Source organism: Muntiacus reevesi, chromosome 2 (genome assembly GCF_963930625.1).
Source record: "Muntiacus reevesi chromosome 2, mMunRee1.1, whole genome shotgun sequence".
NCBI classification, from domain to species: domain Eukaryota; kingdom Metazoa; phylum Chordata; class Mammalia; order Artiodactyla; family Cervidae; genus Muntiacus; species Muntiacus reevesi.
Genome location: NC_089250.1, coordinates 263,151,067 through 263,212,521, shown reverse-complemented (window position 1 = coordinate 263,212,521; position 61,455 = coordinate 263,151,067). Strand labels below are relative to the sequence as shown.

General features: G+C 55.3%; 1 protein-coding gene and 1 long non-coding RNA gene across 11 annotated transcripts; one reads left to right on the top strand and one right to left on the bottom strand.

Moving 5' to 3' along the window:
• Positions 1 to 730: 730 nt before the first annotated feature.
• POU2F2 (POU class 2 homeobox 2) lies at positions 731 to 33,220 on the bottom strand. 7 transcript variants are annotated; one of them, XM_065926208.1, is made up of 16 exons: positions 33,176 to 33,220; positions 23,478 to 23,543; positions 23,328 to 23,362; positions 23,137 to 23,193; positions 20,196 to 20,312; positions 19,679 to 19,948; positions 8,131 to 8,236; positions 7,946 to 8,037; positions 5,813 to 5,926; positions 5,433 to 5,574; positions 5,202 to 5,350; positions 4,932 to 5,108; positions 3,692 to 3,758; positions 2,182 to 2,383; positions 1,973 to 2,046; positions 731 to 1,721 (listed from the first exon to the last, which is right to left on the bottom strand). In XM_065926208.1, exons 1-16 carry the CDS (start codon positions 33,201 to 33,203, stop codon positions 1,387 to 1,389), a joined length of 2,031 nt encoding a protein of 676 aa, XP_065782280.1. In that variant the 5' UTR covers positions 33,204 to 33,220; the 3' UTR covers positions 731 to 1,386. The 7 variants fall into 7 exon arrangements, with proteins under 7 accessions (XP_065782280.1, XP_065782281.1, XP_065782282.1 ...); XM_065926209.1 differs by lacking the exon at positions 19,679 to 19,948; XM_065926210.1 differs by lacking the exon at positions 1,973 to 2,046 and having other exon boundaries at positions 1,548 to 1,721; positions 5,813 to 5,974.
• On the top strand, positions 1,542 to 19,062 carry LOC136161404 (uncharacterized). Of its 4 annotated transcripts, XR_010661722.1 has the most exons (6): positions 1,544 to 1,690; positions 1,807 to 1,839; positions 5,029 to 5,094; positions 5,675 to 5,849; positions 7,460 to 7,590; positions 8,162 to 10,345. It is a non-coding gene; the product is annotated as an uncharacterized lncRNA (long non-coding RNA). The 4 variants fall into 4 exon arrangements; XR_010661723.1 differs by lacking the exons at positions 1,807 to 1,839; positions 8,162 to 10,345 and adding an exon at positions 18,889 to 19,062 and having other exon boundaries at positions 1,542 to 1,690; XR_010661721.1 differs by lacking the exon at positions 1,807 to 1,839 and having other exon boundaries at positions 1,546 to 1,690; positions 8,159 to 10,345.
• Positions 33,221 to 61,455: the final 28,235 nt, after the last annotated feature.

Here is a 61,455-nt window from a genome sequence, read left to right as displayed (position 1 = left end):
GGGAGGTCTTGTGGGAGTGGGGGTCACCACAGCGCCCTCTCGGATGGGGACCACGGGCCATGGCACTGTCCCTGCCACACGGACCCTGATGGGGACGCATCTGGAGGAACCCCACCACTGGGGTGCGTGCGTGTGTGCATGTGGGGTGGAGGGGGGAGGAAGAGGCATCTGCCAGTATCGGAGGGGCACAGGGTGGGAAGAGCGAGGTGAGTTCTCTTTTTGGTTTCTGGTCAAAAATGTCAAAGAACGTGAAGGATCCCACGGATAGGCACTGGAATATGAAAATTTTTTTTTCTTTAAGGGAAACTGACAGACGAGGATGGAAAAAAAGACAACTTGAATGCCCTCACCTTCTCCTCTCTTGTCTGAAACTTCCTCCTTCCCTTGGACCAGGGATAGTGGGAGGTTCCTGAGCAGAGGAGGGTGAGGTGACGGGTGGGCAGGGGGCAGGGCGGGGGGTAGGGGGAACATGTGAGAGCTAGAGCTTGGCAAAATGGCCTAGCCCACCCTTCAAAGGGAAAGGGCGGGGGAGGTAAAAGGGCTGAAAAGTCATCCCAGGCCTTGCCTTGAACTCTCCCCTGGGTGGGGGAGGGAGGAGGTTAAAGCGAGACCCCTGCCTGGGCAGGGAGAGCTAGGGGCCAGGAGAGAGGGGGGGACACACAACAGGGACACATTCTGTTGAGCACAATGCTAAAAATTCTGTACATCCTTTGGATGAAGCTACTGAATATTTGGTGTAAGGTTGTTCAGGCCCTTTCTCTTTCACCTTCTAGAAAAGAATATTTGGTGGGTAGTTCTGAGCCCACCCCCTCCACCGCAGGCTGTGCCCTGTCTTGGCTGGCCCAGGGCAGGGGGTACAGGCTGGAAGGCTGGCACATTCTCTTTTTCCTTCTCTGGCCACCCCCCCCCCCCACCCAGGGGGGAGCCCTGGCCCTGCAGCCAGGGGTTGAGTAAGGTCCGCCCTGCTGAGGGTGTGACGCCCCTGGCTGGGCTCCTATTTGGTGTCGTAGCAGTGAGGGTGAGCACATTGAGGTCTGGCTCCAGACTGGTATTTGGTTTGTTCAGTTTGGTGAGGAACTTTTTGTTTGTTTTTTGGTTTTTGTTTTTAATGTTTGTTTGTTTTTCATCTCTGGTTCCTTTGGGGCAGCTGGTTTCTTTGTGATTATTTTTGGTTTTCTTTTTTCTGTTGGTTGATTTCTTTTCTTTCTTTTTTTTCTTTTTGGTTTGTTGGTTGGTCTTTTGCTTTTTATTTTTTGGTCTTTCCTCCCTTGTCACTCCTGCTCCGAGGACCCTTGGTGCCCCCACCGCTGGCCTCCTCGCCCACTTCCCAGGCGGGGGACAGAGGCAGGGGGGTCAGAGGAGTCGGAGGGGAGGCATGGTGGGCCCTCACTCGGGCTTGGACCCTACCTCGGGTCCCCCTGGGCCTCCAGGGGTCTGTGCTGCCGTCTCACTGCAGGTGGAGGAGGACGAGGAGGAGGACGAGGAGGAGGACGAGGAAAGGCCAGGAGACTTGCTGGAGATGGAGGCCGCCACGGCCGCAGCGGCTGCCGAGACCAGGCCCACGCCAGGCGGGGCGCTGAGCAGGGGCAGCCCAGCGTGATTCAAGAAGAGTGGTGAGGTCACCAGGCCTGGGCTCCCTGGGGCTGCGCCAGCCGCCCCCAGCACCAGGTTCCCGCTGCTGTCAAGGCTGGTAAGCGGCAGGGTTCCACCAGAGGCCAGGGCTGGGAGGGAGAGAGAGAGGCTGGGCTTGGCGTGCCTTCCAGCATCCCGCCCACAGTGCCCTCTGTCCTCCCATCCAACCCACAGACCCTGTCAGCACCCCTCACGCCTTCCCCAGAGGTGAGATGGGTATGAAGAGATGAGCGATGCAGTGAGCGAGGGCAGGATGGCATGGCTGGAGCAGCAATGGGGGGGCTCCAGGCCCCGGAGGACGGGGTTGGTGACAATGGGAGTGACCTAAGGCAGCACGCACCTTGGATAGTGGCCAAAGGGTTGTTGCTCATGAGGGCTGGACTCAGCCCGGAGCTCAACCCCACCATTGTGCTTCTGCAAGAGGCAAAGCAGAGGCATTAGCAGGGCAGAGACCCTCCCACAGGATCGGGGGCACAGCTCCCAACCCTGGAAGCAACAGCAGCGACCCTGCTTCTCCCCGCAGCCTCCTACCTGCCGCTGCCCACTTACCCCGTGCTGGGGCTCAGGCCCGACAAGCCAATAGCCGAGTGGCTGCCTTGAGGGCTGGGATTTGTGCTGTTGGTGGTGGCCGGGGGTGGGGGGGTGACAGAGGGGATGGAATTGAGGGGGGGCGCGGCCCCGCCCCCGGCCCCACCCCCTGCACCTGTCCGGCTGGGGTGGAGTGTCCCCACAGCTGAGGATAAGGTAGTAACTGCCAGAGAGAAACAAAGAGACGGAGACTTCAGCTTCCACTCGTCCTCCACTGAGGTTGACACCCGCCCAGTCCTGCAACCTCTCCTTGGTCAGAGCACAGTTAGGCCTCCCGCCCTTCTGTCCCACAGCCTCTGCATGGTGACAGCAATCCCAGCACAAGCAGCAGCCACCCACCGGGCCTCTACCCTGAGCCCAGAGTGCGCTCACGCCCTGCTTATCCAGCCCTGAATCTCACCTCCGGGCCCCTTTGTACAAAGAACCAGGGGTGCCCAGAGGACAGACCCCTATGGCTCCCTCTTGGAGCCAGGAAGGGGGTGCAGCTGTGCACCCCGAGACTGAGAGAGCCCAGAGCACAGACTCTGGTCAGACGCCCAGGACAATTCCCAGCTTTGCAACATCGTGGCTGTGCCCTTGGGTGAGTACCTTCACCTCTCTGGCCTTCAGTTCCCTCATCTGGAAAATGGGGAAGATAACAGAATCTATCTTATAAAATGGGTGTGAAGTCAACACTCATTATATAAGAGTTTAGACCTAGAACCAGGCACACCCTTACTACTTTATAAACTTCCACTTACTATTTCTTAACCTGAGGAAGGACAATTGGTGTTTGTTTTTATATTATTTTTATATATGGTGTTACACATGCCCTACCCCCAGGAAGGGGGCTTCCCAGGTGGCGCTAGTGGTGAAGAACCCACCTGCCAATGCAGGAGACCTAAGAGACGCCGGTTCGTTCTCTGGGTCGGGAAGATCCCTTGGAGGAGGGCAGGGCAACCCACTCCAGTATTCTTGCCTGGGAAATCCCATGGACAGAGGAACCTGGCGGGCTACAGTCCATGAGGTCACAAAGAGTCGGACACGACTGAAGCAACTTAGTACGCACGCACCCCAGGAAGGAACAAAGGAGGGCTTTGGGTACAAAGGTGTGTATCTGCATACACACTTTTGTTATGTCTATATTTATGGATATAGCTTCTGTATATATGATACATTCATAATAATTTTATAACTGAGACTCAGAGAGGTAAGGTTGCTTCTGAAGTTCACAGTTTCTAAATGCCAGAAACAGAACCCAGACACATCACCTTTATCAGCCTCCTGCTTTCCTCATATGAAATTATGGAGCAGATGAAGCCTGAGCTGCTCTGGCAGGTAGGGGTGAGTCTGCCCTCTTCCCCACCCCCCACCTCCAGGCTCAGTCTCGAGGCCCATAGATGCCCTGAGACAACGTGCCCTTGAAGACCTCAGGCTCGAGCCTGCCCTGCGTTCTCCCAGCACCCTGTCACTGCCCACTGCCCCCTCTGACCTGTTGTGCTCAGACTGCTGGAAGCTTGGGACAATGGCAGGGTCCCGGCGCCCCCTTGCGGTGTGACCTGGGGAGAGACGAGAGATGGCACTGTCTTCCAGCAGCTTCCTTGTGCTTCCTGTGGGTACCACCCCTGCACCTGTGCCTCCAGGGTGGGGAAAGAGGCTGTGGTTGCAAGGCTGTGTTTCTATCATGCCAGGGGCTTTCCATCAGCTTTCATCACGTTTGCCCTAGGTGATCCTAGGCCACCGACAGGAGGTAGTCATTCCCTGCCTCTCCTCCGACGCTGCCCCACTGCAGGTCTGAAATATGCGTGTCTCTGTACATTCACATGGTGGGGTGTGGGTGGTTAGGAGCATAAGGTGTATCTCTGCATCACAGTGTTGAGATATTATATTGCTTGATTTTGGGGGGACCATCCACCAGTCTCCTTCTTAGCCTCCCTGCCTCCAGTCTCATCCTAATCCCAGAAGCCTCACTCTAACTGTGAGCCAGTCCCTCTAAGACTCCAAACTCATCTTGAGTGCCTCACCGCCTGTGGTTCAGGTTAAAGCTTCTTCAGCACTGGACTTGGTATCTGGCCCCTGCCTATCCTTCACCCCTCCCCGACACTCATTCATAAACATTCCAGCTCCAACCACACTAAACTGCACTGGAGTTCCTCGAACTGGGCTCAGCACACTCTGGCTTCCAGGCCTTTGTGCACACAGATCCCTTTGCCTGTCCACCACGTGGCTGGCTCACTCTCTCTTGTCCTCACGACTCAGCTCAGATGGTCCCTCCTTCCTTCACACCCCTGGGTGGGGGCTCCTCTGGGCCCCTTGCCCTTCTCGGTAGTGTCATAACCCCTCCCACACTAGGTGGGAAAGGGATGTCCCGTGCACAACCAGGGCTGTACTGACGCCCCTGCCAGGGTCTGAGGGTCTGAGTGGTTGTCAGTCTGTGTGAGGGGAGATCTCCACCTTGCACCGTCCCTGGGTGGCTGCACCTCGGGACAGTTCTGTGTGGCCATGCCAGTGTGTGCGGGCGGTGCCTGTATCTCCGTCAGAACAGTGTGCCCTGTGTGACTGTGCTCCACCCATGTGACAGCCTGTCCCCAAGGGTGGCTCTCCCTGCCTCCACCTATTCTGGGAACACTGTGGGCAACCAGGTAGGTTGTGCTTCACAGGAGGTGCCCGCCAAGGGGTGAGAATGTGCCAGAGCTCGGAGACCCCTCCTCCCCGCGGGGGGCTCTTGGTACCAGGTGGGGGCTGTAGCTGGCCGGCTTGCCCGGACTGGGCAGCATGGGGGCCGCGCTGCAGGGGTTGATGCGTTTCTCCTTCTGGCGCCGGTTGCAGAACCAGACGCGGATTACTTCCTTCTCCATGTGCAGCTGCTCTGCGATCAGCAGGATCTCCTCTGAGGTAGGCTTCTGGTTCTGCGGAAAGAGAACTCGTCAGTCAGCCCCGGGAGCATCCTGTCGCCAGCCCTCGAGGCCGCCCGGGGTGGGGGGTGGGGGGTGGGACCTCACCGCTAGAAAACTCTTCTCTAAGGCGAAGCGGACGTTTGTCTCGATGCTGGTCCTCTTCTTGCGTCTCCGGCCGGGGAGCCCGTCGAAACCTAGGCTGGGGCTGCTCAGCTGGTTGGGGCTGGGCAGGCTTGAGTCCACAGACATAGTCTCTGTGTCCGGGAGGATATGGGGGCATGAGAGGGTGCCTCCCCTGGCCCGCCGCCCGCGCGGGAACCCCAGCCCAAGTCCCACCTGCATCGTTGAGCCACTTCTCCAGAAGGGGCTTGAGTTTGCACATGTTCTTGAAGCTCAGGTTGAGGGCCTCGAAGCGGGAAATGGTCGTCTGGCTGAAGTCGTTGCCATAGAGCTTGCCCATGGCCAGGCCCACGTCACCCTGGGCCGGTGGGGCGGGGATGGGATGCCGGTCAGGGCCGGGCATAAGGCTCAGCCCCGCCCATTAGATGATTCTACACCCCCACCACCCCACCCACTAGGCAGCTACTCCGCCCGCCATCTGGCCACGCCCTCTACTCCGCCCACCAGATAACAAGACCCCACCCCTCCCGCCACCAGAGGGTCCCGCCGCCTCGTCATCCCACGTCCACCACCTATCCTCGCGGGCGGCCTCAGACCTGTGTGAAACCCAGCTTGATGCGGCGTTGCTTGAAGGTGCGAGCGAACTGCTCCAGCTCCTCCAGATCACTGGGCTCCTCGGGATGGGATGGTGGCTCCAAGCATTTGGGGGGCTGCGGGTGTGAGAGGTGCGGGTCGGGCAGCGTGGGGCGGGTCACGGCCTGGTGGGGTGGGCAGGTGAGTGGGATGCAGGGCCGAGGACCAGGATGGGGCTCAGCCTTGGCTGCTCAGTCCCCCTCCCTCCCTGCCGTCCAGACTCTCCCTGCAGACTCCCCTCCACCGCCGCCAGGTGGCTCCACCCCACTCAGAAGCTGACCTCTGCTGCCCCACAAGGGCGCTCTCACTGCCCGAAATTCTCTGCACATTCCCTCCCGGCCTGCAGACTCCCAGAAGGAGCAGCCATCTCCTTCCTCCAAAGGCTCTTTCCATGGGGGTTCACTGTTGTAGCCTCCTCTCAGGAAGGAAATCAAGGACTAGCTCTGCTATCCAGTTGCTGGGGACTCAGGCAAATTTCTTAATCTCCCTGGGTCTCAGTTTCTCCCTCCGCGGAATGGGAACAATCATGGCTACTCTACCTACCCCATGGGGTTGTTGGGAGAATCAGGTTAAAAATGACTAGGCTGCAAATAAACTAAAAAAAAAAAAAAAAAAAAATAGGGAGGGACACTAGGGGAATTTACAAGGAAGCAACAGTTCTCTCTGGAATGCTTCGTTTCCCTAAAAATGAAACATCTATAACAGGTGGCGGGTGCAGGGATGTTGGACACACAAGTCCTTGATCCATTATCCAAAAACTTCAGGGCCAAATGTGTTTTAGAATTCAGAAATTTTTCAGGTTTTAGAAAGCCTGCATGGGGCATATATCACAGATAAGGTAAACTCTCCCTCAATTAGAGTCAAGGCATTACCCTATATTCAGACATATCAACAGCTGTCAGCTAAGGGTGAACATCACACAAGAGGGATAAAGAAGTTATACGCTGCCTCAATTCAGGTTAAGACAGGTTTTGCAGCCAAATGACTTCTGGTGGCCACATTACAAGAGCAACTTGATTTTCTGAGCATTTTGGATTCTAGTATTGTAACTAAGTCCTGTATTAGTATCTAAACTTTTCAGGTTTTCTGAAATAATTTATGTATTTTTTGAAAGGGCTGTTTTGAAAAATAGGTAGGAGGGAACTCTGAAATTGTAATTATGAAAGAGTATGAAAGAGTATTATCAAAGTTGGGGGCTTCCCCGTTGGCTCAGCGTTAAAGAACCCGCCTAAGATGTAGAAGACACAGGAGACGCAGCGAGTTCGATCTCTGGGCTGGGAATATTCCCTGGAGGAGGGCATGGCAATCCACTCCAGTATTCTTGCCTGGAGAACCCATGGACAGAGAAGCCTGGCGGGCTACAATCCATAGGGTTGCACAGTCAGACATGACGGAAGCAACTGAGCATGCACGCATGACTGAAGTTTAGACGCAGGCCGCAAACTAAAAGAAAGGCCGTGGGGACGAGACAGGCTGGAGAGCTCACGCCGTGCGGGAAGGCACCTGTGCTCATACCCGCTGAACGCAGATCCAGCCTTCCCATAGCTTCTGCTTTGTCACAAGCAGCTGGGAATCTGGGAATTTTGCTGACAACTAACTCAATTTTTCAGTGTGTGAGGGCCACCATTTGCAGACTCTGGTCTGGGAAGGGGACAAGAACCAACAGACGCCTTCCTCAGGGAACCCCACCCCCCACCCCACTGGAGTGCTGGAGGAGATCTGAAGCATTTGTGATCTAAAGGTTTGTGAACCCCCTGAAATTTTGTGTTTGCGCACGTGTGCCTTTTTGGGGTAGTGGGTGGTCAGACTCAAATCTTCCATTAGATTCTCCAAGGAACCCATGTGCCTGCAAGGGTTAAGAGCCACTGGTCTGGTTGACTTCCCTTATTCTGTGGAGGAGCAAGCCAACTCAGACAGAGACAGCAGCTTGCCTAGGGTCCCACAGCAAATCAGTAGCAGAACAGCGCTGGGCCCTGAGGCTCCTGACCCCCATCCTGGCCCCCATGGCTGTGGGTGGGCCAAATGGGAAGCAGACCCTCACTCCTCCAACTTCACGCCTTTCACCCCCACCCCGAAGCACTCAGTAGACCACTCACCTGTGTGGGCAGCCCTGCCCGGGGCTGGGAGGTCAGAAGAGCTCCCTGGGTTTGCTGAGGTAGCTGGAATAGATTTGGCGTCGGTAGCAGGCCTGGGGGGACAAGAGGGACCACACGGGGTGAGGGGGGGCATCGGGAGTCATGTGGAGGTGTCGGGGGAAGCCATCCAGGGTAGGGGGTCTTACCTGGCTGACTCTGCTGGGCCTGTGGCAGCAGGAACTGAGCAGGTGGCTGGAGGTGGTGACCTGGCACAAGCACCAGCTGCTGGAGCTGGAGGAGCTGCTGGATGTCCTGGCAGGGAGGTGGGCGGACAGAAAGACAGCCTGAGTCCTGGTCCAGTTCCTCCCTCGGCATCCCCCAAACCCCAAGTGGAGCTCCACAGGGCCGGATGGCACCAGTCATCAAGGGATGGAGCGCAAGTCGCTGGACACACCCCTGAGCTGAGGGCACCTGGAAGGCCTGAGCATCCTACATGTGTCATCACAGGAGAACTCACTCTTTATTTACCTTTTCTTTCTTGATGGGATATTTGCCTTGTCTTATATTCCCACAGAACAGATAGAATCGCTTAAAAATGTAAATCAGACCAAGTCTTCCTTCCTTTTAAAACACTCCTAAGGGATATGATATCATGTCTGGAATTAGCTTTAAAATACTCCAGCCCCTAGTGACCAGACTCTTGAGAATCCCTTGGACTCCAAGGAGATCAAACCAGTTAGTTAATTCTAAAGGAAATCAACCTGAATGTTCATTGGAAGGACTGATGATGAAGGTGAAGCTTTGGCCACCTGATGCGAACAGTCGACTCATTAGAAAAGACCCTGATGCTGGGAAAGCTTGAAGGCACGAGGAGAAGGGGGTTCAACAGAGGATGAGATGGTTGGATTGGTTGGATGGATCACGAACTCAGTAGACATGAGTTTGAGCAAGCTCCAGGAGATAGAGAAGGACAGGGAAGCCTGGCGTGCTGCAGTCCATGGAGTTGCAAAGAGGTGGACACAACTTAGCGAATGAACAACAAGTGGCTGATTAAATTGGCACAATCACTTAGGAAAACTCTTTGGCATTGTTATGAGTTGAATTGTGTCGTTCCCCCCTTACCCTCTGAAAAAAGGTATGTTGGAATCCTAACCTCCCCAGGACTCCAGAGGGTGATGTTATTTGAAAATAGTCTTTGCAGATGATCATGTTAAAATGAGGTCATTAGGGTGGGCACTGATCCATTATGACTAGTATCCATATAATCTGGGGAAATTTGCAAAGACAAACATGGACAGAGGGAAGATGACATGAAGAGATGCAGGGAGAAGGTGGTCATCTGCAAGCCAAGGAGAGAGGCCTGGAACAAATCCTTTTCTCCAGTCCTCAGGAGGAACCAACCTTGGCTACACCTGGATTTTTAAATTCCATTTGCATGTGTGGCTCAGAGCATATAGAATCTGCCTGCAGTGCAGGAGACCCAGCTTTGATCCCTAGGTCAGGAAGATACCCTGGAGAAGGGAATGGCAACCAACTCCAGTATTCTTGCCTGGAGAATTTGATGGACAAAGGAGCCTGACAGGCTACAGTTCATGGGATCACAAAGAGTTGAACACAACTGAGCCACTAACACTTTCACAGACCAAAAGAGGTCCTCAGGGGCTTCTAGAGGCCTGGCCATACTCAACTTCTTGATCTGGGTACCTGTTAAATGGGTGTGCTCAGTTTGTGAGTCTCATTGAGCTGTATACTTACGATCTCTGTACTTTTCAGTAGTTTTCATTTTATATTTATTTATTATTGTTTTGGCCACGTCGTGTGGCTCATGGGATCTCAGTTCCCCAACAAAGGAATGAACCCAGGCTCATGGCAGTGAAAGCCTGGAATCCTAGCCACTGGGACACCAGAGAACTCCCTGTCCTCTTTACCTTAAAAGGCCCTGAAAGTTATATAAACTTTGGCCCCACAAAACTGTTCCCACCTTGCTCTATGCTGCATTTCTCAGAATGCAGTGCATGTGCCTGTGACCTCATTTCCTCCACTACACTGAAACTCTAGAAGGTAGAGGCCATGTCTTATTCTACTTGTATCCCTCACCCTTAACATCCCCAGTGGCTCGGTAGTAAAGAATCCGCCTGGAATGCAGGAGACCTGGGTTCAATCCCTGGTTCAAGAAGATCTCCTGGGGAAAGAAATGGCAACCTACTCCAGTATTCTTGCCTGAGAAATCCCTGGGACAGAGGAACCTGGCGGGCTACAGTCCATGGGCTCGCAAAGAATTGGACACGACTGAGTGACTAAACAACATCACCTCACCCTTAGTAGAGCCTGGAAAGCCCCCATTAAGTGTCCACTGAATTGAATCCAAAAAGTAAAGCCAGAAATAATCTTGTTAGTAGCATTGTTCTGACTTTGCATAAGTCTCAGCTTATTGATTAAAATAAATAAATAAGAATAAGAATAAAAAGATTTGCTAACTCTTGTCTCTCTGGGAGTGTGACTCTCAGGAGAAATCCCCCTTTATCTCCAGAAGGCTGAAAGAGAGGTCTGCAAATTTCTTTCTGAATCAGCAGGGAGAGGGCAAAGATGGGGAAATGCATCGCCATTTGTGTGGGTCTCACAGTAAGGAGTTGCATGAGAACCTTAACCAGTCCCCCACTCACCATTACTCAGACCATGAACTGGGGGATCAGCCCTGATTCCTCCCTCCATTCCTCTCCCTTATCCATCCAGTCTATCCCAAGTCCTACGAAAAATTTTTTCGTATCTTTGTTTTGGCCGAGTGTCACAGCTTGCAGGTTCTTAATTTCCCAACCAGAGATTGAACCCGTGACCCCTGGAGTAGAAGCACAGAGTTCTAACCACTAGACTGCCAGCAAAGTCCCCTACCAAATTTTTTTTTCCAAATTTTTTTCTATACACTTTTGTGATCTGAATTCTTCAACATCTGCCAAAACCCACCCCCTCTTCTCAGAATTAAAACAAACAAACGTGCAACATAAAATATAAAGAGCTTCAAAGCAAATTACTTATATTAAAATACAATCATCAAATATATTTTTGACTGTGATAAACAGTAATCAGTGGGCTTCTTTGTTAACCCATTAAATAGGAGCAAGCAATGAGCTGGATGACTACTATAATTTCAAAGCAATGATTGAAAATTATATTTTAAAAGATCTGCAACAACTGTAATACAATATGGAAATATCTGTGCATTCTATGGGTGACAAAGTTCAAGCCCTCCCAATGCTACTGTGCTCTGCTGCCTTTATGCATACCGGAAGGAACTACTACATTTTCAGTGAGAGGATAGTGAAAACCGAGACATAATTTTTTCCCATCCAAGTTCATGGACTCTCACCCCTGAATTCTATCCACAGACCCGTTGGGATGGTCTGTGGAACCCAGGTTCTTGTTTTAAAATATTAATAGAGGGAATTCCCTGGCAATCTGGTCAGAATTCTGCGCTTTCACTGCTGGGGCCTGGGTTCGACCCCTGGTCAGGACTGAAGAACTTGCAAGCTGCGTGGCAGCCAAAACAAACAAAAAAATAAAGCCTCTACAACTTGCATTGAATTTATTATTTTTTTTAGCTGCCACACAGCTTTTGGGATCTTTCTTCCCTGACCAGGGAGTTCACATGCGGCAACTAAAGATCCTGCCTGCTGCAATTAAGACCTGGCACAGCCAAATGAATACATACGTACATACATTAGTATGTGGGAAAAGAGAAAGAGAGAGGAGATTCTGGGAAGAGCAGTGAGCTGCCGCAAGACCAAGGGTTAGCCAGTAGGGAGCGCCATATCTCCACAACCTAGCACCATCTGAACCGGCTCGCCATCTGAAGCCACTTGGGGGCGTGTTAGGACCGAAACAGGCCGTGGAACAGTTAGAGTAATCGGAGGCATGCCTGCTGGGCCCCCGCTGGGATATTAGTGGATCATCTGCTCTGTCCCTAACCTTCGAGAAAAACCAGAACAGAGGGCTAGCACAGCCTATCAAAGCTAAGAAGGAAAGGGCCACATTCTTGCTCATCGCTGTCATCTGATCACCCCCCTGCCCCAGAGCAGGGCGGTACAGGTGATACACGAATTTTCAGCAAATGCATAAGATAAATCTTGGGACTGATGGTATCTGGGTGCCAAACGACTGGGTTTTGCCACAGGCAGGATCTTGGCCGCAAACTGGGAGCAGAAAGACTGAGACAGGGTGGTTATATGACCTATGGGTGAACCGCAGTGTAATCGCCCACTGGGCTGGTTCCACCTGGTGGGGAGGAGGCAGCCTTGAGAAGGAACTAGAGGCACCCGGGCCGAGCCCAGCAGGTGCAGCGCCTCACTCCACCGCACAGGCCGACTCCCCTGCCCCCCAAGACTGGCCTCCACACACACCGACAGCCGCCCCAAGGGGAAGGTGTCAGCGCACATGTCTACATTGGCTTGCCCTCCCTGATAGGGCAAATTACAACCTGTTCTGGACACTGTGTGCTGCCAGGACATGAAGAACCTGAAGTGAGGTCCAGAGTGTGGAGGATGGGAAGCGATGGGGGCTGGGAACCGTGTAAAGTACATTGCAGAATGTGTGAAAACCTAGCAGTGGAAGGGGCCACTTTGGGGGGGCAGAGAGCATCCATCCTGGGGGCCGCCTGGGTGACACTTCACCCCCACCTGCTCAGAACAGTATGGAGGGAGTTCCCACAATGGGTAGGAAGGTCACCTGGGGGGTTCAAGGGTCCCTTTCATCTGAGAACCATGACGATTTGAGTCTTGGATGTTGTGCCTGCTTCTTCATTTTTTAGGGCGGGGGCACTCTTCACAGCTTGTGGGATCTTAGTTCTCCAACCAGGGTTCAAACTCGGGCCCTTGGCAGTGAGAGCACATAGTCCTAATCACTGATGTGTGTGCATGCACACAGTCATGTCCAGCTCTGAGACCCCAAGCTTCCTCTGTCCATGGAATTTTCCTGGCAAGAATAATGGGAGTGGGTTGCCACTTCCTTCTCCAGGAGATCTTCCCAAACCAGGGATCGAACCTGTATCTCCTACATTGGCAGGAAGATTCTTTTACCACTGAGCAACCAGGGAAGCCCCTTAAGCACTGCACCACCAGTGAATTCCTGAGTGACTTGGGGGTAAGCCAACTCTCTCTCTCTGGGCTGTACTGTCTAGGGTAACAATGCATGGTGTCCTGGAATACCTGGGCTCTGGAGCCAGCCAGACACCTGACTGTCCTTTACACACCTGAGACCACGGGCAGTTCTTTACCCTCTTTACCCTCTTAATTTCTTCAAATGACACCTCAATTCTTATCTCATGGGGCTGTTAAAGAATTAAATGAGATAATGCATATAGAACATTTAGCCTGATCCCTGATTCACTCGAGGGAATTCACTCCTTAAACAGCAGTCATTTTACTGAGTCATTTCTCTTGGGGCCTCAGTTTTTCACCTATGTGTACCATTGCATGCTAAGTCGCTTCAGTCGTGTCTGACTCTTTGAGACCCTATGGACTGTAGCCCACCAGGCTCCTCTGTCCATGGGCTTCTCCAGGCAAGAATACTGGAGTGGTTTGCCATTTCCTTCTCCAGAGAATCTTCCTGACTCAGGAGTCGAGCCTGTGTCTCTTATGTATCCCACACTGGCAGGTGGGTTCTTTACCACTAGCACTACCTGGATCGCTCTTTCATCTATAAAATGAGAGTAATAATGTCTAACTCTTCACTGGGTTGTTTTGAGGCCTGAGTAATATTATTATTCTCAAAGCATCTCGAAAACCAGAACATACTCCCCCAACACAAGCATTTGCTGGCACTGCACCCTCACGTCACCCGCCTCATGTCACCCCATGCGCTCTCGAGGGCAGGAGCCCCGTGGGTCCATCCTTTTCCTGGAAACTGGCAACTTTCAGCTCCCGCCCAGATCTTCCACCAAGCTTCAGCCTCCAATATCCATCTGCCTATTTGATGTCTCTACTTTTGGGTGATTAACAGACTCTCTGAACCCTACCATGTCCAAAGTGAAACTCCTGGTTCCCCAGCCCCGCCCTCCAAAACACCCTGTTCCTCCCCTGCCTTCCCCAGCTCAGGAAACCACCTCGCCACCACCCAGTCACTGAAGCCAGAGTCCCAGGAGTCACCCTTGACCTATAGGATCCATACAAAATAGCATGCTGGACTCCACCTTCATTCTCATCGCCTTCAGGGATGCCTGCAAGGGCTTCCCACTCGGCTCCTCGCTTCTAGGGTCAGTTGGGGCACACTCCTAACCTGCTTTAGCAGCCCCCACTGCCTCCCATCACACCCAGCACACCTTCCCAACTCTTTGATCTTGCCTACAAGATGCTGCAAAAGCCAGTCCTGCCTGCCTCTGCCATGGCCCCTCACCTCCCACTTGTCTCCCACTCACTCTGTTTCACACATTTCACCTTCCTCTGTGCCCTGAACAAGTCAAGCTGGTTTCTACCTCAGGACCTTTGCACCTGCTGTTGCCCTTTCCTAAGCTCTCCTACTGCCTTCATGCCTGACTCATTCAGGCCTTGGTTCTCAAAGGCCACCTTCTCAGTGAAGCTTTTCCTGACCACCCTTTGAAAGTGACTTCCTCCCGCAATTCAGGGAAGAATGGATACATGTGTATGTATGGCTGAGTCCCTTCACTGTTCACCTGAAACTATCACAACACTGTTAATCGGCTAAACCCCAAAACAAAATGCTTTTGGTGTTAAAATCAATAAATAAGGCTTCAATCCCCGACCCAGTGTGCTGTGCAGCGCTGCCAAAAAAAAAAAAAAGTGGCTTCCTCCCTCTAGGGCAGCACCCTGTTTCATTTTCTTCATTGCACTTATGCTGAAAACCATCTTGTTTTGCTGGTTTGTTGACTTGTTTACTGTCTGTCTCTCCACTAGAACATAATAACGTCCTCAAGGGCAGCCCCCTCTGGCTTGCTCCCAGCTGTCCCCTCAGGGCCACAAACGAGAGCCTGGCATACACAAGGTGCTCAGTAAGTGTTAGCTGAATGAATAAATGACTATGATTCCTCCAGTCCCCTCCACTGGGGGAAGCTCTAAAGGCTGCAGTTGCAGGTGAACAGAGGTGGCTTGTCTGTGTATACCCCCATCCCCCAGAGGTTGGCCCTGCCACGTGGAGCAGCGACTGGGGCAGAACACGGTGGAACAGAGAACCAGCCAACAGGGAGGAAAAACACCTACGTGCCAATTGCATATAACATCCCATGCTGTTGTTGTTAGTCACCAAGTTGTGTTGGACTCTTTGAGAGCCCGTGGACTGCAGCCCGCCAGGCTCCATGGGATTCTCCAGGCAAGGACACTGGAGTGGGTTGCCATTCCCTTCTCCAGGGGATCTTCCTGACCCAAGGATCGAACCCACATAGACTGCACTGGCAGAAAGATTCTTTACCATTGGAGCCCAACATTCCATGTTACCTCATGCTAAAATTCCAGGACAGACAAGCCATAACAAATTCCCAGCCCACGAGTCCTGGAGTGACCGGCGAGCCTCGGCCTGGCTCCTGGACTCTGGGGCCTGGGGGTACACAGTTGAACACCTCCAGATGGGTGCCTGGGCTCACCTGGCATCCCCCACCTCTTCTCTAGTGGCAGGACTCATCTCCTCCTGGGGTCCTGCCCTTCCCACTCTCATGTCATGTAGTCCAGGTGGGACTGAGCCCACCTTCTCAGGGGTCAGGAGACAATGACTCTTGACAATGGGTGTGTTTTATCTCCCTGGGCATGGTGGCTGCAAGGCTAGAAGTGCTGGTATCCACTGTGCTTGCCTCGGAATGAAAAGGAAGACAGATCCCTGGGGCTGGGTCTGATATTCTAGGCTGGGCCTTTTCAGTGGTCTGAGCCAAATACTCCCTCTTACTCTTTAACTGCCTAGAAGGGGGGCTGTGGCTGCACTGACACCTCCTCCCACCTCATCCTTTATTCGCGCCCACCCACTGCCTCCCCAAATCTGCCCCACTCTCTCACTTTGCATTTGCCATTCCCATGCCTAGAACCCTTTCCCCGACTCATCCACCTGGCAAACTCCTACCTGTCCCCCCTTGGTTCAGATGCCACCTCCACCGGGAAGCCTGCCCTGATTCCCTCTGGCACAGTCGCTTTTCTTTTCCTGTGTCCCACCACTCCCAGCAGGTTTCTCCCAGTCACCGTTCTTCACTAGGTTCTACCTGCCTAAAAGATCTTATTGAACTCTATTTGCTGCAGCCGTTAAGATGAAATGGGGACATCCCCCAACTCCCCAGGCTCTCCAGACACAAAATGATGTTTTAGCAGTGAATATAAATGTTCAATCAATGCCTCTCATACCCCAGACATTCTGAATGACTCCCCTGGAGAAATGTCTTCCCTACCCTTGATTGAAAAGCTGCAGCAAAACATCCCTCATTGATTCAATAAATATCTGTGAAGCCCCCTTGGTAGAAAGCACAGTGCCCAGTGCTGACCGCACAGAGTGTAAAATTGTATTCAAGAGAATTCTGTGGTGGTCCAATGGTTAGGACTCTCTGCTTTCACTGCCAAGGGCTCGGGTTCAATGCCTGGTCAGGGAACTGAGATTCCACAAGACATGTGGTGCAGCCAAAACAAAATAAATCAGTGGTAAAATGGTATTATAATCACCTCTTCATCTGTTCAAGATAGGAAAATGCAAGGAAGGCTCCTGCCAAGCTGACCGACATTACTGTTTGAAAGCTGGCGTTACAGGGACAGAAGCCGGACTTTCTCTCTGAACTCTATATACTATTTCAGTGACAGGACCACGAAAGGACTTTCACCTTTCTGGCCTGCATGTGTGCTAAGTCACTCAGTTGTGTCCAACTCTGTGGGGCCCCATGGACTGTAGCCCACCAGGCTCCTCTGGCCATGGGTTTCTCCAGGCAAGAATACTGGAGTGGGTTGCCATGCCCTACTCTATGGGGTCTTGATGACCCAGGGATTGAACCCGTGTCTCTTAGGTCTCCTGCACTGGCAGGCAGGTTCTTTACCACTAGTGCCACCTAGGAAGCCCTTTAACTTTCTTAGAACTTCTCAAACATTTCTTGGTGGCTTGTTGGTGTGTCTGTTTCCCTACGAGACTGGGAGCCCCTTGGGGGACAAGGCTCTTTGTGAGTCATGCCTGCTTCCCGCCAGGGCTCGACACAGGGAAATATCTGTGAATTGAGGGCGGGACAGAGCTGAGCAGGGGCGAGAAGTTAAGTGGCCCCGGCATGCACAAGACACAGGCTGGGAAGAGAGTCAAGCCCGGGCCAGGCTGGCTGTGACTGCAGCGGGGCAGTGAGCGCTGGAGGACGTGGTGCCCACCGCGGCCTGGGCACAGGCAGCTCGGTTTCCTGCTCCTGGGCTACCCGGGATAAACATTTGCCTGCTGGGGAAGTGAGATCACGGGGCGATGGAACTCCCAGGAAACCACCTCAGCCCAGCTTGGCACTCGCAGGGGACAGATGAAGATCAGAACTGGGGGAAGCTGGGGCAGGCAAAGTGAGAGGAGAGGGCTGGGCAGGAGGAGGCCTGGAGAATCAGGGTGCGGGCAGGACAGCGGGTGGCAGAGGGTCAGCCTGCTGCTCCTGGGGTCTGTGGAGAGTCTGGAGGCTCTGACTGAACAGGAGCATCTGCTGCTCCTGGGGCTGATGGCCTGACTGGGTCTGCACTAGGCTGCCCTGTCCCTCTGCCCTCCCTGTAGTCTGTGTTCCTTCAACAGAGACTTTTGAGGGCCTATTTTCACACAGCCTTTGGTGATCAGAAAGCAGAAAATCAAACCAGCGAGAGAAAGAGAAGTCATGGAAGACTTCCTGGAGGCACAGGCTCCTGAGTTGGAAATTAAAGGAAGAAGAGGAGCTGACCAGATAAAGAGAGGGGGCTGACTTCCAGATAGAAAGGAGGACAGAGATTGGAGGAGCCGAGTGAGGAGCCCTGAGCCTCAGCACTGCCCAGTGAAGAGAGGTGTGTGCTGCGAGGCAAATCACAAGGGTCTCTGGTGGCCGGGGAAGAACGGATGCTAGAGAGGGGCAGCAGCCCCAGATCATGTGGTTACAGCTCTGGACTCCTGGGCTGGCAATGCCCCTTGAGCTCACAGTATGACCTGAGGCAGGCGAAGTCACTTCACTCCCCCGGAGCCTCAGGCATGATGGGGGTCTGTGGGTTCAAGGCGGTCGCGTTAGCACAGTGCCTGGTACCAAGGCCATGTCCGACAGACTACATGGGGCAACAGTGGCGAGCCAGGCATTGGGAGGATCTGTTTGGGAAAGTCACTATAGAACAGTGAGGCCAGACTGCTCTGTGTTGCTGAGAAGCCAGTGGCAGGAAGCGCTAAGAAGGCAGAAATGTGTTCCGTACTAAGGACAGCCCCAAATAAGAGTGCTGGCCAGCAGTGGAGCTGGTCCACCAGAAGCTAACTGCTGCCAAGGGAACAGCCTCGCGGGTGCTGGACAGCTCCCTGGTGCAGACAGCACAGGCCGCCGGGGGATTCCTTGGGAAGGGGCGGAGAAAGAGGAGGATCCCAGGAAGAGTAACTGTGAGAAACTCAGGGCTGTGGGGAGTTACACAGGGTCCCTTGCTCTAAGGTTTCCTAAGGCCCTTGGCTGTCCTACAACACGGGTCACAGACTCGAATGCTATATGAAACAAGGTGAACAGCACAGATGGGGGACACGGCAGGTGCGGAAGGAAGGGCGCACCAGAGAGAGGGGCCTGTCAAGAGGAGGCCTGCCCGGCTGCTACTCAGCTCCTGTCAGCCATCCTTACGGGAAGCCTGCGGGCCACTGCCAACAGTTGAACTGGCCACTGCCCCAGTTGGATTGTGTTCCCTAAAAAGATATGATGGGAATTCTAACCCCTAGTGCCTGTAACTACGACCTGGTTTGAAAACGAGGTCTTGGCAGATATGATCAAGTTAAAATGAGGTTATTAGGGTGGGCCCTAATTCAATGACTGCCGTCCTTTTTACAAGGAGGGGAAACGTGGACATAGAGACTGACACGCACAGAGAAGATGGCCACGCGATGATGGGGGCAGAGATTGGAGTCATCCATCTATGAGAAAGTCAGCCATTTCCCGCACCACCAGAAGCTGGAAGAAGCAAAGAGGGATTCCCCCTAGAGCCTTCACAGGGAGCCCAGCTCTACTGACACCTTGATTTTGGACTTCTGGTCTGACATGATGCATTTTGGTTGTTTTAAGCCACCCCATTTGTGATACTTTGTTGTGCCAGGCCTAGAAGCTAATATGGCCCCTCATGCATGATTCCACATAGACCGGAAGTCTGTAGAATTGGGAGAGAGAACGTGGCATTTCCTGACCCATACATCACGGACCTCTTTCTGAAAGAGGGTCTCACTGAATGAGCCAGGGGACATAATGTGGGGACACTGATTCTAAGTCTCAGCCTTTCATTCGGGGCCCACACACAGGTCCTGCTCACTGAGGCGACCCCAGGTTTCTTCTGCTGTAAACTGAGGATGACGTGTCAGCCTCCCAGGTGACTGGGCCCCCTCAGCGAGGTGCACAGAAATTGGGGAGTCAGGCACTCCCATCACGTGGAGGGTGTCCTCCCTCCAAGCCTTGCTCTACACCCCAATGATTGGTGGCAGTGTGTCCCAAAGCTTCCTAGGGTTGCCGGGGGACTGCCCAGCCGGGGGGCTGGGGTCAGAATAGTAAATGGTACCCGGGGACCAGCCAGCATCCTGCACAGTCTCGGGTCCTCGGCCGGGGGAGGGTGCTCTCCTGGGGGCCGCCCTTACCTGTGCTGTGAGTTGGATGGGCTGGGACAGGGTGAGCTGTGGGGTTCCTGGGGGCTGGCTGGCAGACTGCGGTGGTGGCAGGTCGCCTCCCCCGGAGGAGGAGGAGGCTGGGGGCTGCGAGGTCGAGGAGGAGGAGGAGGAGGAAGAGGAGGAGGAGGTGGAGGCGGCGGCGGCGGCGGCGGCGCTGGACTGCTGCACGGCGGCGGCCAGGAGCTGGGCCTGCGCTTGCTGCAGGAGGAGCTGCTGCTGAGCCGGCATCAGGGCCGTGAGCTGCGGGGGGGCGGGGCCGGGGCGGGGCCGGAGGAGGAGCGTGGGAGGAGCAGAGAAGGCAGAGAGGGGTTAGTTGGCGCCTTGAGCCAAGCGGGTTACCAGGCAGAAGAGGCAGGCGTGGACAGAGTGACCGTGGGACTGGCGGGATATCCCAGGCCACCGTGGGTCCTGTAACAGACGGGAAGCGGCTGGCCTGTTTCCCCTCACCCCCCACGTCGTCCCCGTCCCTGTGCGCCCCGGTACTTACTCCGGCTAGCTGGCTGCCAGTCAACATGAGCTGGGCCTGGGGCAAGTGTGGCTGAGCCGGCTGCGGAGGCGGGGGTGCTGCTGGGGCTGAGTCGCCGCTGGGGTCTTCAGCCTTGATCTGGGGGGGAGAGAGGCAGGGTCCGGGACCCCAGAATGTTAAGTGGAGGCCAGAGAGAATGCCCACCTGCGAACCAAAAAGAGGGCATGTGTGTGGCAACGCCAGCCCCGCGCTGGCTCGGAGAGGAGCAGACTGGGGGGCGGGGGCGAGATCTGCAGGGGCCTGCTAACCGTTCAGTTTAGCCTCAGTTTCCACATCCGTCAGAAAGGCTAACACACCTTCTGCACCCAAATTCCCAACAGGAGGGGGTCACCTTCGGAGAGTACTTTTACCCTCTTGGGGGTCAGTTCCCTATGTGTCAAATGGGAAATGACGCCTGGGGGACACAATGGTTCTGGGTACCACATCCCTCATCTGCTTTAGCGCAAAGTACATCTCTTGTCTGTCCAGTGGAACAAGACTTTGTTGGAAGAAAGGGTCTTAAGGTATTAAAGAAAAATCACCGCCTTAGAATATGGGTCACCAAGTCAAAGCCTAAGGAAACAGGCAGATGACGCAAATGGGTGGTTTGGGCAGGTGTGGATGGAGTGAGCTGGAAAGAGCATGCCCGCCTGCCTGAAGGGGGGCCTAACCAGCCCCCACTCTGCTCCTACCAGTAAAATTCTAAGAAACACGGCAGGGTGTTTGCAGGCCAGATGTGGTTCAGGTCTGCCAGCTGTCAGCCTCCACCCCAGAGTCCGCTGAGCCCCTCCTCATCTCTCCGTGGAGTATACAGATGCATCTGCATCCACCACGTATGACAGATCAGCTTACAGTGGTCTCTAGGTCCCTGCCTTCTTCCCCTCCCACACAAAAAGCCAGACAATGGTGGGCTGGCCTAAGAAGTCTGTTGGTAAAAGACACATGGGGTGGGGGTGTGTGGCTTGATGGGTCTCACACTCGGGCCCAGAGGGGAATATTAGGTATCATCCTTCAGCCCAATGTCCCAACAACATCTTGCAAAAGGAGGTCCATAGAGGGAAAGCGACCTGTGCAAGGCAACACAGTGACTTGGCAGGAGCGTGCATGGTGTTTGCGACACAGACTGAGGCTGACAGACAGACAGAGGCGGGGGAAAGGCCAAATAACGGAGAGTGAGTGCCATGCCCCGGGGGTGGGATCCAAGTGTCAGAAAGTCTAAGGGGAATGTGGATGCAGTGTGAAACAGCGGAATTAGAAGCCAGGGCCATGGCTGCCCTCCTGGGGAAATTAAGGGACTTCTGGAAGTCTGGTCGTCTTCTGTTTTTTGATCTGATGCTGATGACACATGTGTTCAGTTTGTGAAAATCCAGAGTTGTATGCCAAGGATCTAAGTGTGTGTCATATTTTAATGAAAGGTTTTTTAAAAACTAGGCTTCTCGGGGCTGTTTCCTTCTCTCTGGGTCTTCTAAGAAAAGTCTTCATTAGGTGCAAGGATGTCTCTAATACCTTCCAACCCTGGCTCACCTTCTTTTCTAACAAATAAAGAACTGGTCTCAGGTTTAGACCCTACACCAGGCAAGAATCTCTGGGTAATTTTAATAATCATTGTCTTTATTTCCATGGCAAGTGATTCTGGTTTTCCATTCATGAAATTTCCATTAAAAAAAAAAGTTTTATTTTAGCTGTTGAGAAAGCAAGCCAGTTCATGAGTTGATCATTGTTGAAGCCGAGTGACAGGTTACCTGGAGGTTTGTTTTCGTTATGGTCTTCCTTCTACTTTTGTATCTGTTTCACATTTTCCATAATAAAAATTTTTTAATTGAACCGATTTAACAAAATTGTGATGTAAATAATTATACAGGGTGGAGTGTGCATCTGTCTGACATCCTGAGGGAAAGACTGACACAGAATGGATGCGGTGGGATGGAGCAGCAAGCGCAGGGAGTGCAGACCAGATGTGGACGGAGACCTGGTGCAGAAGGGAGCGAGCACCTTTGCTCCCCTGGCCCCCACTGGTCTCCTAGGGGAGAAGCAGGGCTGCTGTGGGGCATTCAGATGAGGGTGGGGCAGGGCTGGGGGCGGGGAGGGGGGCAATGGATGCTCTTGGCTCTGAGGGCAGAGGCCAGAGCCCAGCTTGAGATCAGAGTGAAGCTGGTCAGAGTCAGGGGCCTTCTCCCCAGGTTATGTCTGCGCACTCTGAACCGGACACCTGTCAAGAGGTTCCCCCAATTTGCCCGCCCCCACTGCCGGGTTAGAGGAGACTAAGGAGCCCGGAGTGGGAGGGTGACTTTCCCATAGTCTCAAAGCACCTCTGGGCCCCCCACCCCGTCCTCCGACCACCACTGATCAGGGTCAGGAGTCCCACCCGGGCCCCATCTGCTCCTGCGCCATCTTCAGGCCTCTAGATCAGCCGGCTACCACCACCAGACTGGAGGGTGAAGACCCAGGCACCAGACACCCCCTGAAGCCCAGCTGTGCCCAGCAGCAGGGCCCCGTCTGGATGTGGGATTTGCTCCATCTGACCACTTCCGGCCTCCCCGCTGTCCTCTCCTGCAGCATCATCACTGGATCTGCCCTACCTGCTCCCCACTCCTGGCCTGGCCCCGAGTGTGTACATTGGGGGGTGGGGGTGGGGCGGGCCCCTGTTCGGTCAGGGAAGTTGGGATGGGGGCGGGGCCCTCAGCTTCCTGTTGTTCATCGCCCTGGGGCTCTGGGGGGGATTTCCCTGGCCACCCCCACCCCCCCAGGGAAGGGGAAGGAGCCCTGGTGAGTCACAGGCCTGGGGCGGGAGCCTGAGGGTGAGAAGGGGCGGGAGGAGTCCTGTCACCAAGGTGCCAGGCCCCGGGCCCACATCAGGCATCTGGGACCCTCTACCAAATGTCATACCTGAGCGGTCACCCTGGCTGCTCTGACCGGGGCTTACCTTGGTGCTGGGGCCAGTCGGGGACACGGAGAACGGGGAGGTCTTATTCTGGGGGTTCTGCAAAGAGCAAGTGGGGGTAGGCGATGGGAACAGTGAGATGAAGCAACTTCTGACACCCCGCCCCTACCCCACAGAACTCCGCTCTGCTCCCTTCTGCCCCTCTCCCCGCTACCCATTCGCTGCCTTCTGACCTGATGGTTAGTGTCTGGTCCATTTCTTTCAGTGTCTGCAATGAGAGGGACGACGGGTGAGTTGTCACCAGCACCCGACCCTAAAACCCCTGCGCGCCCCTGCCTCTGCCCGTGGTGGCCTCTGCCCTCCCTGGCCTGTTCCCCACTTACCTGTGTGCTCTGACGGGGAGTCCAGACCTTGCTTCTCGGCCTCCAGGGGCTTAGACATTCTTATTTCTGAGGACAGATGAGGGATGCCAGTGGGGTAAGGGTGTGGAAGCCAGTAGGGCTCTGGGGCCGCTCCCCCAGCACCACCCAGCCTCTCCCCCCATACCCCGACGCTCCCTGCCTCCTTGCAAGTGTCTCTTTCTGGGAGACATGCCCTCTGCTCCAGGCCCCTGCCCTCCACTGGTAGGACAGGAGAGGAGCCTCTTGGCCCCTCTGAAACGTGGCACAGGGAGGGTCACCTCCAACCCCCTGGGAGACCTGGGGCAGGGCGGGAGGTGGGGTTGGCCCTTGGTCCCGGGGAGGCTCTGGCCGCCCGGGGTTGGGGGAGGCTGGTGATGCTCCGAAGGAGCGACTCAGCATTGGGCCTCCTCGCAGCGGCCGCCCAGGCGCCCATCCTGCCCCACCAGGTTTCGGTGAGGCATGTTTTCCACTCTGAGTAGGGCCTGGGAGGTGTGAGGGACGGCAGCATCCCCCAGGAGCGAGTCCTCAGATCTCCGGTGTGATTCAGCGCCCCAGGCCCCCTCCCCGGCCCACCACTTTCCCGTCCACTCCCCCCTCCACCTCCCTTTCAGGCTGGGCGGCCCCGCTCTCATCTCTGTGACTCTAACTCCAACCCCATCTGCTTCTGCCCTGACCTCATCCTCAGACCTAACCCTAGACTGCAGCCTTACCTGGGACTGCAGCCCTTAATCCAACCTGGAGTCCCCACCCTACCAACCCCATCCCACCCTACAGTCCCGCAGGCCCAGGAAATGGAAGGAGGTGGCAAACAGGGGACCCGGAGCAAGGGAAACAACCCCATGCTCTCAACACTCCGATTCTGGTCACGGGATGGTGAGTGCTGCCAGCACAGTGCAAGATATGACTCAGAGCTCACGTTGGCAGCTGGTGCCAGTATTACCCCCATTTTACAGGGGAGAAAACTGAGGTTCCAGGCAGATGGCAGCTCCCCAAGAGCCCCATGAGACAGTAGAGGCACTTGGGTCAGACCGGGGTCCTTGTGACTCTGGGGCTCCCGCTTCTAATCAGTATCGCTACAGTCTGATGAACCCATTCTGATCCCCTCCACCTCATCTCCACAGTGAGTCCAACCTAGGCTCACCCTGAGAGTCATCCAAACCCAGCCTTTCCTGGCCCTAGACTCTTAATCTGGGGTTCTGACCGACCCGTTCTCAATTTTCTTACCCGCGCTGAACTCCAGCTCTCATCCAGATGGCCCAAGTCCTTCATCTGACCTTGACTCCCTGCTTGGCCTCATACCTTACTCCCGACCCTGACTCTGACCCTAACATCTCACAACTCACTCCAAATCCCCACCAAGACCCTGTTCTATCAAAGGAGCCATCCAACGCTAGCGTGCTCTGCGTCCAAGATAGTTAAAGAAGGCCAGCTAGAAAACAGAGACCTGAAAGAGCCTCTGCAACTGAAAAAGAAGTCCAGATATTTTGCAACTGAGGGTCACTAGACAAGGAATGCCACTCTGATTTGAAATTCCTGATTAAAAAACCAGCTCAGGGCTTCCCTTGTGGCTCAGTGGTAAAGAATCTGCCTGCCAGTGCAGGGGACACGGGTTTGATCCCTGATCCAGGAAGATCCCACACACCTCGAGGCAACTAAGCCCAGGCACCACAGCTACTGACGCCTGGGCTCTCGAGCCCGAGCCCGTGCTCCGCAATCAGAGAAGCCACCGCAATGAGAAGCCTGTGCGCTACAACTAGAGAGCAGCCCGCACAGCAACGAAGGCCAGGCGCCGACAAAGGGAAAGAAAAGGGAAAAAGCCAGGACACACACTGCTGACGCGGGTGTAAATCCATCCAAGCACAATTCAGGAAACTTAGAGAGGTGCCGCTTCCCAACACATCTTCTGCCAGCATCCACCCAAGAGGAAGGAGCGTCCTGCCCACCACCGCCCCGGGCACATGTGTTCCGGGCAGCAGCCCTTTCCTAACCGCCCCCCCCCCCCCCCACCGCGACTGGAAACAGCTCAAGGGCCCGTTAACCGGGGAGGAGTAAACACATTGGTACGTCCATACAGCGAAATACCCCACAGCCCAGAAAAGAACCAGCTCCTGCATCACACACACTGAATCTTGCAAACCTGCTGCCAAGGGAAAGACGTGAGACACAGAAGTGGACAGACAGCAGGACTCCAATTGAGGGAAATTCAGAAACAGGAACGATGACCTCAGGTGATTAAGGTCAGATTAGCAGGCACATTTTGAGGGGTGCTGACCTGCAAAGGGTGTGAAGAAGCCTTCAGAGGGTTACAAATGTCCTGGGAGGTGATCTGTTTGGTGGTTTGGGGTGGTGATCTGTACATATGCAAAAATTCATCAAACTGTACACTTAAAACCTGAGCGTTTTACTGTATGTATGTTTTCACACAAAAAAAGAAATAAAACAAGCTAATAATAATAATAAGCCATCACAAAGTCCTACTAAGGCATAGGCTTACGAGGTTGGGATGGGGAGCAGGTGCCCAGATGCTCCCGGAGTTCAGGCCCTGTTTCTGGGCACTGGGGAAGGGGCAATGAGTGGTTAAGGACCCCGAGACCCAGGAGGTCACAAAGGGAGCCAAGGAAGGAGTCGCCCAGCCTCCTGAACCTGGGGCATCAAGAAGCAGGAGTCCTGCCTGATCCTGGCTCTAAAACTCCCAGACTCAGCTTCTTTGGTCGCTCAGTGGCAAAGAATCCACCTGCCAAAAATCCTGTCACCTGCAGGAGACACAAGTTCAATCCCTGGTCAGGAAGATTCCACATGCCGAGGGGCAGCTGAGTCCGTGTGCCACAACAACTGAGCCTGAGCTCTAGATCCTGGGAGCCTTAACTACCGAGGCCTGAGTCCCCTAGAGCCCGCACTCCACCACAAGGGAGGCCACTGCAATGAGAAGCCTGCACACGGCACCTGGAGACTGGCCCCTGCTCACCGAAACTAGAGACAAGCCTGTGCAGTGACGAAGACCCAGCACAGCCAGATAAAGAATAAATAACATTTTAAAGCCAAATAAATAAATCTCCTAGCCCGTGGCCCTGCTGCAGGCAACCACAAACCCTAGAGTGGCCCTACATCCCTGCCAGCATTCTGGAAAGCCGTGCCCTGGCCGCCTCCGCAGCCCCTCCTTCCAGCTAGTGACCACACTGCCACCAGGAGCCCCTTCCCCGGCCGTGACCCCTTCCACGGTTCCCCGACTCCTAAGAAAAGCCCAGGCTCCCCATCCTGGCCATCAGGGTGTGACCCTCGTCACCCTCCGCCGCCCATCTTTCAGCACTCATGCACCTTTCTCTTCAGTCACGCTGGCATCGCCCTCTGCTTGACGAGGGGCGGCGGGCAGGGGTCCAGGCCCTACAGGTTCTTTCCTCCCCACCTCGCTGGTGAATGCCCCTCCTGCTCACAGACTGGGGCGGCCCCAGGCCCCACCTCCACCCCAGAGGGCCCGCGCTCATCCTCGGCCTCTGCTGTGTGCTGAGCTGTAGCCCTCGACATTCCTCTCTTGGATTCCTAACCCCCAGTAACTCAGACTGCGACCGTCTTTGGAGACAGAATCTTTACAGAGGTAATGAAGTCAAAATGAGATCAGGCCCTATGTACAGATCAGGGCCTCAGGCTAGGCCCTGATCCAGTATGACTGGTGTCCCCAATAAGACGACGAGACTGGGACGTGGACAGGCACAGAGGGAAGACCAGGTGAGGACCCAGGGAGCTGACGCCCACCCCAAGCCAAGGAGGGAGGCCTCAGAAGAAACTAATCCCGCTGACACCTTGACCTTGGACTTCCAGCCTCCAGAATTTTAAGAAAGATAATTTCTATCATGTAAGCCATCCCATCTGGGGGTACTTTGCAATGGCAGCCCTAGCCAACTAAGGCAGCCTCTCCTCACCAATCCAGCCCGGAGCCCGCAGGGCTGAGGTCACCTGTGCCCTTGTCCTTCCCCACTGATCAGCGGACAGGCCTGGGCTGACTCACTGCTGGATCCCCAGCATCACCCAGCTTGGAGGCCCAGGTTATAAATGTTTGTCCCTCCCTGCGGGTCCCTCTGTCTCTTAATTGTTCCTGCCTCTGTCCTGCTGTCTCTCTGTCAGCCTTGGCATGGGCTGGTCCCTCGGCCTGGAATGCTGTTCCCACTCTGTCTGCCTGGCGATCTCCTGCTCATCCTTCAGGACCCAGCACAGGTTCCGTCCTCCTTGAAGTCACCACCCTGATGACTTCAGGTGGGGGGTCTCTGCCCTCTTCCCTCCACCCTGGCTTCACCTCCCCGTCACTGTCCTAAAGGCTCCAGACATCTGGGCCCCAGAATGTCTCCCCCATCAGGCTAGGAAGCCCTCGGGGCAGGGCTGACTCATCTGGGGTCCTCAACAGGACGTGTGTGGGATGAACAAGGGCCGTCCTGCTCTCTCTCCTCCAGGCCTTTGCCTCTGCTTCCCTCCCACCTGGGACAACCCTTTCCTTCTTGACTAGCAAACTCCTGCTCCTCTTTAAGGCCCCAGCTCCACATCACCTCCTCCGTGAGGGCCTCCCGGACTGCCCAGGTGGTCAGTGCCTCTCTCGTCTGGGCTCCCTTTGCTCCCAACACACCCTGACCGCCTGGCCTGGGCAGTGACCTCTACCCTAGACGGCGGGCTCCTCAGGGCCCAGACTGGAGTCACCACTGCACAGTCTGAGACTCTGTCTTTGGAATGAACGAACGCAGGAAAGGCTCCTCTCTCTGTGGTCATCTGATCTTCGACCCTCAGCCCCAGTCCCCCAAGGGCTCCCACCTGACCTTAAACCTTTAAGGTCACCTCCCCTCTGTAGGAATGGTGGCTGCAGAGGCAAACGTGGTTTGAGGGGAACTTTCTACCACTGTTTCCCCAATCCTGCCCCCGCCCCCAGCTCCCACACAGCCCACACACCCCTGCAGCATCAACTGGGCTGACAGCAAAATGGCCAGAGCTGCCCATTCCCCAGGCCGCTGTCCTCCCCTCTCCTCTTCCTTCCTCGAGCCCAACCCAGGAGGAGGGTCTCATCAAACCATCCCCACCAGGGATGAACTGGGGGGGACTCCATTTACACCATGGACCCAAAGCTTCAGTGATGTCTTCATGGGGACTCAGGGTATGGTGACCCTGGGGAGAAGCTTGCTGAGACCCCATCCTGCAGGCTCTCTCGCTCCCTCTCTCTCTCAACTCTAGACGAAGACTCATGCCCAATCCCACCTCGTAACACTCTGGCACAGTGTTATGGCACAAGGTGAAACCCAAGTGTCCTCATTTTTTCAAGCCCCCTTTCAGGTGACTCTAATTTGCTCTAATGTCCCCCCCCAACACACACACCTTCAGAAGTACCCCGTCAAAGCCTCATTCATCTATCTGCACAGAAAGTCTGGGTGGCTGCCTAGGGTCACCCCTCCCTCCTCCCATCGCAGGCAGTGTGCGACTTTTCAGAGAAACAGGCAGGAAAAAGCCCTGTAGGACCCAGTGGGGCCCCTTGAGTCCCACCACCCGCGGGTCAGACCCGCCCAGGGCTGCCCCGCCCCTGGGCTCACACCCGCTTGCCCGACTGCCCCAGGCCTGGGACCCTGGGTCCCCTTCGCCCTCCCCCGCCCCTCCCTCCTCGGACTTTCACTTCTCCTCTGCATTTCCCCCAGCCGGTTTTAGCAGACTTGGGCCAGCTTCTCGTTAGCACTTACCGAAAACGGGGCTAAATATAGAGGGCCCAAGGGCTGCCCCTCACCCCTCCCGGCCCCGCTTGGCCTGTCCCCTGGGTCCCCGGCCTCCAAAGCCCACTTCAAGCAAGGCTGGGGCCTGGGAGCCCCTGTGGGCTGGGTCAGCGCTGCCGGGAACCTCTGTGCGCTCACTGGCCCAGCCCGGCCTCCCCAGGAGCAGCGTTTCACACCCACACCCCACAGCTGTCCTTGGGGCGGCCTCCAGGGAGTGAAACACTCCTGGGTGTCAGGGGGGAGGATGCAGACACAACAAGAGCGGTGGCCCCGCAGCTGTGCTGACAGGAGCTGCCACGGAGCACACACACCACAGCTTCAGCCAGGCGGGGCCCCGACACGGACCGAGACCATGCAAACGCACACGGGGACAGGTGCGCAGATCCCAGACGGGAATGTGTGCAGATGGAGATGCGAGCCCAGACACAATGACACCAGCAGATATGCAAAACGCACACCCAGACATGTGTGGGCACACCTGCCTGTACATACACTTGCACACCGAGTCACAGACAGATGTACAGATAGACACAGATGTGCACACACACATATACACCCAGGTCACTCAGATAGACACACACCAGACGTACACACACACATATACACACAGAATGAAAGAGACAGGTACACACTCACTCCCAGGTCATTGAGATAAGACACACCAAGATGTACACACACACGCTGTGCACACTCACTCAGACTCATTCAGACACACAGTTACACACTCACACACCCAGAATCACTCACACATACAAACAGGTACACATTCACACACCAGAGTCACTCAGACACACATACAGGTACACACTCACACACCCAGAGTCACTCAGACACACATACAGGTACTCACACACCCAGAGTCACTCACACATACAAACAAGTACACACTCACACACCCAGAGTCACTCAGACACACACACAGGTACACACGCACACACCCAGAGTCACTCAGACACACACACAGGTACACACGCACACACCCAGAGTCACTCAGACACACACACAGGTACACACGCACACACCCAGAGTCACTCAGACACACACACAGGTACACACGCACACACCCAGAGTCACTCAGACACACACACAGGTACACACTCACACACCCAGAGTCACTCAGACACACAGACAGGTACACACGCACACACCCAGAGTCACTCAGACACACAGACAGGTACACACTCACACACCCAGAGTCACTCAGACACACACACAGGTACACACGCACACACCCAGAGTCACTCAGACACACACACAGGTACACACGCACACACCCAGAGTCACTCAGACACACACACAGGTACACACTCACACACCCAGAGTCACTCAGACACACAGACAGGTACACATGCACACACCCAGAGTCACTCAGACACACAGACAGGTACACACGCACACACCCAGAGTCACTCAGACACACAGACAGGTACACACGCACACACCCAGAGTCACTCAGACACACAGACAGGTACACACGCACACACCCAGAGTCACTCAGACACACAGACAGGTACACACTCACACACCCAGAGTCACTCAGACACACACACAGGTACACACGCACACACCCAGAGTCACTCAGACACACACACAGGTACACACGCACACACCCAGAGTCACTCAGACACACAGACAGGTACACACGCACACACCCAGAGTCACTCAGACACACACACAGGTACACACGCACACACCCAGAGTCACTCAGACACACACACAGGTACACACGCACACACCCAGAGTCACTCAGACACACACACAGGTACACACGCACACACCCAGAGTCACTCAGACACACACACAGGTACACACTCACACACCCAGAGTCACTCAGACACACAGACAGGTACACACTCACACACCCAGAGTCACTCAGACACACAGACAGGTACACATGCACACACCCAGAGTCACTCAGACACACAGACAGGTACACACGCACACACCCAGAGTCACTCAGACACACAGACAGGTACACACGCACACACCCAGAGTCACTCAGACACACAGACAGGTACACACACATTCAGAGTCTCTCAGACACACAGCGAGATACAGATGTGCATATACACACACATCCGGGTCTCTCATATAGACAAAGATGTACTTACACAAGATATGCACACACACACACACACACACACACACACCCGAGTCACTCAGACATAAAGGTAGACTCAAATGTACACACACACAGAGTCACTAAACAGACACACAGAGATGTGTACACACACACAGGTCACTCAGAGAGACATACACACGTGCACCTACTCATACTCCCAGAGTCCCCTCCTCCTGGGAGATGGCCAGGGTGCAACCCAGAACCCAGTCCAGAGATGTGGATCCCAAGACCGAGCAGGAGGCAAGACCTGCTCAAGACCACACATGTGGTAATTCACATCCAGGCTGGGGAGCCCAGGCAGGCCTTGCAGGCAGGGTAATTCTCTGAGAAATGCCAAGTAAAGGGTCTAACCCAGTGCCTGATAAAGCCGCCATTCCCCCCAGACAGGGAAGAGATAGTATGCACACATTATCCTGTGCAGATGCCCTGGGTCGCTGTGTCTGCACTGTACACACATGTGCACATGCGCAAACATACACACACACACACCCATAGTTGCACACACGGTCACCTCAGTAAATCATCACATCACACAGCATCCTGCAAGTAACCTTCCTTCTACCTCAGCCCCCTCCTGGCCTCCCCTGCCTATTCATACCCACTCATCCTTCATCTCAGACCAGACATGCCCTCCTCCAGGAAGTCCTTCCTGATGCCCCATTAGCCAAACCGGGCAAGTCTTCTGGGCTCGCCCAGTGCCCTGTGCCTCCTGCATACCAGCTCTCACCCCTCTGCCTGTGCTTCCTCCCTTGTCTGGTGACAGGTCTGTCTCCACTACGGAACTGGGCACTCCAGGAAGACAGACCCAGAACTGCCTTCTTCAGCAGTATTTTCAACATCCCGCACAGAACTGCTCCGTAAATACATGTTGATGACGGATCACAGGACACCCGCAAACGCTGATGCACACAGACGCAGGCCAAACCAAGATTCAGTCCCACAGACACCCACAAATGGGACACATCCCCACGGTCAAAACTATAGGGCCGCAAACAGAACACCCTTGAAGTATGGACACTGACTGTGGTCTAGGCCCCGCTATTACTGTATTACCTCAGTTAACTCTCTCATGCGCACTGCCTAGAGCTAACCATCATTATGCAGAGATGGACACATTATGCCAAATGAGTCAACATGGACAAATCACTTTGTACAGCCCTTGACGGACAATGTTGGTTCAGTCGCTGACACTTGGTGGGGGAGGCGGTTCATAAACACACAAACATATCATAAATTTTCGGGGGTGATGAGTACCATGAAGAAAAGACAGAACAGGGTGAGGGGCTCGAGAGTGCCGGGACTGGCTGCCCGTTTAGATGGGGAAGGCAGGGGAGGCCACCAGAGAAGGGGACATCGGAGGTGAATGAAGTGAGGAAGTGAATCAAGAGAGCCTTGCCAAGGCTATCCCCACAGTGCCACACACACAGCCCCTCGCACACGCAAACCTGACAGTCCTATATAGAAAGCTCAGAACCACAGACGCACACACTGGGAGGTCCAGCCCCCAGGCAGTCCTCTCCCAGGATCACTCAGGCTGCCCACCCACTGGTCCTCTGTATGAGAGCCGGAGACCAGCACCCAGCTCCATCCTCCTCCCCAGGACCCCTCAGGACAAGGAGCGGCAGAGGAAGGCAGAAGAGGTCTGAAGCCCCCCCAGGGCTGATGCGAAAGGGGAGCGAAAAGAGGAGCTGCGGGTGGGGACGCAGTATGGGGAGAGGGGCAGCTACTGAGGCAGAGTAGGAGAGCAGAGGAGCAGCGGGAGAGGAAGGGCAGGCCCAGTCAGGAAGACCCCAGGGTGCTGCCTGTGCGCCCCAGCCCCTTACCTGGAGCCCCCATGCTGGAGTGAACCATGCTGCCCGCCCCGCAGGGCTTGGGGAACAACTGTGTCATCTCCCCGCCCTCTCTGGGGGCCAAGCCCTCGCTGCCGGAAGTCACCCAAGGAGGAAACCGCAGGGTCCGCCCCCTTCGGAAGGGAAAATACCCGTGCCCGAAGGCCCACCCCAGCCGGCAGCGGACCCCAAATCGTGTGTGTGTGTGTGTGTGCTGGGGAAGTGGGGGTTGGGGTGGGTAGAACGCAGGGAGGCTGGAAGAACTGACTCTGCAGCTATGCCCCCTGGAGGTGCCCCCAGCCCCTCTGCCGCCTCCACCTGGCCGGCACATCTGGAGCAGGGCTTGTGGGTCTGGGAGAGAAGGTGGACCCCAAACACCGACACTAAAACACTGGCTAGGAGTTTGGGGAGGGCCTTTCTCAATGCTAGGCCCTGCCTGTCACACCTGACAGGCATCATCTCTGAAGGTGCTATGTGCCCCCATTTTACAGACAAAGACTGAGGACCAGAGAAGTGAGGTGGCCTCTCTAAGGGCTCAGAGGCAAGAAGCGTTGACGCCAAGAAGCAGGGCAGGAGGAGGCTTCCGCAGACTGGCCAGCGGGGAACCCAGTCGCGCTTCTGCCCGCAGTTGAGGCGTCCGCGGCCACCACTGGGAGAAGAGGTACCCGTGGGTAGTGGTTGGACTGGCGGCAGGGCCGGGCCTTGCTCTGGAGCGGCAGGAGGTCCGCCAGCGGGCAAAGCGGGCGCCGGAGGTGGCTAGGGTGGAGGGAAGTACCGGGTCCCAGGGCCACGGACTGGCCCCTTCGCGCTGCGGCGCTCGCGGTCCAACGCTTCCCTCCCTGCCCGCCAGAGGGCGGCAGCGCACAGCCAATGGGACAGAGGGCGGGGCCGGCTGCGGAGGAGGCGCCCCGCCCTCCGCCCCTCCCCTTCCCTCGCCCGCCCCCGCGCGCACACCTGCGAGGGTCACACAAAGGCGCAGGACTCCCCGCGCGCGGCGGCGCAGACAAAGGCGCGGCCGAGCCTGCTGCCCTCTTCCTCCTCCCCGCGCGCGGTCCGAGGCTGCCGGGCCGCCTGGTGCCTCCAAACAGCCCACCTGCTCGCTCCTGGCCCTGCGGGACTCGCTGTGCCCCTACGCTGAGGGACCCCCCCGCCAGAGCACGCGCGCGCACACGGACGGCTGGACTCATACACACACTCAAGTGTTTCTACACAGGGACCCCAGCACATCACACACACGTGTGCACATCCAGAAACATGGAAACACTCCTTGGTGCCCAAGCCCTGACAACGCTCCCTACTAACACTACCCGCGTGTGCACAGAACCCTCTGCTGTCATGCAGGCACAGGGGCATGTCTATACAAGTGTACCCAGGCATACTTCCCTGCCGTGTATGCCCACGTTCACACCCAAGCACACTCACGCAGGTTACGACACACAGGCAGACCTTCAAGAGTGCTTTTCTGCCCGTACACAGGCTCTGTGCGGCCCAGACACGCCCAGGCAGGCAGGCCCACTCCAGGAGAATGATGGTGGTCCTTACATCTGCACAGAGGGGACAGTGGCCCCACCAACTACACTCATAACATTCCGTATTGTGAAGGCCGTTCCTCCGAGCAGATTAGGAGACCCTGCAGCATCCGCTGGCTTCACCTCAGACCTCCTGCCTCCGGGCCCACCTCTTTACCTCTCTCTCTCTCTCTCTCTCAGATGGCAGGATTTCTCTATGGGCAGGTCAGGCATCTGGTGGATGATGGCACTGGAGCCTTGTCTTGAAGCTGCATTTGCCCACTAAACTCTATTTAGGATTTATGTTTTGGAAGACTTGGAAATGAGGGTAATAAGGACTTTATAGAGGGAGCAAAACCTCACCAAAACACCCCCCATGCTCCACAGTCAACAGCATCCTTGTCAAGAGGGAGCTCCAGGTGGTAACTCAGAGCAGGGAGAGATGCACCCCCCTGTTTCCGGTGCTGCCCTCCCAGGCCTGCAGCTGAGAGGTGGAGCTGGCGACAGCCTTTCATGCCCACCTACCCGTGGTGGGTGAAATCACCCCACACCTCTTGCCTCTCAAACTGACTCTACTGTTATCGCCTCTGGCAGACCAGAATTGAGTCCCTGAGCTAGAATCAAGGCATCTTGAAGAAGAATGGGCCTGAGACTTCCACCTGCCCAGGAAAGGACAAAGGGGCTGAATTAGGGGCATGCTGGGTGGGCAGGGCCTGGCAGCCAGGAACGGAGAGGCCCAGGCATGGGAGATGGTGGCCGTTTAGCTGGAGAAGAGGCCTCAGACCAAGCTGAGCCAGGCAGGTAGGGCCTGGGAGCTGGGGAGCAGTGGGGGCCGCTGAGGGTGCAGGGGGCCTGGGAGGGAGGCGGCGCAGGGGAGACCAGGCTGGGCTCAGGGCTGAGCGGTAATTAAAGGAGACGTAGGGGGCTCCCCAGGGCCAGCGGGGCTGGTAACTGACACGCGGGCCCCATTGCTCCGCTCATATTTCTCACCGGATCGATACGTTTGACTCCCGACAAGACAATAATCGCTTGTACGCGGCCGGCGAGTCGATCAAATACATTATTAGAGCGAGGTCCCCTGGGGGCCCGGCGGGGAGTGGTGGGGGGAGCAGCCAGCCCACCGGGGACAGCAGAGCGAGATTCTTCACCCCTCAGGGCCCCCAACCATGGCCTCTTCCTCTTGGCCGCCCCTGGGGACCCTCTCTGTGGCTTGGCTCCCCAGCCTCTTTCCGCATCCCACTGTGTTTGGCGACCTTTTCGCTCAGACCCCACCTGCGTCCCTGCTCTGTGTGGGGTCCCCCATCCATGTCCCTGCTCTGTGTGGGGACCCAAGCAGGATTTCCCTGAAGTGCTGCCTCATTTCTGGGGCTCTAGCATGTAGGAGCTCAGAGAGGGCCCCAGGCTGGCAGGAGACAAGGAGACCGGGTTGCCTATGAGTTGACAGCCAAGTCAGAAGGTGAGCTCAGGTCTGAGATTCATCGACATTAACCTCTCTTTGCATCTCAGCGTTCTGCCTTCAGCAGAGCCCAAGAAGGGCCGCCTCTGCATGGTGAGGCGGGTCAGGGTGGGGGAACGGTCAGGAAAAGCTGACTTGGGGACCCAGACCCAGAGGAAAGCAGGATGAGGGGTGGCAGACAGACACAGACCAACGTATGTCTGGCTGGTCCTGCTGCAGGGTCGTGCAATCCTCCCAGTAAGGCCTCCAATACTCTGGAATCAACCCCCTCCTCCCCAGGCACTGCCTGTCCACCTCTTCCTGACTTCCGGGCTCAAGCCTTCGTTTCCTGTTTACACACCTCCTTCATCCTCAGCCATGCCCTCAGAGCTGCACAGAAACAGACAGTAAGTCAGATCTGGACTTTGGGCCATAGTTTGCCAACCCCAGGCTGAGACCATTTACCTGCAGTATAATCAGTGATGTTTGTTTGATGTTATTTAATTCTAAGTCGTATCCAAGTCTTTTTGTGACCCCATGGACTACAGCCCTCCAGGTTCCTCTGTCCATGGAATTTTCCAGGCAAGAATACTGGAGTGGATTGCCATTTCCTTCTCCAGGGGATCTTCCCAACCCAGGGATCGAACTCATGTCTCAGACATTGGAGGGTAGATTCTTTACCACTGTGCCACCTGGGAAGCCCCCAAGCTTTCCCTACGTGTCCCTTACAGCCAAGCTGTGAGCTGGGGGCTGAGGACCTAGAAGAGAACTAGATCTGAAATCTGCCCTCAGGGAGCTCATAGTCCAAGGGGAAGACTGGATTTGATGGAAGTTTTCTGATACTCCATAACTGACTCAGAAAGTATGCAATAAATGCTAGTCAAAGATGAATCCCAAGACACAGACGAGGTTGGATTTGATGTTGTAGGTGGAAAGATTCTGAGCAGGAAGAGTCTGTATAAGTGAGGTCCACTGGGGACTGGTGTGAGACCAGGCTGGTGGGTAGAAGCTGGAGAAGATGACCAGAGGAGAGACTGGGACAGTGGTTAGACAACAGGAGAGAATGGGGCCGTGAGGATGCAGATGAGAGTATGAGTTTGAGTGAGAGTCTTGAGGACTTTGGTGGACTTGCAAGCAGGCAGCTGAGCAGGGTGGATGGGTGGGTGCTCAGGCCATCACTGACGGACAGTGGGAAGGGGAGCAGATTTGGGGAAGATGCTTAGGTCAGTGCCGGGGATTGGGGGGTGGGGGGAGATCAGCAAGGTCTATGGAACAGGAAGCCAGCAGATGCTGAATAAATTCACATCAACACAAACACTCCTCATGCATCTCCTGCCCACCACCAGTTTCCCAGACCCACCAGAAATCCCAAGAATGCACCACACACAAAAAGAAATCAGGAAGCATCATGGTATGGCCCAAAGAAGATAAAAGTCAAAAGACCAACAGGTCCCCATTCTGAACCTGACCATCCGTGGCCCAAGGCCAGCCCCCCGCACTCTCTGGGCCTCCGTTTCCCCACCTAAAAGTGGAAGGTGGGCTGGAGGAGCACTCTAAGACTTCTTCCAACTGTTAACATTCTGTGGCTTGAAAGGGACAAGAACAGGCAAGATGGACCGATGGCTCCACTAGCAGCCACATTCACACAGCTAGCCTGGGTGGACCCTGAGTCTCTCCAACCCCAAAGCCTGCACCTAGATTGCTGTCTTGGGCTTGCGGCTCCTCACTTGGGCTTGTACGTGTCCCAGGCTGTAGGCTGTCCTGGAACAGACCCACCAGGACATCAGAAGAGGCAGGTGCCTGGCCTTGGGCCTGAACTGAAGAGGCTCTGCCCTGGGCACAGGTGCCCCCGCCCACCCCAGGCTGCAGACTACTCCAGCCCAGACCTCCTGCTCACCAGCACCAGCACCAGCACTGACTCTGCAGGCTGATGGTGCTTTCCTTCCTCCCAGCCCAGGGAGCTGTCCAAAGGCTGAAATGCAAGGGCCCTCGGAGTGGTCCGGAAGCCCTCCAATAACCCGCTGCTGCCTCCAGGAAAGCCCAGCCCCTTCACCATGGATGGCCTCCAGGCACCCGTGGAACTTCACTTCTCCTAACGAGAGCACTGTGTGCCTGCCACACCAGATAAAGCCAAGTCTGTCCCTACTTGGGGCCTCTGACCTTGCAGACATCTCCCCTAGAATGCTGTTCCCCATCTCGTCCCTTTCCTCTGACCCTTTAAGACTTAGCTCAAAGGCCACCTCCTCCCAGAAGCCCTCCCTCAGCCACCCTCCACTCCAGTTATTGTTCAGTCGCTAAGTAGTGTCCGACTCTGCGATCCCAAGGACTGCAGCATGCCAGGCTTCCCTGTCCATCACTGTCTCCCGGCGTTTGCTCAGACTCATGTCCCTTGAGTCAGCGGTCAGTTTTGTTTTCTTTGTAGCGCTCTCTGGAACTCAAGCACTGTCACCTTGCCTTACTGTTTCCCCCTCTGAAATGTAAGCTCTCTGAAAGCAGGTGCTTTTTTTGGTCTTCTCTTCTGCAGTATGCCCTTCTGAAAGGGACACACCATGTGCTTAGATCCTATTTGTTGAATGAATGGATCCTTCCAGGCTCCCACAGCCCACAGAATGAAATCCAGGGCTGGCTTTCCAAGCTCAAGTGGACATGGGCCTCTGCCAATCTCTACAGGCAAATTGCCTTCAGGGCTCACCTTCTTCCTCTGGGTTCGGCAACTTGGGGTTCCCTATGTACCCATCCTCCAAGCTTCCTGTGTTTGCTGGGCAAGTTCTACTGGCCTCTATAGCCTCGGCTCAAATCTCTCCTCTCTGGAAGCTGTCTCTGACTCCACAGGAGGCCTGTTTAATAGTGATGGCCTGTCTTCCCATAGTTCAGGCATCTTGGGCTTAGCACTAGTCGTACTGCATTGAAATTACTTCCCAATGAGGCTGCCCTCACAGCGCAGGGCTGGAGGGCAGGGTGGGGTTCCATTCATCTTTGTAGAATGGAGTCCAGCACTGGTCTGCAGATAAGCCCCGTTGAATGAGGACATCTGCCCTGTAGACTGTGACACTTTATAGAGCAGGATGTACGCACTAGCGCTTCCCAGGTGGCGCTAGTGGTAAAGAACCCGCCTGCCAGTGCAGGAGACATAAGAGATGCGGGTTTGATCCCTGGGTCGGAAAGATACCCTGGAGAAGGAAATGGCAACCCACTCCAGCATTCTTGCCTGGAGAATCTCATGGACAGAAGAGCCTGGCAGGCTACAGTCCATGGGGTCACAAAGAGTTGAGCACTACTGAAGCAACTTAGCACGCAAGCACTGATCTGGGAGATAAACATTTGAAAGCGTGGAAACTGGTTTTCCCATTCACTTGCTGTATGACCCTGGGCAGGTGATTTCACCTCTCTGAGCCTCTGAGGATCCTTATCTTTGAAATGAGGGCAGTAACATGGGCTGATCAGTGGTAAAGAATTCACTTGTCAAAGCAGGAGATGCACGAGAACCAAGTTTGGATCCCTGGGTCAGGAAGATCCCCTGGAGAAGGAAATGGCAAACCACTCCAGTATTCTTGCCTGGGAAATCCCATGGACAGAGGAGCGAGGCAGGTTACAGTCCGTGGGACAGCAGAGTCAGACATGACTGAGCATGCATGCAACGTGGGCTGACAGGAACTTCATTAATCTTTTTTCTTTTGTTTTTAATGGTTCCTTGTGCAATATAGTAGGATCCTGTTATGGTTAATCTTAAATATAATACTGACTACCATGCACAAGGAGTTCAAAAAGTTCACAAAGGGTTCATCACACCGAAGTTTGAAATAGAGAAAATCAGAAATAACACAGAATGCTACCATAGGACAGTAGCTAAATAAAGTGTAGCATATTCATACTCAGGAACAGTACGTGATCATGAGAGATGATGGAACTGATCTATGAATATGGACATGGAAGTTCTCCAAGACTCTGCTGAATGCAAAGGCAAGCTGCAGAATGATTTACACAACTTAATATTATTGATGTAAAACACATACCAAAACTTTCTATGTATTTTCTATGGGTGTGCAAGTATTGACAAATGCAAAGAAAAGGTCCAAAGGGTAACTAATCAGCTAATGACAACTACCTCTGGTGAGTGGACCAGAAGTGGGAAAGTGCATGTGTGTGTGTGTGTGTGTGTGTGCATGTGTGCATGCTCAGTCGTGTCTCTTTACAACCCCACGAACTGTAGCCCACCAGGCTCCTGTGTCCATGGGATTCTCCAGGCAAGAATACTGGAGTGGGTTGCCATTTCCTCCTCCAGGGGATCTTCCTGACCCAGGGATCGAACCCACGTCTTTTGTGTCTCCTGTGTTGGCAGACAGGTTCTTTACCACTGAGCAGCCTGGGAAGCCCCCTGGGAAAACAGAATGGACTCAAAAGGGATTTTTTAAAGATTTTTTTTTAAGATTTTTTTAATATGGACCATTTTCAAGGTTTTTACTGAATTTGTTACAATATTGCTTCTGTTTTATGTTTTTGGGGGTTTTATGTGGGATTTTAGATCCCCAACCAGGGATGGAACCCCCATACCCTGCATTGGAAGGTGGAGTCTTAACCACTGGACCACCAGGGAAGTCCCTCAAATAAGGTTTTAACCTTTTCTGTTATGGTTTTGGTTTTTATAATGAGATTGTATTCATTTTTGAATTAACATTAGACTATGAGTTACAGGTAGCAAACTATAAAGTGAAACAAAGGACTGATTATCGCCCACAGTGAGGAAAGTGGTCACCTCCAGCAGGGAGGGAGGGACAGGGTGGGGGGCGGATCCTGAGCTCTGGCTGCCTCCTGTATACAGACCTAGGTGGCGATCCCACAGATGTTCACTTGATAAAGATTGATTCAACTGTACATTGATGACTCTCTCACATAACTGTGCTTCCTGCAGGCAGGGGCCAATTCCCACTCATTTTGGTGGGAATTGGCTCTGCACCCCCAGTTCACTGCCCAGAAGCAGATGTTAATAAAAGGCCAGATTCGGTAGGGTGCGCCCCAGGCTGCTAGAGCTCCAAGGGGCCAAGGCTGCTGTCCAGGGTACTAAAGTCCAAAGCCTGGGAAGCCTCAGGGAGGCCGGTCAACGAAGACAGCTTCCAGACCCGTTATCCTAATTGGCCACTCTGCGACCTGGCTCCTGCTCACCTCTAACACATCACCTTCCATTGCTCCCCAGGCCTTCCCAGGTGGCGCTAGTAGTAAGGAACCTGCCTGCTAATGCAAGAGACATAAGAGACATGGGTTCAATTCTTGGATTGCAAAGATCCCCTGAAGGAGGACATAGCAAACCACTCCAGTACTCTTGCCTGGAGAATCCCATGGAATAGAGGAGCCTGGTGGGCTACAGTCCATGGGTCACAAGGAGTCAAATAGGACTGAAGTGACTGAGCAAGCAGGCGCACACACCCGTCGCTTCTTGCCATTCGCTCGCGTCCTCCAGGCTGAAGCTCCCATGTGCCTCAGGACCTTTGCTCTCTCTCTCCCTGCTGGCTGGTGCCGTCTTTGCCCAGGTATGGTGGTGGAGGACGCCCTCGCTTATTCCAGCAGTCCACTGACACATCCTCTCCATGGAGAAGTCTTTTTGATCATCCCAACCCACATAGCCTTTCCCCTCCTCATCACTCTCCATCTTTCACCGGGTAGCATTTTCTTCCAGCACTTGTCACTGACATTCGAGTTTCTGTGTGTGCATGTGCTTGTTTATCATCCATCTCCGCCCACGTGAATGTTCACGTTGGGAGGACAGGGAGCAGGTCTGTTCTGTTCGGTTTCACCCTGTTATTTAAAAGGGCCTCAGGTGCACAAAATGGCATTAATCATAACCCATGGTCCATGGCTTTCCCCCATCACTGAGATGGGCAGAGCCCTCTTTCAGTCTTTATTTGCTTGTTTATTTAACTTATATTGAATAAGTTATGTGGACACATTATGATGTCTTCATGTAAAACCACCACTCACCATGCAGGCTAGACCTGTGACAAGTCACACTGACTCATGTGCGCACTGCTGTGTCCCCTGTGCCTGCCACCGAGGAGGATCTGTTTGCTGCAGGATGATAAGGGGCACCACGCAAAAGGAAGCTCACAGGAGCGCCCGCATGGCCTCACAAGGAGGGGAGAAGAAACCAAAGGCCATGCCCTCCCATAAGCTCCCCTCTCCTCCCTGGAGTTTCCACCCCTTTGTTCAACCTAGCCAAAGTTTCTTCAAGACAATTCAATCCTACACCCTCACGGATGGCCCACTGTGCCAGACCCTGTGCCTAGAACTGGGGACACAGAGGGACTTCCCTGGTGGTCCAGTGGCTATAACTCTGAGTTCCCAATGCAGGGGACCCAAGTTCGATCCCTGGTCAGGGAACTAGATCCCACATGCCGCAACTAAGAAGTCTTTGTGTCACAACTAAAGGTTCTGCATGCCACAACAAAGATCAAAGATCCCGCATGCCGCAATGAAGACTTGGTGCAGCCAAATAAAAAAATATTTAAAAAAGAGAGAGAGAGTTGGTTGGTGATTTAGTTGCTCAGTCGTGTCCGACTCTTTGTGATCCCACGGACTGTAGCCCGCCAGGCTCCTCTGTCCACAGGATTTCCCAGGCAAGAATACCAGAGTGGGTTGTCATTTTCTTCTCCAGGGGATCTTCTCGACCCAGGGATCGAACCTGGGTCTCCCATATTGCGGGCAGATTCGCAGATTCTTTACTGACTAAGCCACCAGGGAAGCTCGAGAGAGCTGAGGACACTGGGACAATCAGCCTTGGCCACGCACCTGAGCATTCTCAAACCTCCTGCTGCTCTCCCCTCCCCCCACATCCCGCCTCTTCAGGGTCCCACGATTATCATAAGTTATAAGAGCAGCTACCCAGAGGCACTTGTTCCACGAAGCCACGGGCTCTGTGTGTCCTCTCTTGGCATCTTCCCAGAGATCCAATAAAGCAGGTACTGTTATTATCCCCCTCTTTTCAGAGGCGCACCCTGAGGTGGACTGGAGCCGGTAGGTCAGTCCCAGAGCCTGGCTCTCCTTACCACCAGGCACGCTGCCTGTGTGATTGTGTGCGTGCTTCTCCCCTCGAAAATCCGGGAGGTCCTAGGCCTCCTGTATCTCTGCAAAAAAGCAACTGAGGATGATGGAAAATGTGTCAACTTTGAAGTCATGGAACAAGTGGTCAGGTCCCAGCTGCAGAACTCAGGGAGGCATGGGTGGGGGGCAGGGGTGTCACCTGGCCCGGGTATTATATTCATCATTAACCGAGATGAGCATTTTTGATTTTACAGTTGGGTGCCACTGCCAAACCACATCAGCCATAGGACGCGCTGAATTTTGTTCTAATAAATCCTGAAATGACCTTGGAAATACCAGTTGGTGTGGCACTTTGTTGTTGTTGCTTAGAGCCCAGCCTGTAACTCCATTTTGGCTTTCTTTCATTCTCAGCATCCTGGGAGGCTCAAAAATGAGAAGTGGCCTGTCCTCTCTCAGGCTCTGTGGAGCCTGCTGAGTCCTTGCTGTGTGACTTCATGCAAACCACTTAACCTCTCTGTGCCTCTTCCAGAACTGTGGTCTCTGGGCAGCATCTGCAGAGGGCCCTGCTTCATCAACATTTTAACTCGATGGAATCAGGTTGACCCAGACCATATGAAACATATTCCCTGCCATCATGGAAGCAAACTTCAAGCTCTGGACACTTGAAGTGAAGGATCTTGGGAGAAGGGTTTTTTTGTGTGATAATCATTTACCGGTTTACTGGCTTTCCAGGTGGTGCTAGTGGTAAATAATCCACCTGCCAATAAGGAGACGGAGAGACACAAGTTCGATACCTGGAGGAGGGTGTGGCAATCCACTCCAGTATTCTTGCCTGGAGAATCCCAATGGACAGAAAAGCCTGGCAGGCTACAGTCCTTGGGGTCACAAAGAGTCAGACATAAGTGACTGAGCACACACACACAACAACCATTTGCTGAGGTGGAGGACAGTTCCTAGAAGAGCTCAGGGACAGGGAATCAAGAGTTCTGTTTTAGATGATTCAAGGTGAAACCCTGAACTACAGTTAGAAGCACTTTCCATGCATCTTCTCATTGAATCTCCACGCTCTCCAAGGAGAAACCATTGTCACCATGCCCATTTTACAGATGAAAGAACTGATGCTCTGCCAGGTTGAATCATGTGCCTGGGGTCCTCCAGATGGAACCAGGAACAGCATCCAGGCAGGTGGACTCCCCTTCCTCCCCAGACCCCTGCCAGCTCTTCCCTTTAGTGTGGCAGGAAACACTGGACTTGGACCTGGGTTGGCCACCTGAGATAGTTACATGCCTCCCATCCCTGGCCCAGGAGGGCCTTCTGCCAATATGAGCCATTCCCTAAAAGTTGCCGCGCTAGTGACCCACCTTGAGTCACAGCGAGTCTGGGTTGCACACTGAACCATGTCTCTGGGCCCTGGTCCATTCTCCAGGCTCACACATCTTCAGACTTGCTCACTCCCTGCTCACCTCCTTCCTGGAGTCTCCCCAGTGAAACCCTCTCACTCACTTCCATGGATGACTTCTTTCTAACCTTGGACTCCCCATCAGTGCCCAAGACACCAGGCACTTTGAGGTGTGTGTGGAGAACATCAAACGGATACACTCAAGGTCTCTGCCTCCGAGAGGCTTCCCCAGAGGAAAGCAGCGCCTGTCTGGTGAGAGGAAATCTCAGGTATGTGCTGCGTCAGACCCTTGCTCTGCCCGACCAGTTGTGTGACCTCAGGTCAGCAACCCCACTTCTCTGAGCCTTGCCATCGGCACAATTTCAAAGGTTCTCCCCATTGCTCCACTTGCCCGGGCCACCACCATCTCTAGCCCCGGTGACATCAGCAGCCTCTTTCCTGCTGGTCTCTGGGCATCCATGCTGGACTCTGATAGTCTCATCTGCCCCCTTGCACCCAGAAAGGGTCTTTCTGAAATTTAATCAGGCTGGGTTGCCCCCTTGCTTCAGGCTTTTCAGAGACCTCTCTCCTTTGGGGAATAAACCCCAAACCTCTTAATCCAAGAATTCTCTGGCGGTCCAGGGGTTAAGACTCTGCACTTTCACTGTCAAGGACGCGAGTTCAGTCCCTGGTCAGAGAAATATGATCCCGCAAGCCATGCATGGCGGCCAAAACAAAAACGAAAACCTAAACCAGAAAACAAGCCCTAGTTCAGCCTAGAGTCCTGTGTGATCTGGCCTCTGTCGAACATTCTCCCCTCTCCCCCCACCACTCTCCCCTTCTCCTATCCTGCTCTAAGCCTCACCACCTCCTCTGTGCTCCTCAAACCAAGCTCTTTCTGACCCCAGGCCCTTTGCATGTGCTGGTTTCTCTTCCTCGAATGCTCTCTGCCTGGTTAAATCCTATTCCTCTTTCAAGGCTCAGCTTAAACGTCTTGCCCTCTCTGTGTGGGCTCCCTATTCTTGTCTCTCCTTTAGGGGACTTTATCACAATTTCTGCTTTTGCATTTAACCAATATTTACAGTTAAAGATCTGCCTCCTCTCTGCTTGTCGACTCTGTGGACATCAGCTGTGCCAGTTTTGTTTACTTCTTTATCTGCAAGGGCCTGGCACAGAGAAAGTGCTCAGACAAAAGAATCGTTTATGGGGACGAGGACCTGAGGCAGAGGACTTGAGTCTTCTGAGCCTCAGTTTCTCCTTCTGTCAAATCAATACAATAATGCCTCCCAGGACTTCCCTGGTGGTTCAGCAGTTAAGACTCCATGCTTCTACTACAGGGGGCAAGGGCTCAGTCCCTGGTCAGGAAACTAAGACCCCCATATGCCGTGCAATGTAGCCAAAAAAAAAGTTATATATACTTTTTTGTGCGTATATATATGTGTGTATACATATATATAAAATGCCTCCCTTAGAGGGTAGTGGTGAGAATTCCAAGAGACAAAAAATGTTGACAGTGTTTTGGGGAGAAAAAAAGAGACAAACTGGACATGAGGTGTTGTTGTTTAGTCTCTAAGTCGTGTCTGACTCTTTTGCGACCCTGTGGACTGTAGCCTGCCAGACTCCTCTGTCTGTGGGACCTCCCAGGCAAGAATACTGGAGTGGGTTGCCATTTCCTTCTCCAGGGAATCTTCCCAACCCAGGGATCAAACCCACATCTCCTGCTTGGCAGGTAGATTCTTTATCGCTGAGCTACCTGGGAAAATACCCTTCAAATATAAAAGCTTGAAAGAGCTGGAACCTAGAGGATGGGCCAGGATCAGAGAAGAACAAGAGAGGAGGGCATGGCCATTTGTCAAGTAACCTTATCTGCCAGGCATTTTACAGTTCCTCGTTCTCTGGCTCTTACGAGATGGTGGCTCCGACCCAGAGGAGGAAATCCAAGTTCAGAGAGGAGAAACCACCTTCCCACGGTGTCACAGCAAGTCCATGGCAGAGCTGGGACTTGAGCCCCTCACATCAAGGCCATTAGGTTTCCCACGCATCTCCAACAAAACTTGACCCCCTCACAGTGTTTTGTTTTGTTTATTGCCTGGACTGCAGGGCATGTGGGAACATGGAACTTAAGTTCCCTGACCAGGGGTTGAACCAATGGCCCCTGCCGTGGAAGCATGAAATCCTAACCACTGGGGCAGGGAGGTCCCTGCAGTGAGTTCTTGACCAACATTTGTGGGGTTGGACCAATGGAGAGGGTCTAAATGGCAGTCCTGGCTCTGCCACTCACTGGCTGGAGATCTTGGGTGAGCCACTTTCCTTCCCTGAGCCTCAGTGTCACCATCCGCAAAATGGGAATGATGATCATGCCCCACCATCTGATGGGGATCCGGCAAGAGCCTGAAGGCCAGGTGTGTAGCACACAGTATGTGGTCCATGAGCAGCTGTTACCGTGTTGCTCCTCCACATGAGGGGACCGCGTAAGCAAAGCCTGGGGGCAGATTTGGGAAGTGATGAGAGGCCAGTGGGGACAAGGTACCAGAAAGGTTCTCTCAAAGAAGGGGCATCTGGAACCGGACTCCCAAGTCTGAGCTGGCTGTGGAGGCGGGAACCAGGAAATGGTGGAGAGGGCCTTTTGATCTGCCCCTCTCCACCCTCCACCCCCAGTCCACGCCCCCCCAACTCCTTCCAGGTTTCCCAGGCCTTCACACCTCAGTCACCTGTAAACCTCATCTCCATCCCAGGGCCCAGGCCGGCTCCAGCCCAGGGGGCCCGGCCTCCCTCACGGGGATCTTCCTCTCTTCTGTTAGGGAGGTTCTTTACTAGTCGGGAAACTAGCATCTGAAGATAATACCAAATAACTCATCATGGTGAAAAGTAAGAGGTGTTTTAGGCATAAGTAAGCACATGACATGTGAGGAGGTACACGTGCACATCCATCACCCTTTACACCAAACTGCCTGGTACCACGTGCCAGAGGGACTGACAGTGAGCTCCTTCCTCCCCTTGGCAAACGGGGTCGCTGTGAAACCCCGGGGTCAGAGTCGGGGGAGGGGGAATGTAAGCAACGTCCTAACGTAGGGATGCGATGAAGGGCGGGTCACCGAGTCCTCAGTGGAGGGTGGAGGCTTGGCAAGGAGACCGGGGGTCGTCTCAGAGTCTTCCTCCTTCCCAGAGTCCCCCGCCTTCCCATGGATCTAACCCACAGGTGTCTGAAGCCCTTTGCTCTCTCCCTGCCACCTGTAGCCCTAGCTCCCGCTCTGCCCCACCTCCCGGCCATCTCCTTTCCCTCCCTCCCTCTCTCCTCTGGCCTACACATGGTGCAGGTCCTTCCTCACTGGCTTCACACATATCTCCGGAACCCCATCCAGGCGAAGACCCTGATCTGGGGACAAGTGAGGCAGCCCCTGATTGCCAGAGTTGACAGGGGAGGTGGGGTGGGGGTCATGCCCTGCACTGCTCCCTAAAGCGCCACCCTGGTGCGGTCGACCCCCTGCCCAGACCGAGAGTGAAAAGCCTGGCATCCCGGGTTCTCTTCAGCTCACGTTCCCCGGCTGCCAGGAGAAGGGAGAGAGCAGGCTTGCAGTCTTGAGATGCCATCGTGGGGGCACCTGCATGGACGGGTGACCATGCCCCCCAGTGGAAGGATTCGGTCCCCCACCCTGCCCCCTCCCCAGAGAACCCCAGGCCTTTGCGGCACGGGTTTTCCACGGGAGGGGCCATAAGTGCCCTCTGAGCAGCGTTTTTCAGGGGCAAACCAAGGTTCAGAGCAGGCAAGCAGCTGAAGCCCAGGCCGTCTCTGCAGCCGGTCTCTGGAGAACCGGGTTCTCCAGCTCCATCTCTGCAGGTGTAGACAGGGCCAGCCTGCCCACAAAGAGAAAGAGAGAGGGCTGAGCCCTGTTGCCCCGGCCTTCTGCTGCCTCTCCAGGACCTGGGCCTCTGTTTCTTTTCTCAGCCATGGGAGGGGAGGTAACCCAAGAGAGACTGAAATGAGAGGGGGACAGAGGGGTCGGGTGGGACAAGAAAGGTAAAGCAGGGAGCCAGGCAGAGTAAGAGGGGTGCGGAGAGGAGCCGCGGGACTGGATGTGTGGAACCGAGAAGAGTGTGGTTGCTTACATCCCCGGGGGGAGAGGTGACAGAAAAGAGAGTCAGAGACAGAGAGATGCAGAGACAGAGACAGAGACGGGGAAAGCAGAGAGAGGGACAAAGAGAGAACGGAGAGCAGGAGGAGGAAGAGCAGCCGGGGTGGGGCCGCCGGGGCCTTCTGCAAATTGCTTCGCTGACACCCGCTCCTCTGGCCCTCACACCGTGGTCCTGTGGGGTGTGTGGCGCTGTCCCCAGAGCCTGAAGGGGCCGAGGCGGTTGTGTGAGGGATTCCAACCCCAGCTTGTTTCCCCTGCCCACAGAGGCAGGGGCTGGAGGGACAGGGGCCCAGGTTCAGTGTGGAGGGAGCAGAGCTGACCCCTGGAGGACCACGATGGCGCGAGAGGGGGGCAGGAGCCTGAGGGGCCGGTCCTGTCCCCCACCTGTTCTCAGCCGTCCCCTGCCCCCTGCTGCCCGGACTTCTGCCCATGGCTCCCTCAACCTGTGGCCACCACCTCCCCACCTGTCCGCCCTGACAGCCTCCTGTCCATCCCCATGCCCTCCAGACCACTCTACCTGAGCCCACCTTTCTGCTCCCCTTTGGGTTTGGGGTCAGGAAGGGGTGCCCAGCGGCTGAGCTGGGGAGGGGGCTTGGTGGATTATTGAGCATGTACAGGACTGCAGCTGACACGGACCAAGAGGAAGAGGAGGGGGTCGTGGTGATGGACGAGGCGGATTCTGCGGTGGGGGGGCGGCGGGAGAGGGGGTGGAGGAGGGCTGGGGGAGGGGTGGCGAGGAAGCGGGTTGAGGGGGGAGCAGGACCAGGCTCACATTTGGCATTCAGGGCAGCTGACAATAAAAATGCTTTATTGCCAAGAAACTGGATCGATCGGGGCTGGAGGGGGCCGGCAGGGGGGACGCGGAGGGCTCAGCGCGAGGCCGGCGGCCGGGCCTCCGCAGCGACCAGGGCCCGAGCCGCCCTCCCCCCTGCGCCCCCCTCCCTGCCTCCTGCCCTTTCTCTCTCCTGCAGCCACCGCTTAGTTCTTATTATATTTTTTCTTATATATTTTTCCCCCAGCTTCTCTTGCTCCTATTATTTTTTTTTCTTTTAATTTAAAAAAAAAAAAACCTCGCTGCACTCCCAAAGCCGCAGGCCGGGTGGGGGTGGGGTGGGGGCATCTGCCCGGCCAGGCCCCTACCCATAGGGGTGTCCAAAGCTGCTGTCCCTGGGCTAAGCCCCGCTTTGCTTCCACGGCCCCCAGTCAAATCAGGCTCCCCCCAAGATATGGGTGCCTATCGTCCCCTGCTCCTCTTCCTAAGGGCCTCCCCCAACCCATGACATGACACCCCCCTCTAGGGGGCTCAGGACCCTAACCAGGCCTTCCTCCCCTCCCCCCTACCTGGCCCCCTGCTCACTCCCAGAGCCATTTGGCTGATGGTCAGAACTGTCCGTCAAGGGGGCTCTGAGCCCCTGAGGACCCGGATGGGAGGAGGGAAGGGGAGAGGTCGAGGGTCAAGCCACGTCCCCTCAGCTAAGCTCTCTCCCCTCCCCCTCCCTAACAAAGGAGCAGCGGCCTGTCGCTTGGGGGGGTGGCAGCCTGGAACTCGGGGAAGCAGGAAGGAGGCTGTGGGGATGGCCCTGGGCAGGAGGCGGGGTGGGGCCTGCTTGCCCCTCCGCTGCCCGCCCCCTCGGGTCAAGGCTAAGGTGATTCCTCAACCTCTCAGGGAGGCTGGGCTGGGAGGGGAGGAGGGCCTGAACAGACAAAGAACCGGAGCCCCGGGGAGCTGGAGGCTGGGGGGGCCGCACCTGGGACCCAGGCCCTCCTGGTGGAGGGCGGGGCGGCAGGCACCCCTCCAGCCTTGGTCTCACCCTCCGGGTGGCCCTGCTTCCCGGCAGCACCAACCCCTGTGGATCCTAGAGCCATGCAGAACCCTGAAGCTTGGGGCTGGGGGGGAAACTGAGGCCCGGAAAGGAGGCAGAGGCAGGGCTGAATCCGGAAGGTAGGCATAGCCCAGGGTTCTCAGCGCTGCCCCGTTAGATGGAGCTGCCCCTCTTCTCCGCTTCCTGTCTAGGGAGACACCCCTCCCTTCCCGCTCCATCAGGGGAACCCTAGATGGGGTGGGGGGCAGGTGGAATCAGTTTCTTCAGAGGGAAGAGGAGGCTGAGGAGAGCAAGAGGCTGTTTTCTCCTCTCTCAGGCCCCTGGGGTGGGGGGACCAGGAGAAAGACATTCTAAACACTGTCTGTCTCTAGCGCTGGCCTAGTACAGCTTCGAAGTGGAACTTCAAGTCAAAAAGGGCAGAAAACTAATGAGGATGGAGCCCTCCTGTGCTAAAGATGGCTTCAGAAGAGGGTGTTCAGAGAGGTTCTCTGGTGTGCCCAAGGTCACACAGCAAAGAAGGAAGATCTGTAGTGCCGCCCATCCTTGTCCTAAGCCCACACTGTCCCTGGGCCTCCCACCTGCCCAGCCCAACCCAGGGCCAAGGGGAGCTGAGACAGTGAACAGCCCTGAGCCCCCCATTCCCAAACCCCCATTCCCCGTGCCCAAGAGAGAAACCAAGAGCCGCCAGAGACAGAAAGAAATGTGCCGATCTACTGTGCTGAAAGTCTTCTACCAAGGTGGCTTTCAGGGAAAGAGGGCCGCACTCGAGAGGGAGACGGGGAGGACACAACCGGCCCCTTTTGGGGTGGGGGCAGCTGGAACAGACCCCCCGCAGCCTGCCAGGAAGGGCCCAGATGGGCCGAGGACTATAGGGGTCCCACTGCCCTCCCCCAAACCTCCCCTCCCTTCTCTCCCTCTCCTTCTCGGCTGGCTATCGACCGGGTCTGTGACATGGTAGATCAATACGGCAGGGATATAAAGCCGGCTGGCTGCCTGCCTGCCTCTGCCTCTCTCTCTCTCCCCCGCTTGCCTTGCTTCCCTTTCCCAGAGCCGCACCCAGACCCCCCACCCCCATGGACCCCTTACCCACGCCTCTGAGGGGCCAGGCCCCCCACCCGGTGCCAGCACCCTACAGCGGGAGGGGGAGAGCCTGTACAGCCAGGAGAGGGGGTGAGTATGGGGGTGGGCAGGGCAGCAGATGGGGACGGGGGTCCCACCGGCAGGTCAGGGGGCTGGGAGAGATGGAGGGACAGAGGCCCTGGGATAAAGCAGGTCCCTGCTCAGTTGGGAGCAGTTCAGGGACATGGGACCCTCTGAAGGTACAAGAGGGATGTACCTCTGGGAGGTGGGCAGCGGGCACCTGGAGGCTGGGGAGGCATTGTCCGGAGCCCATGGGGTGGCGGGTGCTGAGGTAAGCTTGGGTGAGTGGATGCCAAGAACAGTGAGGCTGCCCCCGGGAAGTCTGTTGCCCACCCACGGAGTCCTGGCTGCTTCCTCCTGGGGTCTCTGTGGGCAGCTCCACCTTGGCCTCGCCCCAAGGCCGGGCCTGCACCATGGGGTGTGCAGCCGGGCTTGAAAGACACCTGACAGGAGATTCCAGGGGAGGCTGCGGTGGCCGAGTGGCCATATGTGTGGGGCATGCGTGCATCCCTGGCGTGCCTGGAGAGGTGAGTCTGTGAGTCCTCTGGCTCAGTGATGGGGCTCCAGGACTGCGTGTCCCCGCATGTCTCAGCCACTGAGTCACCCTGTGGACCATGAGGCGGTGGGTGTGTCCCAGGGGACGTGGTGGCTCTGTGCGTGTGTGCTTCCGCCAGAGCCCCCTCCATCTGGGTGTTCCCAAATATGTAAGTGTGTGTATGCCTGTCCCCACCGGAAGTGTGAGTGTGTGCCCGGGGGCATCTCAGTGACCCCTGGGGCCCAGTACCGTGGTGCCTTCGTGCTCCCGGTTCTAGGAAACCCGTGTGTGCTCGAGCCCCTGCTGAGCGTGTCTGGGCGCGGGTGGTCCCGTGAGCGTCCGGGGCCGGAGCCGAGCCCCCGTGTCTGTGCGTGTGGGCTCTGTGCCTCTGTTGGTGGGTGGCTGTAGTTGTGCTTGTCTCTGGCGTGTTGGCGGCTTCCTTTTTGTGAGTGTCAGAGACCCAGTGTGCTTCTTGTGTGTCTACGTGACTTGGCGTGTCCCTGCGTGCCAGCGGCTGCGTGTGTTTCCACGAGTGGGCTGGAGACCCTGGGTGTGTCCCCATGTGTGTCACGGTGACTCGAGGCACATGATGGCGTTTCGGGGGTGCGGGAAGTGTGGGTATCTGAATGGGGGAGGGCTCAAGGCCGAAACTGCCACTGTGATGCTGGCCAGCCTGTTTTGTCACTACATTGTCTCCAAGTCCGAACGTGAGGACCTGTCTGCCTTCTTCCCTTCCCCGTCAGAAGCCCCTGGCTCCTACCAGCATGGGCCCAGGGCCCCCTCCCCCAGGCCCCTTGGGTGGCCAGACCTCTGCTCCTCAGCACCCCCTGTTCTGGCAGAGGCCACCTCAACTCCACCAAGCGACCTCCGTCCCTCCCAACCCCCCCAGCACCACCACTCCCCCCCATCCTCCCCCCACCACAAGTCCAGTCCAACCCAGACAAAAGCAATTACTCCTGAGGTAGATGTGAGTGTGGGTGTTAGAAACAGAAAAAAAAGGGGGGGGAGGGAGGGGGAGCGAGAGACACACACAGAGGCAGGGATGGACGGCCAGAGACCCGCAGAGACGAGGGACGAGAGAGACCCACAGAGAGTGTGAGAGACAGACGCAGAGACGGGAGATGAAAGGGACCAGAAGAGACAGACTCAGACACAGGAGGCAGAGGCCAGGAAAAGGAGCCGGGGAGGGTGGGCGGAAGGACCCGATGGAGAGACACAGAGACAGAGCAAAAGACTCGCGAGAGAGACAGAGGGCCAGAGCACAGCAGAACCGAAAAGCCAGGGACCAAGTCGCAAGGAGAACAGGGAGAGCTAGAGAAGAGAGGGACGGAGAGAGGGAGAACGGGAGCCAACCACAGAGAAGAACATAAAGCCGGGAAGCGCCTGAGATGAGGCCGAGAGACAGAAAAGACAGAGGGACAGGCAGAGGAGACGGAGCAAGTGAGAGACAGCTGGTGAGAGGGAATCCAGAGACACACACGCAGCTGGAGGTGGGGGGAAGGTGATGATGCAGGAGAGACAGACAGACAGACAGCTGGAGCTGAGCCCGGGGCGACCAAGCCCAGAGCGACTCCAGCTCTCTGTCTCTCTCTCTCACACACACACCGCTCCCCCTCCCCCAGGTCAGAAGTCTGGGGTCCCCCAGCACTCTCTGTGGCCACGGCCCTCTGGGCTCCATGTGGGCCAGAACACAACAGAACCAAAAACCCAGGGATGGAGGCGCAGGGGAGGGGAAGGCCGAATGGATGGAGGGCTGGGGGCAGCAGCAGGGAGGGCAAGGGCAGCCTAGGCTCAGCACTGCAGAGCGCGCGGCGGCAGTACATGCCCCCGCTGGCTCCCAGTCACTGGGTCCTCCCTGTCACACGCACAGGGTCCTCAGGTGGGTCCCTTACACTTGGGGCTCAGCAGGCTGGCCACGAAGCATCTCCGTCCTGCCCCACGGCTCTGCTACCTTCTCCCGCGGCCCTCGGCCCCGTCTTTCTTGCTGCCCCCTCCCCTCGAGCCTGGCAGCCTCAGCAGCGCGCTGTCCCTCTCACATGCGCACGCGCTCAGTTTTCTTTCTGTCTCTGACTCTGCTACCTGGGTGACTTTCCTGCTGTCTCCGTGGCTCTTTACCTGCTCCTCACTGCCCCTTCTCTTCAGGCCTTTCCCTGTCATGGGGTACACTCTGAGCCTTCCCGAGTCTCTCTCTCCCACTCTACTCTTCTCTGGCCTGGACCCCCTTTCTCAGATGACCCCTGCAGCCCGCCCTCCCGTCCACACGCACCCCTAGGGGAGGAGGAGGAGGGCTGCTGGCCCTGCAGGGGCCTCAGAAGCTGTCCTGGAGTTGGGGGCGCCCCTCCCGTGTTGCTTCTCCTTCATGTACCTTCTCTCCTTCTCTCTTCTTGGCCCCTGTCCCCCCGCAGCAGGTCCACATCCCCGCCGTGGTTCTCGCTGCAGACAGAAAGCTATACAGGGACCCACACGCACCCTGCACTCAAGACTGGAAACCAATCTGAGCACAGAGGAAAAGGAGGCCACTGGGGTGGGATGGAGAGACCAGACATGGATGGAGACCAAGACAAGGGAAAAAGAAGAGGGAGACAGAGGTGGAGCCCCAGGGCGAGGAAGAGGGGAGAAGGGAAATCAGAGACAAGCAGAGACCATGGAGCAGCGGGCGCTCGCGGCAGCGCCCGGGCTCAGACTCTGCGGCTGGCCTGCTGCCACCGCACCCTCACCAGTACCCTCGTTGTGCAGTCAGGGTCAGGTGTGTGCCCTCAGCCCAGGGGCTCCATGCTTGCTGAACGGCAGGCACTCCAGCCTCCATTTGCTCTGGGACTGTCAGGGACGTCAGGCACTCATCGGTCCCCAAAACTGCTAAGAGGGCCAGCCACTCTCACCTCCTCGGCTTCTGTAAGGCCTCATCTGAGATACTCCCAGTCCTGGTGGGTGACGGCCGTCTCCACCCACCCAGGGACGGCAGAGGCATCAACAGGACCTCTTGCTGCTTCACAGCACCCCACAGTGACAAATAGCAGGCCCCCTGGGGGAACCCAACTCCACACTCGACAAGGAGTGCCATCACCCATAGCCCGGCCAGCCTGCCTGCACCAGCACACCCCAGCCATGCCCTGTGCACCAGCCGGGGGCCGGCCAAGCAGCAGCATCCAGGCAGCCGGGGCCGTGAAGCTCCAGCCTGGCCCAGCCCCCAACCCCCAGGCCACATCTGCAACAGCACACAGCCTATTCCTGGAGCCAGAGCCCCCTCCCTGGGTGCTAGCCGGACCTGAGGGATCAGAGCAAGTTCCCGGCCCCATCTTCTGGCTCCTCGGCTCTCAGAACACCTGCGTGGCCACGCGGGCTGGCATTTCTGATCCCAGAGTGTCCCAGGCTACACCCACTCCCTCCAGAGAGGACCTGCCCACCAAGCAGCTCAACGTCTTCCTCCTGATTCAGTCCTGGGTTCCATCCCAGTCTCCCCACCAGACCAGCACCAGAAGCCTTTCACCCACCACTAAGCTCCAGTTTCTGGGGCACTCTGGGCCCCTGTGGGATGTGTGGGCACTCCAGGTGGGCCCTGGCGCTCGGGCCAGAGTCATCTCTGGGCCCCCAGGGCCCTGGTCCACACCAAAGGCCACCGTGTCTTTTTGTGGAAGGATGGAAGGACAGGAGGGAGGGAGACAAGGTGGGGCCACAGTCCTGCTCCTGCCTCAGACGTCCACGGGGACTCAGATCAAGCCAGCATCCACGGTCTCCATAAGTGACCACCCCCGACCTGGGCTGTAACATCCCCTTTGTCTTCCAAGACCCTCAGAAGATGCCTTCCCACCTCCTCCTGCCAAAGACTCTCCCTTCTTTCAGGGTCCAGCCCCTCCCTGAACCCCAGGTTCAGGTTAGTAGCATTTGGGCCTATCCCACCCCCCTGCACACCAGCCAGGAAGACCCCCAGAGGCCACACAGGGCTGCCTCCCCTCTGCTTCGTCACCTGATCACAGCACAAGGCTCAGCACACAAGAACCCCCAGGAGATGGTGGCTGAAGGAATAAACGGATGGATGTGAGTTTAAATGTCTATGTGCTCACTCATTTATTCATTCAAAAAATACCTTTTTTTTTTTTTTTTTGCCGCACCATGAGGCATGTAGGATCTTAGTTACTGACCAAGGATCACACCTGTGCCCCCTGCAATAGAAGTGTGGAGTGTAACCGCTAGACCACCAGGGAAGTCCCCTCAACGAAGACTTAACTGAATACTTACACTATGCTAAGGGCTGGGTATCAACGTGTTGGATAAGTAGAGACATCTCTCTTGTCGCCTCCACGAAGCTTAAAGCAGAGAAACACTACACAGAATATATGATTAGATGCAGGGACAATGGGCAAGAAGGAAGAACAGGGTGGGGGGCCTGGCCAGGTCAGGGGGTTCGGGGAGCCCTAGATGGAAGCGTGGAAAGGTGAGCCCAAACAAGAGTGGAGACAAGGCCCTGGCTGGGATGGGAGAAAAGCCAGAGGAAGGGCCAGAGGGAGTGAAGGAGGGGGAGCTGCGTGGCACCAGAGGCTGACCCAGCGCTCCAGTTCCTTCTGGGGCATTGAGGAGGTCTCTGGACGCGTTTGGGGAACTAGTCACCTCCCAAGAAACAATGGGGGATGGCAACACCATTTGCTGTAATTGTTTTGTAGCAAATTATAGACTTAAAAGGCTGTGGCTCCCTTCAAACATCTCTCTGAGGGGGTGAACTTATCTTCAAACCACTCAGGTAATTTGGCAACAGCCTTTAAGTTTGCTTTAGTTTACAGACTCCATCAGCAAAAACATCTCTACTGTATAATTGTCTCTAGTCTCTATCAAAACACTGACAAGCACTCACAGTATTATCCGTTATTAGTATCAGCACTGCTAAATTGATCAGAAAAGTGAAAGTATTAGTCACTCAGTCGTGTCCAACTCTTTGCCAGGCTCCTCTGTTCATGGGATTCTCCAGACAAGAATACTGGAGTGAGTAGCCATTCCCTTCTCCAGGGAATCTTCCCGATGCAGGGAATGAACCCAGGTATCCTGCATTGAAGGCAGATTTTTTGCCATCTGAGCCACCAGGGAAGCCCCAAATTGATCAGAGTGGTTCCGAATAAGACTTCGGGTATCCCACTCTGCACCCCATCCCACAAATCAAATTCATCCCCGAAGCACAAAGACTGGCCACCTTGATGAGATTCCAAACCTGGGGTGGGTGTTGGTGAAATGGAAGAATGAGGGCTTCAAGCTCAGCTAGACATTCAGACTATCATGGTTACCATAGTAACCTTAGGTAACCTGAGGTCAGTGGCATCCCTGGTCTGTGGCTCAGTTTCCTTCTTTCATAACAGGTGACTCACGCCCACTTCACAGGGTGGCAGTCAGTGCCCAGAACAGGCCCTGGCATAGAGGTGGCCCCCGATAAATATCAGTTTCCCCATTAGACTATAACAGCTCTCTGGCACGTGTTATCCAATCTGTCATGTGTCTGTCCATGAATCCTTGACTATTTAACAAACATTTATTTGAACACAAAGAACTAAAATCACAGCCCCAACTGTAACCTCCACCAACTTTGACACATAATTCTTTTTAAATATCTCTGTTACTTTAAGCCAACTTTCAGGCATTCCTCAAAGCTAGCCTCTAACCCCCAGATGAATTCTGCAGCCTAGAAGCTTCTTGACCTTCTTTTCAACATCAAGAGCAGCAGAAGACACAGCAGTTCCTGAGAAAGCTACACTTCTGGTTCTTGGAGAAAGTAGTTCAGACTCCTACATTCCTTACCAGCTAGAATGGGGTCCATGGATGAGCTCTGGGGGGGGGGGGGTCTGTGAGCATCCTGAGGTCTGTGAGCACAACTGAGTAGATGTAGGGATGCGTTTTCCTGGGAGAAAGTCTATACTAAATGTTGCAAAACTGGAAATCCATGGGCCAAAGGTTGCCTGAAACATGTGGTTTGAAGCACAAGGAGATTTTTGAAATTGTGGAGAGTTACCAATATTTAAAAATTGAGAGATTTCACATAACAGGACTTCTGGCTTCTCTTGAGAAATCCAAAAAGTTGACAAATGGGGGCCACGTTTCTACCGGGGGACAGTCAGCAGAGCTGCAAAGCAGCACCCCAGCTCCTGCCGATGCATTGTCCAGTCTGGCGCGGCCCCCAACACCCCAGATCGCCAACCTTGGGCTACAGCTTTCTCTGTTTCTTAAAGTCAGACTGTGATCCCACCCCACCCCCAAGAGCAAGGAGCCTATGAGAGCAAACAGAGGCCTCCCTGGGGTCCTGAGATGTGTAAGTTAAATTTCTCTGGTTGGGGCAGCAGGGAGCAGGTCCCCGTTCAGAGGCCCTGTCCCTACCCTCCCCAGACACACACTGCTAAGGCCTCACCAAGCTGGTGGAGCAAACCCCAGAGCTGCAGCCCAGAGCCTCTGCTTCCTGCAAGTTGAGTGGCTGGAGAACCCCTGCTTCCAGCTCGGGGTCTCAGTGGTATCCAAGGAGGAACCTCACAAATCCCAACTTGTCCAGGGAAGCTTCCAGCCGTTATCTCAAGTCCCTGCTTCCTGAAACTTCCTGCTTTCGAGTTAACTTCTTTCGTCCTCACTTCCTCATGTGTGTGTGGGGGGGTGGGGTGGGGAGGGATTGCTGTTATCACTCTCTTTTGACAGACAGGGAAACTGAGGCTCGCACAGCTGGCTGCCGGCAGGGCAAGTGCTCCCTGGTTCCAGAACTGGAATCTGAACGGCCTTCCTAGGCTTCCATCCTCAGGACAGCATGTCCAATGGGTTCTGTTACTATGCCCCTTTACAGATGAGGCTCTGACTGTCCCAAGCCACTCGCAGTTAAGAAGGGACAGAAAAGAGATTCCAACACAGGAGGGCCTGACCCCAAGCTGTGATCTGAGCCACCAAGCTAACCCCGCCCCCTCCTGAGCCCCGACCCTCATCGGCTGAAATTCCCATGGTCGCCAATGTCCAGAACCAGGGGTCTGGCCAGAAAGCCACAGGATGCAGAGAGGATGAAAACACACATCACTCAGACTGACCACGTGGAGCACGGAGGCAGGAAGAGGAAGGGCAGTGCCCCACGGGTGGGCCGGGGACAAGGGTGGGAAAGCCAGGGCTTCCAAGAGGAGACAAGACTCTGCGGTTAGCAGAGCTCCGGGAGCCGCAGCCCTTACCTCTTGGGCAGAAGCAGCGAAGCTAATACATTCAGGCCACCAACCCGGTTCAGCAGAGAACCTGGAGAGAGAGGAGAAGGCAGTCAGCATGCTGGGGAATTTGAGAAGCGTCACCACCTCGAGCAGGAGGGGGCCCTCCAGGGGCAGAGGGACCCTGCTCTTGTCACACGATCAGGAGCCACAAGTCAGTGACTGTAGACTCAGGTCCTGACAGCCACTGGCTACCTGCATTTCCGGGTTTTGAGTCTCAGAGTCCCCAGCTCATGAACGGGCATTCTGATGCCTTCCCTTGTTGAATATCTGTTCTTCCCATCAGACTGGAGCCTCCTTGATGGGCAAGGACTGTGTCTTACACCTTCAGCCCTTGACAGAGGGCCTGGCAAACGTGGGATACTCAGGAAGGACATGATGGATGATTTCAGTGAATGGATGGATGGCGGAAGGGAGTAACTAATTGACCAACTATGTGTCTCAAAGGACTGTGGGCAGTTTCCCTGGTGGCTCAGTGGTACAGAATCCACCCCTAGTGCAGGAAGCATGGGTTCCTTTCCTGGTCTAGGAAGATCCCATCTGCTGTGGGGCAACTAAGCCCGTGTGCCACAACTATTAAGCCTGTGAACTGCAACTACCAAGGCCCTTGCAACCTAGAACCTGTGCCCTACAAGAGAAGCCACTGAAATGGGAAGCCCGAGCCCCACAACTGGAGAGAAGTCCTTGCTCACCAAAACTAAAGAAAAGCCTGAGTGGCAACGAAGACCCAGTGCAGCCAAAAATAAATAGCAAATAAATATTAAAAAAAAAAAAAAAAAAACTGCAGGGAGGGACAAAGGAGGAATGTGAAAGGGTGTGAAATGAGGAATGTGAAAGGAATGTGAAAGGTGCCTGTGTGATGTGGGGAGATGAAAATAAAACCCACAATGATGCTTCTGACTGGTATATTTGTTCACTCATTTATTCATGTGGCTAATCAGCAGATGGGCTTCCCAGATAGCTCAGTGGTAAAGAATCCACCTGTCAAGCAGGAGACCTGGATACAATCCCTGGGTTGGAAAGATCCCCTAGAGAAGGAAATAGCAACCCACACCAGTATTCTTGCCTGGGAAAAAAAAAAGCCCATGGACAGAGGAGCCTGGCAGGCTACAGTCCATGGGGTTGCAAAGAGTCGGACATGACTGAGGATATATGTATGTATATGGCTGATTCACTTTGCCGTGCAGCAGAAACTAACACAACAATTGTAAAGCAATAACTGTTGTTTAGTAGCTCGGTGTCCAACTTTAGTGTCCAACTCCTTGCGAACCTATGGACTGTAGCCCACCAGGCTCCTCTATCCATGGGATTTCTCAGGCAAGAATACTGTAGGTAGTTGCCATTTCCTCCTCCAGGGGATCTTCCCGACCCAGGGATGGAACTCGCATCTCCTGTGTCTCCTGCATTGGCAGGCAAGTTCTTTACCCCTGAGCCATCAGGGAAGCCAAAGCAATTATACCCCAATTTAAGGTGGGGGGGGAAGCCAATGCCCACACACAGAGGTTGCAGGGGGGAATCCTAGTGGAGGTCAGGGAAGACTCAGGGGGGATGTGGCCTCCGAGCCAAGCCCGGCAACAAACCCACTTTAGCCAGGTGGAGGGGCCGGGTGGGAGGAAAGAGAATGTCAGGCCTTCGGTCCCCTAGACTTCAGTGAGAGAGCTGGGAAAGATGACTGGGGCTGCAGCCGGCAGGACCCAGTCCAAACAGCTGGAGGGAGGGACACGATGTTGTCTGTCTTCAGGGAAAGTCCCGCTGCCTGCTGCGTTAAGAGACAGGAAGATAGAGGAAATGGGGAGATCCTCTCCAAGGAGTGTTGACTGAGCCTCTCTGCAGCCCTGCAGGAAGGCAAAGCGACAGCTGATGTCATCCCCACTTTACAGATGGGGCAGGTGAGGCTGTGAACAGACGACTTTCCCAGGATCCCGTAGAGCTGAGCGAGGGGCGGAGCTGGTTATCAAGGTCAAGCCTGCATGCCTTCTACTGAAACCCAGGTTTCCTGCCTTCTGGGAAAGTGGTCTTCTTGAAAAAGCTGTTTGAACCTGCACAAAGACCACCCTCATGTGGGTGGTCAGGGAAGGGGCGGGGACT

Coding starts and splice junctions, on each gene's coding strand:
- POU2F2 (XM_065926208.1), bottom strand. CDS start 33,203: ATGGTTCACTCCAGCATGGGGGCTCCAG. Junction 3,759..4,931: donor CCAGCTACAGCCCCCACCTG/GTACCAAGAGCC, acceptor GTCTCTCCCCAG/GTCACACCGCAAGGGGGCGC. Junction 2,047..2,181: donor GGCCTGAGCCCCAGCACGGG/GTAAGTGGGCAG, acceptor TGCCTCTTGCAG/AAGCACAATGGTGGGGTTGA.